Below are 70,765 nucleotides of genomic sequence, written 5' to 3' on the forward strand. Positions count from 1 at the left end.
AGTTGCGGTTCTACTAGTAGGCTATTGGTTCTTATTTAAAAATACAATATTTTAGGTAATAATATATAATTTGGATATTTGACTAAATTATGATACTTTATAAGAAGAGAAGAAACATATATAGCCTAATGAAGCATTGTGCCAGAATTTGTTTATAAAAATTTGATACCAAAAAACTTGCAAAGGGAGCCCACATTTGTCATTTGGTATTATTTTAATAAAAGTTGTTTCAATTGCGAGATGAATGGGGTTGTTGATCATATAATATAAACATCATCTATATAAAAGATGATTATTGCAAGTGTAAAAGCATGGCATAGATAGTAAACATTAGAATCAACTATGGTTTTTATTAAATTCTAGTTCTATAAATCAATATCAATTCTATTGTACCAAGTTTATGGACTTTGAGGCAATTCATAAAGAGATTGCTCAAGTTTATAGATGTGATATTTTTTCCTTAGGAGAACATAGCTTGGAGGTTGCAACATGTAAACATCTTCTAGCAAGTGACTATTCAAAAATATTGTGATGACATCTATGTAAAGGATAGTCTAGTTCCAATAAACAACTAAAGGAGTTATTGTTTAAATTAACTCCTGGTAGTTTGTATGAACATATATTTTTTGAAAATTGATCTCGTGTATTTATCAAAAGCTATAAGCATTGAATTGGGCCTATTTATAAGGTGGTTTACTATAAATATTGGATTTGATTTTGAATACCTACTTGGTACTAATTGATTTATAATCTGGAGGTAGTAAAATAAGTGATAAAGTATTGTTGGCTAATATTGAAGAATATTTGGAGTCTATTGTATAAATCCAACAAATATTATTGGCAGATTTTTTTTAAAAATCAATTTGGTACCTTCTTCTATAGCACTTAAGAAAAATTTAATAAGATTGATATTGATGAAATTATTATTGTACTTCAAAAGATATCATAAGTAGGTTAATTAATGTGATGCAATAGCAGGAAGCAAACTAATTTGATCATTTGAAGAAATTGGTTGTTGTATTTGTAATCAAAGTGATGGTAATATAGTAGATAATTTTAGATTTTGAAAATAATTCAAAATTGTAGGCTCTAACAATGTAGCCGACAATGTAATTGGCAGTTTTAGTATAAGCATAGAAGGGACTAGATTAGAACTGTAAGAGACATCAAAAACATCAAAGAATGTGTTAAGTTCAATAGTTAGAGTAAGATTATGATGACTATTTTCAGATGAGTAAGAAACAAACATCTTTAGAGACAAATATACACTACTTTATAGATTATAACACCAAATTCTTTGAAATGAGAATCTAGACTAAGATAAATGCATTGCTTTGACCGCAAATCAATTTTCTATAAGCAAGAGATATATGAACAATAAAAACTAAGATGCCAAAAACACAAAGTTTAGAAAAGTTTAATTTGATCTTAGTTAACAATTTGAAAGGTATCTTATTGAAGTAATGTTTTGAAGATCAAAGGTTTATAAAGATATATATAGCTTGTATTACTTTAATCTATAAAAAAATCCAAAAGATTATAGTTGTATAGAAGATACTTCGTTACTGTTTTGAGGATTTAGTTTCTTTTTTCTGCCACAACATTTTGATATGGTGTAAATGGTTAGAAGAGCTTTCAATAGATTTTATGTATAGTGCAATATTTTTTAAATTTATCAAAGAAGAATTTTCTACCATTATTAGATCTGAATGTTCAAAGGTTTTTTTGGATTTAATTCTACATGGTTTGATAAAAGATTTGGAATTTTAAAAAATAATTATTTTTTTGAAAAAATAAATACAAATATATATTTAAAGAATTCATCTATAAATACAAGAAAGTAGCATATGATGCTTAATATTTTAACTTCAAAGGATCTTATAATATTGATATGAATCAATTCTAAGATATTGGATATCTATGAAATTTGTTGTTTAGTACCTAGGTTTAAGTTTGTTTTTTTTAAAGGAAAATTTTATACATATCATTATTAATAATTTTGTTTAAAAGGTTATTGATGGCTCTATGTTCCATTATTTTGCACATACTATGGTAGTAAATATAATCCAAAAGACAATGCTATAGTAAAAATAAATAATAATGAGTTGTAGAACAAGATAAAAATTTTGATTTTTGAACAATAGTAATGCCATATAATTTATAGAAGCCATTGTGATCTTGTTGCAATGCTTATGCAATAGTGTTTCTAATCAACCACAAATTACATATGTATGTTGCATGAATTCTAATATACATCCATTTTTTTTTTATCAAGAAGATAATAAAAAGTAGGTTTTTTTGAATGTCTAATAAATAAAGAATATGATATAATATTTATATATTTCTAAAAGGGAATTGAATGAATACTTACTCAATACCAATTACATCATAGCTATAACCTTTGATTGATGTAATTGTTGTGCCAAGTTGTAATGAAGAAAAAAACTAATTTTTGTCTAGTAATGTGGTATGAGGCTGCTCAATCAAGATATTGCAAATCTACAATGTAATCACTTTTGAAAAAATTAATTTTGGTAAAGCAAGCTTCCAATATGGAAAAAGTTGAGAGATCATGTTTAATAATATTATTTTTTTATTATCATAGAAGTTGATGGTTTGATTGTCATTGAAGAATTCTTTGATACTATTGACATGGTTCTTGAATGGTTGGAATTGACGTTCAGTCTAGAATTATAATTCTACAAGCTTTAGTTTTTTCATCAAGGATTTGATGTTGTCTTTAATTCTACTTACCTTAGGTTTGTCTAAAATGTGACTACAAAAATAGGTGACAAAGTTGTTTTGGTAGAGAGATGTATTTATGCCTTGGTATCCTCATGAATGAGATGTCACAAATATATATATGTTTATTCCAATAATTACTTATATGATTAGATAGAAGTAGGTAAAATTAGATTAATTTTATAATATTTTTTAGACAGACTTCTTAAAAGCTTTATAGATATAGTTTTGATTTTATATGTGTTTGTAAGTTAGAACTTGGTCAATAAGTTAGCCATGTATTATATATGTTGGTAGCTTGTAGAACAAGCTAATTATATGGCATACATATAAAAAACTTGCCTCGCAAGTTAAACATGTGTCTTGTAATTTGGACACCTATTGGAGGTCCTATAGAATATTGTCATGTAGTTCATAGTTAGATAGTATATATGGAGGCAAGAGTGAAGTCTTCTTCACTCTTATCAATGCCTTTCTTGTTTTTAGTATAATTTTAAGAGTCTATATTCTTCTTGTCTTTGACAATAGTCATTCTAGTCTTAATACTATACTACTTTTGAAGTGAATATTTATTCTTCTTGAGTTACACAATAGTATTTTAAGGTTCTTCTTGTTTTTATTCATGTCCTTCAGATGATGATGGATACCATTGTTGAAGTATCTTCATATAATAGACTCCAGCATCAATAGTACAATAGTTACTTCAACTTGATATTGGAGTCTAATGTACAATCTAAATTTGTAATGAGATGTTAATGGATTTTTACATAGGTTGAATCTCTTAGGGCCATTTCAAAATGCAAGGAATGTATTCATTTTCTTCTCTTTAGTTATTTGTATCTTCCAAGACATTTCTTTATTAAGTAGTTGCATTATTAATTCTACTTAGCATAGTAGTTTATTTCATAGTATCATTTGTTTTGTATCATATTTTTTTGACAAATTCTTCATTATATACCAATCTATAATAAGTTTTGGCAGAGGGACACTTACATCTTTAAGAAATCTATTGTTTTTTTTTTTTTTTTTTTTTTTTTTAATCAAATACTTATCTATAGTCATCATACTAATTTTATTGGTACTAAAAAAGTTATTGATTTGATGAATTCTACAAGGGTTATTGTTTGCTTTGTACCTAGATTTCAAGTGTGTCGAGCACTTGTAAGGATCATGGAATCTTTTCATGATGCATAGTATTGTGTACTTTGTATTGTTGTTGAAAGAACTTATGGCTTGCTTGTGGCCTTTTTCTTCAAAAATTAATATTGATCCTATTATAGTATAGAGTAGTTGTACTAGAGACTACAAATGGTGATTCTCACAGTCCAACTAAGCCGGAGCTTTGATACTATGAAAGAAGCCTATAGCTTCAAGGTCATTAAAACATATGTCAGCCAATTAGATGCAAAAGAATGAAGTGTGAAATAGTGATTCCGACGGCAATGGCAGGATGCGATGGAGCTTCAGACAAATCGATTTGAAAGCTGAAGGTGGCGCATATAAGCAAAAGGCAGTAGCCAGCTGCCTCCGCCACACCAGCACCAGCTTCAGCAGCGACCGCAACATGGGCACTGTTGCGCAACGATGTGGCATGCACGAGCATGCATGCGTCGTTCCTCTTGACACCACAGGATTTCTTCTCGGACGGAGCTCAATTTGGCTCTTGCTGATCAACTGTACCGACGGCCTGTGCTGAAACAACCAGCGCCACATGAGCTCCCAACACGACTGCCTTCCCCACTTGCTGATGCGCAAACAAGTCGATAATTCGTGTTTCAGCCCTTCTTGCCATTATAGGATCTGATCCTGGGCAATGATATGGAGCTCTTCTCGCAGATTCCGCCTCACCTTGAAACACCCCAACGCGAGTCTCTCCACCGACGCGTGCGTCCCCGTTCCAGCAACGGCGTCTGGTTTCAATTCCATTAAGCCTTCTTATTATTGTGAACACCTGCTCCTTTAGTCGCAGCACATTCTTTCTGGTAATCACCTCATCCAGCTGATATACAGCATGAGAGGATAGCACCGCACCCTGGACCGTTAGATCTAACCATTGTCAATATCCCTACGCCATGACCCTCAAAGCACCTCGTTAGAATTGAGAAACTGAGAAACCATGCAAGCCAAAAATAACTAAGAAAAGGGAGCTGCATTCAATAAAGCGTAGGACATATATAGGACGTCAAGCCAGATGAATACTGGGCCTGAAGTACAAGATTGCAGTCTTGAACTACTGCCACGCCGTTGATCGTCGAGGGGTTCGCTGAATCCTCAAACGTATCTATGTCTAGGATGCGCATTATTGCATAGATGTTTCACTACAATAATTGCACGATAAATGCATGTGGCAGTCACTTGTTCCAGTTAATTTACTAGGACGTACACCTGTGAAAGTATACTGCGTTGTGGCATCATATTGCACCTGCCACCACCTGGTGGTGGTTTCTAGCGACTGTACAATCTGAGCCTCAGAAAGGGAATCAAGATGCTCTCCACTGTTTCCGCTGTTTCACTCTTCAATCTATCAACTGGACGTGCTTCTTCGTTTGCTATTTTTAGAGGTATTTCTAATCAAATTTTGAACTAGCGGAAGAAGCAACTTGCTACTAGAACAACGAGAGCTGTCAGAGCAGGCAGCAGAAGGCTTACTTAACAATTACGTCCTGCCTCCTTATCTTCCCTTCGGAAAATTCCTTTTGTCGAGCAATTCTGCATGATTTCATCATATCTGTTTACTGACGCTTGAAGAGTCGGACAGGAAGTCCACCAATCCAGTCTCTACCATCTGTGAACCCTCATCTGGGTCATTTCTCCACTATCGTCTCGAAGCTCTCTGTCACTGTTGTGCGAAATTTCCGGTGATTAACTATTGTAAGTGCACGTTGAGATCCTGGCCAAGCCACGCCTTAGAAACCGCGGCTTCAAGCCTCCGTACCTAGCACTAATGATGGAGGCTGCGGCGCCACTCCATTCAGGGCACAATTGCGATCACGTTGTATTGTAAGTATTTGAATTTCTCTCATTTAAATATTGTGCTTGAAGTTCAGCATTTCTGACGCAACTCTCATAATACTCAAGGAAACACACACGAATGTAGTGTGGCCCAGGCTGTTGCACATTTAGCCTACAATCGGACACATTTAGTCACCGGACTGTGGTCGCATAAAATCGCAGTCAATTTTTCTTGCAAATATGGACAACGAAGCACCACAATTCCTTCACATCATTCGAAACTCTACTTTCCTCTGAAACTAGTACTAAGCGAGCCCAGCTTGGAGGGAGAAACTCAATATTTTTCAGTCTCTGTTTGTGCTTTTGTTGCATCGTTACATGAGAGAATTCGTAGCAATCTGGCCTTCAGGTACAGATTTTTATTTGACCGTCTTGACTTACAAGAGTGGGGGTTTGGACTTTCCAGTTGTTGGGTTTTTCATCTTGCCTGTTCCGCCTGCATTCCACAAACTTTGTCAGCCGAAATTTGATTACTGATGACCAGTATGAAGCAGCGGACGGATGTTTAGTAACGCTGTGCAGGCACTGCCCTGTGAAATCAGCTGGAATCTTGTCAGATCCTACAGCTCGCCGGTGTCCGCATACCCCAGAGTGTTAGTGTGTTTAATTTAAACTCGGATTCTGACAGCTGCAGTTGAACGTCTATACACATGCTTATAAAGTTTAGAAACCTTTGTGATCCTTGGTAACACATGCTTGCACACTTGAGAAAAGACTAAAGTTTTAAAGACACCCAGAAACAGAATGTAGTGCAATCCTTCTCTGGTGGTTCTGTGCACCTGGAATGAACATTATTTGTGCTTTTTCCAAACAAACACGAGGAAGACTCGTCACATGGGTTGAGTGACAGGAAAGAAAAAAAAGCGTCCTAACTTGCATGAGATTCGAATGGGTGTACTGGAAACGTCCATGCCTGTCTATCTTCGTTGAGTTGCATTTGCACGCCTGCAGAGGGAAATCTACTGTATTGATGTTGTCTCAAGTGGGTCATATATGTCAGTGACAGATTACATCTGTTGTCATAAGTTTGTGATTGATAACCTTTCTGCCATTGCAATTGAGTGCAAGCCAGGCTGTCAAACCTGTGCGAATTGTCTATGGGGAACAGACATTTTGAAATGTGGCATAAATTCATTTCTCCAGGCACTACTTGAAAGTTAATGCATTAAAAAACAAGTTGGTGCAAAAGTTTTACTGTATCTGCTTACAGGTGTTCGAGTTTCTGGCAACTAGAATCATTGTCACTGAGGCTGGATAAGATGTTGCTTCCACACACTGAGACTGCTGTCAGCTTTGGATTCGGAATAATGGCAAACACACAAAACAATTTGACGAAATGGCACTAAAAGCCCATCAGAATTCTGAAATATATTTGTTGTTTGCGGGCCTGGGTTATGTTGTTCATGTTATCCTTCAGAGCCTCGGCAACTCTTTCTCCTGGATAGGATGCGAATGGATGTTAGATACTCGTAAAAACAGATGAGCATCACATGCAGTCTCCATTGTATCTCTTCGTCACTGCTTTCAACATAAAATTCCTCATAAAGAAACTCCAAAAAAAATTCTGAAGAAAAAACACACACAACAAAAAAACCCCCCAAAAACCCAAAAACAAAACAAAATATTACAGCTGTTGCACGAACTGAATCTTTACTGCAACATAACAACAACCAAGGATTAAGATCGGATTTGAACTTTTTTTCGTTTTCTTGCAATTGTGTCGAGGCCAAATTAAAACTGATAATGTGGGCACATGCTGTTTAAGCCAAGTGACAAACAGAAAAATTAATTAAAAAAGTTATCTTAATAATCACAAATCACTCTTCTGCTCACTCATGAGAAGGAACGGCTGACACGGATCATGCCATCTTGGTTGGCACTGCGAGCAACCATTCAATCTTCGGGAGGGGGAAGAAAGAACACATAAAGCTAAGATTCTCATGCTGTCAACGTCGTTCTCCATCTTCACACATCTTTTGCAGAGTCCAGGTGCAACACGAATACTGTACTGCTAGGTCTGGTGAGGCTGCTCACCGGGGATGAGGTTGATAGATGCCGAAGGGAGTGTGTATTCTCTCTCGTTCGCTCTGTTTCATGTCCATTCGTTGCACACCAGCTTAGGGACAGAACATCTACACTAAAGCTTGGCTATGTCAACCAAGCTGAGCGACTGCAAGACTTTTGAAACCGTCAAGGCATGGCACGCTCCGGGCCCCAACTGCTCACAGCCATTTGTCAAGGAAGGGGAGGTGAGCTGCCCAGTCAAGCATGACTTGGTAATTGGAGAAAGGCTGTAAAAAGCATTGGAGCCAAGGTACAGATCATGGTGGCAGCCAAGGGTGTCACATGTTCCAAGCCACGGTTGAAAATTCCAGCTAACCCTTTGAGGGACAGTCACAGGTAGCCTCTGCTGCTTGTCCTGATCGAAAACAGGAGCAACTGCTGCGTAACTCTAACACTTTTGATGCTGCGGCTCTCTTCGCTGCTCCAGCAGCACATCCCCATACCCAAGCTCCCCCTCATCTTGCTTGCGCCAGCTCTGCTTCGCTGTGAGCACCGATGGAGTGGTGCATCGCTTACGCGGTGAATGCATTTCGGAAGCCGTGGCCACCTGATGAAGCTGGAGGGCTGTGCATCATGAGATAGCACAGAATTTCTGGAGAACTGTGCCTTAGCCTCCTCTGACAAGTCGCCGCTGATGGGTCCACAAATAAACCCACCCACGCTCACTCCTCCCTCTTTCATCGCATCCAACGAGGAGACTGCCTCAAAAGCATATGTGCTTGTGCTTGAGAAAAGTAAAACTGAATTATTATAACCAAGTGTTTAGTGTTCCTGCAGGCAACACTGTTGATGATCCTCTTCCCCACACAAGCTGGTGATCCAGAGCCCACCCTTTCTACAACTTTGTATGCCAATTGTTGTTGTTAGTTGCTTGTTAGTTTGTTTGTTTGTTTGGTCATGTGTGTTCATTTAAGTATAAATTCAATGGAGTTTTTTTTTTTTTTTTTTTTTTTTTTTTGAAGTGACAATATTCTGAACTTGTTTTTTGGTCTAGAAAAGCTAATCTAACAAGGAGCATCTTAGAAAATATGGTACAGAAAGCTCCACGGAGCCTATACAATGAATGGTAGTTGCTTTTTTTCATGTTTCAGCTTTGAAAATACATTTTCGAGAATTTTCCCAACAATTTCTCGGTAAAGGTGAGCCATGTTTGCAAAGAAAAAATATAAAAGAAATTGAACCAGGAGTCGTGTAGATGAAGCTACATATTAGGGACTCATCTGTGTAACAAAATAACACACCTTTGCTTGGTTTTTTGAAATGGATAATTATGTTTGTGCGTAAGTCCTCGGGCAGCTTAATAATGTTTTTACTGCACTACGACATTAGCAGCAGCTGCATCAAAGAGCCGCAAATCTCCGTGATTAGAGACCCAGGTGAAGCCAGGACAGTGAAGACGTTACCGTTAAGGTCGCGGATAGTAATGAAGCGGCAGTTTAGGCTCAGGACGAGGGTTAATCTCGTTGACAAGACATGAGGGCATCGCAAGCATAGTGCCAATTCTGGATACTTCAGCAGGTGGTGAGTTGGTCCACTCACACATCCGCTGTGTCCTGAACTCACATTACTGCGCATTCTGATTATTCTTCACCCCTCAAATCTGCACACATCGCTTATGGCACCCAATTTGGCATGCGCCCAACCACGTTCTCTGCCCGCAAGGCAACTCTGGGAAGGTACAAAATTGTTGGGAATCAGTGGTGGTAATCACTGAAGCAGGTAGGCAACCGAGGTGATTTGCGCTGCTAATCAAGCAAAATCGCGGCGGCATCTCGAGACCCAAGTCGGATTTGGCTTCGGGGGTCGTGGAGCTCCAAGCGTGCGTCAGCTTGTCGCCGCTGGTAAAATCCGACAAGGTTACGGTGCCCTGCATACCTGATTGGGTGGTGGAAGGAACGTGCAGGTTTCGTCTGAACAGACTTTCGCAATTGTAAGAAGTGTGTGGAAGTAAAGTATTCGCAGGGTGCAATTACAATTGCAAAAGCCCCGGATGTCGTATGTTGACTCACGGGATTGGTGTCTATCTGAGCAGTCGCTGGAGTTTGTGCCAGGCTTGAGGCTCCTCTTGGTCGGCTGCCCAACGGCAACTTATTTTGGCTCTTTCTCCCGCTTTGGAGGACGACCAGGTCATCGCCTCTTCACCAGTCATCATTCGCATTAATCAAGGCTGCCGGATTCCCACACTTTGGTCACCTATCTAGAACCATGTCCGATCTCTGAAGTTTAATCACGACGAAATGCGTCAAACTTGTGTTGCAAATTATATCTCCCCTGTTTAGTGGTTTTTTTCCCTGCGCTTGTGAGCCAGGCACATTTAATTTGTCAAAATTGCTATTGAAGACGAGGTTTGCTGCTGCGATGAATTTTACGGTAATGAGGTAGGTGCCGGCGCTTGATTCGCATTTTCACATTTTGCCGTCGTGTCGTCTTTTTACCGATCTTAGTCATTGGCGAGTTGTGTCTATACAAGATCCAATCCTTGCGAAATGAAGAATAGACTTTTGATGTCAATATTGTCTTGCCTCTTCACAGTCAAAGCTGCGCCGGGGTGCAGTGATTGGGCAGAACATAGAATGAGAGGTTGTGAAAGGGAGCTTGTTTTCAGAGTTTTCTGACTTAACTCCGAGCAATCTTTACAGGCTCAGCAGATTTTCCTGGGCATTGGTTGAGGTTAGCGAATAATCTAAAACGAGCCCGGTACATCCTTGAGTTTTTTGAGCAGTCGGAAGGGGTCATGGTGCTATCTACTGGAATACGCGAGTGCGCCGCTGCCATTTGAAATCTGTGCAAATTGACTGGAGTGGCGATTGCATGTAAGTTAGGAAGTTGAGAAATGTCCAGAAGCAGCAGTTCTCAGGTGCTGAATCGTGCATCGAGCAGGACTATGGTGTACCGTGGAGGTGCCTCCATATTGGATTCTGAAACAGAGGACATTTCTCTTAATTTTTGATCCAAGGTTGCGGATACTAGAGATTTAGAGCCAGGACGCGGCTATGGCGTATTACAACGAGCATGAGCGCTTGCGTCCCTACGCCCCTCGCGACGAATACGTAAGTAACTATTACTCTGGCTTTGTTGATGAATTTCCTTGAAATTTAGATACTTCGGGTAACGAGGGTAGGTCTAACTTGAAGCTACATTCGGGAACACAGCCAGACTTTTGCAAACATTGCCACATGATTTTTAAGACTAGCAGGACTCTGTGCTTGATCAATCCGATCCAACATGTCACACTCCTGAAGCCCAATTTCTTAGCTATTTTCTTCTTCGCTGAGTCCTGTTTATGAGCTGGAGTTTGCGCCGCAATCTTGGTTGTGTGATTCGATTTACGTGAGTGGCATTTCTTAGTTTCTTAAACCCAAGTCAGCAAGGACATCGGACTAGAAGTGACAAGGGTATTAGATGAGAGTGCGAGCGTGAGCTGAGATCATGGGTGTGCTCAATTTACGAGAACACCGCTCAATTTCACAGATGCTTGCATTGTCTGTACATTTCTTAAAGAGACAGAAAGTTGGAATGAATTTGGAGACTCTGTACGTTTGATACGTGCTCCAGAATCGAGAAAGTTTGCCTTGAGCATTTACACAAGTTGGTCAAGAATAGTGATGATTTGTTCCTTACATGTTGCTGTGATAATCTTACATGGCGCATTGGTGTTTGTGTCCATCCTCAACGCTCATTGAGAGTCTCTGTTTCAAAACCTGTAGGTTTCGCAAGGCCATGATGGCCCAGAGTTCACATTGGGACGAGCACCGCCGTCAAACGACCCATATTGGCAACCTCCCTCGTTCAGAACAGCCCCAGATTATCAACCCTTCCCCGTTCGTGAAGAATACCCCCGCGGTGTACCACATGAAGTGTACCCAAGGACTCTGACTTCTACAACCTTCACTCCTGATGACATTCTGGGAGGACCTCTATTCGACTTTGGACCATCTCAAGATCCTGATTATGGAAGAGTACCATCACACAGGAGTTTCGATTCGGGCCACGACTCTGAATATGATCTGAGACGACCACTACATGACTTCCCTCAATCGGACTACGACCGAAGGCCATCTCATGACTTCGATCATGAGCGCAGACCTCAATCTCAATACGCCCCCCGACCTCCAGAATTTGACAGCAGGTCTCGACCTTACTATGACCAAGGATCTCCTCCAAAATTCGATCGAGGACCTCCCTCAGAATTTGATCTGGGCCATCAACCTCAGCATGAGCGTAGTAGACCTGTAGACTTTGACAGAAGGCCTCCTCCTCCAGACTTTGATAGGAGACATCCTTCAGCAGACTTTGATAGAAGGTATCCTCCTTCAGAATTTGATAGAAGGCCTCCTCCTCCGGACTTTGATAGGAGACATCCTCCTGCAGACTTTGATAGCAGATATCCTCCTTCAGAATATGATAGAAGACCTTTCCCTCCGGAATTTGATAGAAGACCTCCCCCTCCAGAATTTGATAGAAGACCTCCTCCCGAGTTTGATAGAAGACCTCCCCCTCCAGAATTTGATAGAAGACCTCCTCCCGAGTTTGATAGAAGATCTCCCCCTCCAGAATTTGATAGAAGGCCTCCTCCAGAATTTGATAGAAGATATCCTCCTTCAGATTTTGACAATAGATCTCTTCATGGACATGACCATAGACCTCATGATATTGATAGAAGGCCTGAGCCTCACTACGGTCAAAGACCTCCTGAAGTTGAGCACAGACCTCCTCCTCCTCCTGAAGTTGAGCACAGGCCTCCTCCTGAAGTTGAGCATAGACCTCTTCCTGAGGTTGTCCTTACACCCCCTCCTGAAGTCGAGCAAAGGCATGTATCTGCCGAGGTTCCCAGTGATGCAGGATTCCAACCTCCTCTCCCTTACGAACCTGAGCAACATTTAAACCTGCCAGAGTCACCGAAACGACCTGCGTCACCACCACCACCAGTAGTTATCTATCCCCCGGCACCAGTGGTTGCATGCCCTCCACAGGAATTCGCGACGGAAAGGGCGATTTCACCACCCCATCCTCCCGCTGATGATGTCGGTCCCCAATTTCCTCCGATGCCGTATGAACCTGACGCTGCTCCTCAGCCTCAGGTAGAAACCTCTCGTGACATCCCCCATGAGCATCGGCCTCCTGACGTAGTGCCTCAGTTTGTGCCTCCCATGCCTTACGAGCCTGAGGGGCGTTCGCCCATGCATCATCACCACGATGAATATCCTGATGGGTATCCTCCACATATGGATCTCGAAAGCCGGGGAGTAGAAGGCGCTGTTCCTTACCCAATGGAAGGTGGACCTCCTCCGTTGCATCAAGACGCTTACTACGGTCAAGTCACGGTCAGTTCTCTGTACTAAGGTTATTGTAGATACGTCATGTATTCAATTAATTACCTGAACGGTTGCAGCTTGCTTTGTCGCTTTTGAAACCAACACACGAGGAAACGTGTTTGCAGGATCATGGACATGTGAAGAAGAGGCACTTCCAAGCTTGCAAAGACTACTGGGCAGCGTTCCTCTTCTTCTTGCATTTCTGGGCTGTGGTTGGTGTGTGCATATACCTCGGAGTGAGAGGACTGATAAAATCGAACCAAAATGAAGAACTGCTCCGTGCATATGCTCTAGCTCCTTCACCTACGCCCCTAAACTCAGAGAGTCTTTACAATATCAAACATTGGGCGCCACAGCTTGCCGCTGCAACAGGCGCAGGATGGTGGTTTGCATTTATCTGGCAATCGCTCATCCGTGCGCATCCGCTGCCCATGATCAAGATCTGCCTGTGTTTAGGTGCTGTGTCCACTGGTATGAATCGATTAACAAGCTCTGTGTTTCTGCTGTCCTGTTAGTTTTTTCCTGGAATATGAACTTGAAAGCGTTTTGCTGTTCATCAATCGTAGTTTCGTGAGTCTAGACCGCTGGTAGCTGGAAATATACGTAACGAGCAACCTTGTTACATGTGAGAATTCTGATGTGCAAACTTTAGTGAAGTATTCTGCTGCTTGTATTAAGTCTCGCAGAATTTTGCTAACTCGGTGAATGCTACAGGACTGTTGGGAATCATACTACTTTCCACAGGAACCGCCAAAGGCCTTATTGGTCTCCTTTTCGTGGCATTTGCACTTTTCCAGGGACTTTATGTGCACCTCGTCAGGCACCGGTAATCCTCGCAAACATCAACTTATGCCGTTGTGTTGTTTTTGGTCACAAGTCGTAGAGGAATGTATTCAGGATAGAAGAATTGACTTGACAGCTAAACTTGGCGTTTGATTTGGATGCTCTGTGCAGAAATAAATTAGGACTTTAGAATTGAATGATTTCTCAGCTAATATTTGTTCGAATTGTGGCCCCAACAGGATGGAGTTTGCAGGAATCATGCTCAGAAGAGCACTCTTGACCGTGCACGAATACAAAAGTCTTTACGTAATCTCAATGTGGACAGTGTTCTTGGCAATGTTTTGGCTTGCCATATGGATATTCGGGGTATCCGGAGCGTTGAGCTTCCAACATGGCGGATACTATGTTGCTTTGCTGGTTATTAGTCTAGCATGGTCCATGGAGGTTCTTCGCAACACCGTCAACGTCACTGTTGCAAGTGTTATAGGCACTTACTACTACGAGGTGAATAGCTGATCACTTACTCATGGTCAAAATAATGTGCTCGAAGTCGACATATTAAGTGCTTGGTTGTGTCGTATCTTCGAGAATTAATTATTGAGAGCCACTCCTTTTATTTGCAGATGGGCAACATGCCACATCTCCCAGTGTTGAGATCATACCAACGGGCATGGACTCTTTCTTTCGGAAGCGTCTGCCTCGGATCAATATTTGTGACTCCAGTGACCACTCTTCATGCCATTGTAAGTAATTTCCTGCCTGCACACTCTCAACGTTTGATGCAGCAAGTAGCAAACGAAATTCCTCTCATTCCGTACAGGATTTTGAAAGTCATGGTGTCTCTTTGCAGGCGAAGCGCTTGGCTAATGAGCAAGGCGCAAACGAGTTCTTGTTCTCATGCGTGAATTGTTTCCTTGGAGTACTGGAGTTTTTCATCAAACATTTCAACAAATGGGCTTTCGTGGGGGTATGCGGCATATTAGTCTCCAACTTCATGTCACCCTTGCAGACATGCTGACGTTGATTGGATATTCTTCTAGTGTCGTGCCATGTACCAATCAAACGATGTTTACTTTGGATGTACATGGTTTTCAGGTGGGTTTGCATGGGAAGAGTTTTGTGAGGTCGGCAAAGGAGACGTGGATCCTGTTCAAGGAACAAGAAACCATGTTGCTAGTCAATGACGATTTAAGCGGCGCAGTGCTCTTGACTGGTTGCATAATTGGAGGAGTTGTGACAGCTCTAGTTGGTGGCTGTTGGACTTTTGCAACACACCGTAATCTCACTGTTGGTGTCTCTATTGTCTCGTTTCTCCTCGGTTTCTTTGTGGTGAGTCCCTTCAGTACCGACTGACGTAATATTGAAAATTTAGTATTTACTGGAGTGAGTTTCATGTTCTTGGTGCACAAAAAAGTGATAATTACCTAAGACTTAGCTTTTGTTTAGCAGTAGGAGAACTTTTTTTCTTTTCTTTTCCTGATCATGGTTTTCCAAGAAGCATCTGCTGTAACGGTGTCATTTGTTCTTGCTTTCGCAGACATACTTGACAATGGTTGTCTCAGAGAGTGCGGTGGCTGCATATTTTGTATGTTTTTCTGAGGACCCTCGTGTACTTGCAAAGCACGATCCAGCCCTGGCCCAATACATGACTCGCCGCAATGATCAACTCAAACAGGAATTAGAAGATTAATAAAAATGAAAACCGTAACAATGTCAAAGATATCCACTTCCTTGTCTCCCAAGGCTTGTATCATGGAGGCAATATTTTGGGTTTGTTTCGTCTTATTTATAGAAACTCCCAGCAGATTTCTTCTCTCAGTGATTTCTCGAAATCCACAGCTAAAAGTAGTAATGTCGCAGGCATGGTGTTTGTATCTGAATGGAGGATGGCCCTGATTGGGAGGGTGACTATCCTTCATTCTCCATTCTACTAGAGATTAGTTCCTGTTTTTTTCTCTGTTTTCTTTTTTCTTTTTCTCCTTCTCTTCTTTGCGCAGAGATACCGTTTACGCCCCGTCTGTAAATTACGTGAGTGTGAATACGGCAGAGAGATTGGGGCTGATATGTAGTGCGAGACTAGAGATTCTTGATAAAAATTTGGCGGGGAACCTGGAGCAGAGTTGTAGCCATTGGCCACAATAAATTTTATTTCTGGTATTAATAAAAACTACGATGTTCATTGCTAGAAAGTGCATTCTGTCACGTTAAAATGCGGATGTTCATGATTCCAATTCAATCTTCCGGGCACGTCTCCAGTCAGCATTGCCTCCTGTACTTGCTCTTCAACTTATGTTTTTGTTACAACTCGATCTGGTGAATGAGGATATGTGATCTTCAGGTGGAAGCTTCAGACAGCTAACATCTTGTGCACATCTGACTGCCCTGCGGTTTCCTTCGCAAGTGCTGCTGTTCGGAAAGTTGGGATTGATTGGATTCACCGTCGATGCATACCCATCTTCAATTGATAATCTTGAAATGAGCGTCAGCCTCGGTATGCTGAGGATCTACTGTTTCGAACAGTAATGAAATCAAACACTGCACACCGTATCTGCAAATGTCGTAAACCCAAATCCTCCAACGTTACCTTAAATCCAGGTCGGCTGGCAACTTAAATACAGAAATTTGTCACATCAGTACTAAATATCCATTCATTAAGAGCTGGACATTAACCGTCTCTTGGTGAAGCTGTGCAATCCACCGGAACTGCGGCAGGAAATGATGCAGTGGCCCCTTTCAGAAGCCCACACTCCTGGCCAGCAATCTTCCAATGGTCTCACCCGAACTATCGATCCTCACAACCTCGAAGGACACGAAGTGCTCTCTATCTTTGCGAGACCCATTTTTTTTCGCGTAGTCCAGATACTACGGCAAGATTACGGAGCTACCAGGATTGTGTCAAGGATTTCTCAGTGTGCACCTCTCCTAGCATGGCACACCATTGCGCCACCCAACCCCACATTGTCGGCCACGTTCACAGTGCCATCATCGACAACAGGATGGATTTGCACCCGATTCAAGTGACAATTTGACAGGGTGACAATGGGGGGGAAGCTGGATCCTCGAGAGGATACAAAAATCCCTTGAGTCGAGGAAACACCATAGTTCACTGTAACAAGGATTTTCATTTGTTTATTCTGTCTTTCTTCTTCGATCACCCTCGCACAGATTGCCCGTTCAGCAACTGCTTCGACCCTGAATACGGGGACCTCCCCGCGCCCTACCCCGGGTTAACACCCTGGCTCCATTTGTTCGAACCACAGCGGCATACACAATTTCATGGTATGTTCGAGGAAAATCTTGTGGGCTGCAGCTGGAGGGAGGGAGGGGTGCCTTAGGCAAGGGGATTACATTCCTGCAAATCGTGGGTGTGTGCGGCTTGTCAAAGCCGTGTCGTATAGATTCCTCTGCAGAATCCATACAGTGAGGCATATTGTGTTCGCCATACTTAGAGCTGACTTTATGTGGGGAAGGCACGGATGGAGAGTCAACCGAATATAACTATTTTTGCCCGAGGAAGGCCTTGAAAAGGCCAAGGCATGTGAAATATCCAACGTAAAGGTAAAACTTAGCAAGGAGGCATTGACTCTCTGACGTTCCAAAATAAATAAACAACTAAGTAATAATCCAAGGAATACTGCGTTTTACCCATATGGGTAGGTAGTTCCACAAGACTAGGATGGGTGACTTTTCTCATATCCGTCTGTAATTTAGGATAGTAGAGATTATGTTTGTTGGTTTGTTTGTTCGTGTGATTATTTGTTTTTTCTTAGCACTAAGCAGGCTGTTGCTGCCATTCACGGGGTCCAACTCTCTCCATTGCTGTCATTCCATCCCCTGAAGCAACACCAGGAGGAACACACTCACACACACTCTGTTGTTGGTTCGGGAATGATTCTGTTATTAAGTTTCCCACATGAGTTCTACCAATGAAATTATGACAACTGTTACCCATCAATTTTTGAAACTTTGATGTATTGTTTATTTAGGTTGAACCCACCTGGAAATATTAGATGCAAATGCTCAAGGAACTCGAAACCCACTTCCAAGCAAAGAACCCCACAATTTTATTTTATTTTTATGGAACTTGTGTTTTTTTTTTATTGTAATTTGTCTCAACAATACATTGAGTGTGTTTCTAAAGATACTCATGTGGGTGTTTCTTGTAAGCAAAATTGTCCAGCTTGTTGAAGAACCCCTCAATTTATGTATTTATTTTCAACTTGGATCAATTGTTGTTAATTGGTATTTTATATTCACATCATGGAGAGAAAAAGAATCAAAGACTTACACAGTTACAATATTCTGGGAGACAGTACATGTATGACTTCCATGAAGAAGATAAAAGTAATATTTAAACTATATTCTGGTCCTTAATAATTTTGAACAACTTCTTATAGCAGGTTCTTATAATCTCAACTTTTTCCAGTGAAAGGATGGATATTCACAATTGCAAACCATGGGTTTTTCTAATATTAGATTTTAACAAGTAAACAATACTACATAGATAAATGTATGATTAACTTTCCATCTTAAATAATGTCTTACTTGGGGAATGTTCTTGACCAAGTGTATAGTAATTCTATACAAAAATGTAATTCTCATACATGTGTGTATGCCATTATTTTCATGATCAAAAGAAAATAGAATATTTTTACTTACAACAGCATTGAAGAAAAACTTCTAAATGAGAATCGGATGGAATCTGCTCTGTGTATTTCTAAAAATATAAACTATGGTACTGTTACAGTAACATGAGATGACAAACATCTACCATTCAAATTCATTTACCAATAACATAAACAACTTCCACTGACCATGAGGTTGTATTAAAGTCATCTAGAGTTGAGCTAGAGGTGTTTCTTTTGCAAAAGCAGAGTTCCTCATGCAAAGCAAAGCGAAAATAGGATCCTACTTGAAAAGCAAAAATGGAAGTGAAGTACTGCATGCAAAGGCTTCCAAAATAAGATTGAATTAAAAGTTGTTCAAATATTGAACTTGTTTGCCCAACTTGGCAATTTCCATTAAAGTGCTAAAGCTTCTGTAACTGTGATCTCAAGGCTCATATCCTTTCTCCATGCATTGAAACCACATAATTATCTCTAATCACTGAGGTAAGTATCATGCTTAAATTCATTATACATACTTATATTTGCACAGCTGAAAGTGAAGATATATACATACTTATATTTGCACAGCTGAAAGTGAAGAAATATAGGTACATAGTGAAGTATGAAATCTTATATCAAATATAAGTATGTATATATATATATATATATATACATTTGGAGTGTCAGGAAACATTAAAAGAAGAGGGCTCATGGACTTTATCCCAACATCTAAACATGCTATTCTCCTTTTGTTTTTTTTTTTTATTGAAATGGTTCCAGTAAATACATGTATATCTATAGAGAATAAATTATGCTCAACAGCTTGGCTTCTACTCGTGTCAATAAGTGTGTATGTATCTGTATATAAACACACATGGTCACATTGACAGTTTCTTTGATGACTCAATTGGCATTTCAATTCAAGAGTAAGCAACCATCATCCTATTGAAGGCATTTTTCCACATTGTATCCAAAGTCTACAAAGGAATCATGTTGGTTTCTATTTTATGCCATCCAGATGTTGCATCCAGGTTTTGGAACTCCACTGTATCTGAACCCCAAGTTATGAAAGCAACTGCAGCAACAGATGAAAAACTAAACATGCACAGTTTGCCACTAAGTGCATGAGAACATTGCATATTATTAGACAGCATGAATGTAAAGTACCAAAGGCAGGGGTTAAGCCTGAGAGAGGAGGTGGTGAGACCCATGGTTGCCTATTTCATGCATGCACCATAGTTGGATTAATTCAGGGGATGATGCAGCAAAGTTGTGAAGAAAAAGAAGAAGAAAAAGAAGATGGCTGTGTTGGGCTAGTGCTACTTGTGGCACTTGTAGCACTTGTAGCAACTGTGATTTAGGGCTTTAGGGTTCTCAATCTGCCCATATCCCAGACCCAACCACTAGCCAGAATCTCTTCACACACAAACTCGGTGGCTCACCGGCTGGGGTTCCCGCGCGACCGAATAGTCCACAGCCACGCATCGGTGGAGCCTCGGTCATAGGACTAAAGTGGACACGTACATGTCGAACGTGTCTGCGACGTGGCACTCGAGAGCCACCTGTCGGTCTCTGATTGCGTGGGACCCCCGGGCGGTCCTGAATGATTCGAACTCCCGCGCAAATGTTTCTTTTTTCCCCACCGAGCACCACCACCTCGATGCCGACACTGCCGTCGGAATCGGGCCCGCGAGAGGAGTGCCTACTGTCTGTTCCGGTGTCGTTTCCGTTGTCAGAGCCTGATGGAAGCTGTAGCTGAGCAAAGATGGGAACTGGAAGTCAGCGGAAGGGTCGGCGTACGCGGTGCGAGGGTGGTTGGTCCATTGGGTTATCTTGCTGCAATGCGATGCATGTGATTGCTTGTAAGCCATGGAAGCAGCAGACTGCAGTGAGGTCTGCGCCTCTTCTCCATGGGGAAACCACTGCAGTCACGAGGGCATTGAATATCAATATACTGTCTAATGTTGGCATGGCAGCCTTCGTAAAGCATTGCTACAGCAGAATCTTCTATGAGCTTCTAGAGCAAAGGAAGCTTTTTTGCGACACCAAACGAACATGTGAGGGGGACCAGTTTTCCAACCCCAACAGCACAATCCACTTGTGAATCAGTCATCTACAACAAATTTGAAATGAGTTAGAACGCTGCAAGAATCACAGAAAATTGAATCATATAACTGCCGAAGCTTGCATCCTCTGTGACCCCTCTCACCCATTCAATTTGGACCTCTGGCCTTTGCATTGATTCGTCTCTCAACTCACCAAATGCTCATCAATAAGCATCACTAAATGGTTAAGAAGATGGAATCTTCCATGTGCAAGTACTGAGCACAGGGACCACAAAATTTAATGACCCACCTCTACAATGATTTGCCGGGTACCCATCACTAATGCTCCGTGCTTATCTGAAGGGATAAACCACCAACCATCTTATCCCCCGTATTATTGTCTCGGATGCTTTCATATCAATGAACAATTAATCATAACCCCTCAATGAATGTACACCTACAAATTGTTAAGCAATCATACGCCTCTCAAAATTTGCCGTGAACATCGAGAATAAACATTTATGAAGAAAAAAAAAATCATAATAGCAGTCTGATTTCAGAAGGGGGCAACGCTTCCACCCTTTTCACCCTCGCGACGATGAGTTGCAGCTTGTCAAATACAAATTTGAGAATCCACGAGGATAGCACGAAGCTAAGACTTGGAAACTCTCCAATTTACACACATCGATGTTTACCGTGCTCAAAAAATTTCAGTCAAGCGAACAACTTGTTAAAGCAGCAATTGGACAAATATAAGACGACAAAGCGCATCTTCCGAGATTTCTCCAGGGTTTCAGTCGCGGTTGACGCAACGGTCCAGATCGCAGGGTGACTCCGGAAGCGGAACTAGAACAGTCACTCTTGTTATGAGATCAATTGCAGGAGGGGGAGATCAAATACAAGAGAAGAAGGGTAAGTAAAAGTGTGTGGGGGGGGGGGGGGGTAAATAAAAGGGGATGCTAAACTGGAACTCCCATTCCCAACATTGCATAGCTCCGTCACTTCCCTCGTTGCCGCTGCCCACTTCTGAAGCTTTTGGGGAACAAGCACATCCTATTCCTGACCTTGCATGGGAACGTGGGAACATGCTGGTCCCATCCCTTGAGAGATCATCGGTCATGGGTAGCGCACGCGGCATTGGGGTGGGCAGTTGTAACGCCCCTCTGAAAAGCCAGACTTCTTTGATGCCTTAGGTTGGTTCTGGCCTCGTGGCCGTTCCACGTCATCATCGTTTTACACAGTCATTGCTCTTTCCCTGTCATCACCGCCACGTCACCTTACTCGACATTTTAACCAGCTTTTATTTTAATACTGTTTATTAATATTACCAGGATTTTTTCCACATGGCTTTGAATGATTTTTAATTATTTTAGTATGCATGTGTGTTATTTATTCATTTTTTCTACAAATTAATGTATGCAGTTTAAATAAAACAAGAAAACTGTAGTAATGAATTGAATTAAATTTTATTTGAATTAATTCACCAAAAGCAATTATTATAGACAAGGTTGAGTTTATCATTATTATTATCATTGCAATTGTTTTCTAATGAACAATCAAGTTAATACAGAATGCTGTTGTAGTTTTTTGATGAGGATTGCACACAATCGATGCATATGTTATATAGCAAACAATGTAACATGCTCAAATGCAGATGTATTTAGCTCTAATAACACACAAATAATGGAATCTTTGGAACTATGAAATTTGAGTTCGAGTGGACCTATAAAGACTAGATTACATGGAAATACACAAAATATTCTACCACATCAATGTAAAGTTTAAAAGAACTGATTGTTGTATGTTAGTTATATCCAGTATTGTGTCAATTAATTATTCACCCCGGATAATGCCTTGGAATCAAAACCCATCTAAGAAAAAACTCAACTTATCAAGGCTTGGAAGTAAACTACCATATTTGCAATTCATTGATTTGCACATTTATACTGGTTTAGTCATACATGCACAGACTTTAAGTCTTCTTTTGATATCCTTTTTTTTACATGTTTATTTTTACAAGTATCTTAGAAAATGCCAGATGCTTTATGCAACAGGTTTAAATGAGATTTTTGTGTGTGTGTGTGTGTGTGTTGATATCTATCTACAGGTAACATATACATAGTGATTGGTGATAGAAGTTGCCATCCATCCATCCACCAACCCACAGCGTCCATCCACACATCATTTCATCCATTTCACAATACGTCAGCCGTAAACAAATTCGTTCATTCAACACGAATCCTATCCATCTATCCATCCATCCATCTGAGGTATACGTTCATTAACTTATCCATCCATGGGGTGTCTTTCCTTCCACTTCCGTTGAAAAGTGCGAAGCAATCTGTTGTCGTGCTCGCAAGTACACAGTGCTCGCACTTCCGCATGGGTCGAGTTTCAGGATTAGTGACGCCGCTCTTGGACTGCCCAATGGCATGGGGCCCTCCCTTGCTTCTCCACTTCCTCAGTGTATGGCAAAAAAATAGAGGAAGAAGACGACGAAGGCGACGAAGCCGCAGCATTAGCAGCAGCAGAAGAAGAAGCACAAACCCAAAATGGACAATGAAGGGCAAAAGCCTGCTCGCCCTTGTTTCTCTCTCTCTCTCTGCCCATGGCTGCCTTTTTCCTACTCTGCGAAGCGGACTAAAGTGTGGCAATTGGGTAGCCGCCTCTGGAATTGATCATGGCTCACCCACCACAGGTGACCCTTCCAAATCCCCACTTTACTAGCTCTTCAATTTGGACCTCCTTGTCACCTCAAAAACTGCCGATATTAACTAAAAAAGAAATACCTTCTTGTGTTGCAGGTCCAACACCCCACGTTTCATAACAGTGTCTCTCATGTTCGGGATCATGAATGCTGCACATTGCAGACTAGTTCGGAATGATCCATACCAACAGATCTGTTGACACTGCATTGATGCTGGTGCGCAAAATTTGGACGCTGTCGAAGGGTTTAACCTACCAGGTTTGCGATTGGCAACTGGCCAGGCATTCGATATCGAATAGTGGGAAGGGGTGAGAAAACTGCATGTAGTGGATAAAAAACCATTCCAACGCACAGTTTGGCTGGAAATCTCTTCCAGCTCGCGAAAAAAGTTGTGCCTCAGTGCATTCCTGGACCGTGTGATGTGAGAATGATCCAACCTCTCAACGCAGTGGCCGATCTTTGTGTACTGACCTCGGGTTCTTCAATGGCCCGTTTAGGATTTCATGAATGCTACCCATGTGAACACCAACGATTGGAGCCGGTATGGACAAAGCAATGGATTAATATTGCCACTGTGTTGATCAGACATGCCATGATCAACTCTGCAGAGATATGAGGGAGGAAGGCCCCAGGTCACCCAAGCACAGGGATGCAAGGTTACGCAAGCGTTCTAAATTGGGATTCCGACGTAATCAGCAGGTTGCAACTCTTCCGCCTCGAAGCCTCTACTTAGAAATTGTGCTCTTGCTTAATTCAGCATCCTAGGATGTTAAGCGATCCCAGCACCCCAGCATGATTTTTTGTCGACAGTAAATAGACCTTACCATCAAATTTAGACGGGTCTTTTATTGGAATAGAAGCATGTGGAAGAAAACAGTGCTGCGCTTATTTAGAAAAGAAGAGCGGGTTGTTCTTTGATTCCCTCCACATTTTTTAGCACCACTCCTTCCTGAGGAGCTCGGAGGAGAACTTTCATTCCACACGGTTCTTTCTGCAGTTCCCTCCATCTGACATCCTTTTTACTGTGCTTGCCCCTTATCCGTACGATCGGTCACAGTGTGCTCCAACGCTCGAAACCGAACTGCTCCGAAAGGGGGTTTGCATGCAAGGTTGCTAATGAATGATAAGCATTATGCCCAACTTTTCATATGTGATTGTTACTTGTTTTTGCAGGCTCTAGTTACCCAACAGAAAAATATGTGAAAAAAATATAACTTGTGACGAGAGATTTTTTTCTCACCAGAGGATTCAAATCAAAAGACAGCGCTTGATACCGTCCCACAAGTTACACGGGAATCGAACTCTTCGGAGAACACTGTAGTGTGTGCTGCAAATCCGGCTCCCTGCATGTTTGTAACTACAAGGTTGTTGACATGGTTCCCTACATTTCAGCGGAAGTCCAAGGTAACTTAATTGTTGTGGTTAGTTAAAAGTATACCAGAAACATATTGTCCGTGAATTGTACTATCCCCATGCTGCGAGGCAAATGGAGACAGGGAACATCGCAAGTTTCTACGTATATATATGCATGATATGTTCCTTGGCATTGCACATGATCAAAAATAATTTCTGCCTCTTCAGTGCAGAGTGCAGATGAAATCAACTAACTTGAAAGGCTGACATCATCGAAATAAGTCCTTCGGTCGATGATAATGTGCGCTAATGTTAGTTCCTGCGCAGGCCATCCAAACCCACATGGGAGGCATTGATCGGCAACCCGTCTCAATTAATAGAATATTTCGGTATGGGGAATTGATTAAAGAACGTACGCACACGAAAATTATGATGATTTGTTTTCGAGTTCGAGGCAAAAAGTAGTTTCTACGTATAATGGAAACGCGACCGAAAAGATCCGAAAATAGAACTGAGCTTTCACGGAACACGTCGCTCGTCGATCAAACTTAACGTTCAGACAACGTTCTTCCGTTTCGTCCGTTGCCTCCTACGTCATGCTCGCAGTTCGTGGGAGATGAGGAAATTGCACAATTCCCTTGAATCGCGATAACGAAAGATTCACAGTCCTGAATGACGCACATAAAAAGATGTATGCATCTGATGGGTGTTTATTCAGCGTGCATTGTTTCTACGCATGCAGGACTGTGAATTCGACTGAGAGAAGAGAGAGAGATATGTTGTCGTAGAGTTGAAATCCACGAGCTCGAGAGAGCTTGTATCGGCATTGATCTCAGACCTGTCTCATAGTAAAAGTCTGGTGCATTGTTACTGGAGATCGCAAAGCCTTGACATGTTTTGAAAGGAATATCATTGCATTCGATGCTTTGGAGATCGGAACTAAAGTCAGTTTCTGGGCTTTGGTTCGTTAGTGAAGCTTGAGGTGTCTGGGTTCAGAAGTTGGAAATCGTCTTAGATCTGATCCACCTTGCTCATTGTGACATCCTGCAAGAAGCAAGGTAGAGTTCCGGCTTCCGTGATTCGAGGATTGCAGGTGGTCTCACAGTGTTTGAAGCAAGGTGAGCGGCCTGTGGTCGTTGCCAACGCACACAATTCTCCAGTTTGTAACACTCAGGACAATGCACTGCATCAACGAACAGTGTCCAAGCCAAGAAGTTGATAGGTCTCGTTGTTCTCGGGTCGTTTGTTGTCTGGAACGGCGTTTTCAAGGGTCATTTGAGCGAATCTGACGGTAACCGACAAGATACCCCGACTACATTCTCCTCACGGCATCCCAGAATTCTGTACACACATCGCGAGAATCCCAAGGTTCGGATGCCGAGGCGCAGTTAGCGTGTGAGGGAATCGAATTCGGTGGTCAACTTCTTCCTCCTGCCTGAGTATGTTCTAGGAGTTCATGAACATCAATTATCAAAGACCGAGTGATTTTTTGTCTTACAATTGCAATCTGCTTGCAGCTACCAATCCTGCTATAGTTAGCACCCGTGAAAGGAATCCTCAACATTTGGGTTCCCTTTAAAGAGGTGTTCAGTACGAGTTGTTTGAATGTGATTCTTATTACATTTCCGTACTTCATTTACCACTAAGATCCAATACTAGCATTTGAGGGTAGCAGTACATGTAAGGTATATTTTTTCCGAGTGGTATGTAGTTAGCTTCTCTCTGCATGGACGTAGTTCACATGGCCTTGTGCCGCTCTCCGTGATTGCAAGGCTCTCAGATATAGTGTCGCTTCCTTCTATTCTATCATACTTCGACCTCTAATGGCCCAGAAAGAAAGGTGGTAACAACTATTATAGCCGCCTTTGCCAGACAAGCAGCCACGCAAGGCATTGTTGATTACACTGCTTCTTTTGCAGACTAGCTTTTCTTACTTCGCACATTCTTTTGTAGATCCCCCGGGCGTGGAGGAAGCAAGCTTCCATGCCTGTGTGAAGGTCTCTCTTTAATTAGCATATCATTTAATCTCAGGTTTGTTGAAAAGGATTCGTCAAGATGGCAGTCACAGCTACTCCAGCTCTTTCAACATTCTACGGCACCGAGGCTGCCAACATTCTTCAACCGCTAACTTTCTCCGGAAACCACGGTCTGATGGCAAACGATGTCGTACCGTTGTCTCTTGGATCTATGTTGACAATGGGTGGGACGTCACTGTACAATTACGGTGACAATGCAGCATTCGCCTCACCTTGGGACTCATATTTCACAAGGGATTCTAGTATCTTCAACCTACCGAATACTTTGTCTCCATCACTCTCCTTCAGTGACTCATCTGTGTACTCGACGGAGGAGTCGGATCTGCTTCTGCTGAACAGCGATTCCGACGATTTCTTCCAGCAGATCCATGGATGCAGTCCCATCAGCGCAACCAGTTCTATCAGTGCATCAAGCTCTATCAGCACAATGCATCCTAATTTGGTGAACACTCTGAAGAATATGGTGGCGCCAGGATCGGCGGGGTCCTCAGTAGCTCAAGGTGTTTCGATTTTTGGCGATGCCCAGGCACCTCTGCTTGATCGTCAACTATTGCCTCAGGTGCAAGTTGAGAACCATCTGCAGGATCGATCGCAACTAGATAGTATTTACGGCTTTCGCAATGCGCTACCGAGGCAAAGTCAGCAATCGGTTGTCGTTCCCAAAGTGGAGCTTCAGGATTTGCCATCGTCTGTCGGGGTCGTGGTTTCTACCCCTGCGGACTCTAACCTCGACTCTGTCAAGGTATTGGAACCTTTCCTTTCCATTGCTTTCTGGTAGTTTCAACGATTTCTTGGTTCATCAAATTCGTTGAAGGTGGGATTCCATCCTTACAACTTTGATTCGTTTACTGTACAGGCAGTGGAGAAGTCAGAGTCCGAGGACATCGAAGCAGCGGTGGTCTCCGTGGACTTGATTCAGAACAGGCGCCCTTTCAAATGCCAGCACGAAGGGTGCAACAAAACCTTCAAGAACCCGCAGACCATGAAGATGCACCACAAGACCCATTACAGTGATGGAAGCGCCGCAAGCAAGACTTGCACGTTGCCGACGCTGACTAGCTCTTTGAAAGCTGGCCATAACAAGAAAATCCCCTCCAGGTGCCCCAAATGCAAGAAGACATTCGTGGGACTCTATGAACTCCGGCGCCACTTTGGCCGAAAGCACTCTGAAGGGGAGAAGCCCTTCGGATGTCGCAAGTGCGGGAAGAAGTTCTACATTGAGGTGTGGAACTTTCACTGCTTTAACTTTCTTCGAAGTGTCTTTCCCGAGTCATCTTGTAATTCATGCTCTGATCAGATAATCACTTTCAGATCACAGTACTAACAATGGAGGTGTTATGCAGGTTGACGTGCGAGACCACGAGAAGCTGTGTGGTGAGCCGATCGAGTGCAAATGTGGCCTGAAGTTCGCCTTCAAGTGCAACTTGGTGGCTCACAAGAAGGCACATCCTGCCTGCCAAGATCAGCAACCAAATTGCTCTAGTTCAACAACGTCCAACAACCAGTCTTCTTCCGACGATTCAGATCATAGTCCTGGCATTTCGCGATACTCTCAAACATCTGGAATCAAGAGGGCAAGAGAGGAGTCTACGAGTCCTATTCAATCAAGTCTGCATGTTCCAGTGCCGGATTTCACCGGAATTCCAGATGCACCTCTTTTCAAGACGGCACGCCATGCCTTCCCAGGATCCTCTTTCCACTCGGAAACGAGCCCTTTATGGACGTCCAACATGCTATACCCACCAATTTCTTTCTCGAATTTGCCACTGCCGAGTGCGTATACCAATCTCGACTGCTTACAAGACCGTCTCCGATTTAATCCGCAACATTTCTCCACGAAGTCGCTCCCGATTCCGTCGACGTATGCGGAAGCTGTGAACTGTGAGATGGGGATTGCTCATAATCAGCTCCCCTTCAAGGCATGGTCCGGCTGAGTTAAGATTGTTGCCATCGGCAACAGAATTCAACACAGTATATGATTTTTCTACAATTTTCCCACGGACCATTCTCCGTCGAGGAGTCTTCATAGTCTTTGACCATTCCACCCATCATGTGTGGTCAAGTCCTATGAGGACAATTATTTCGCCGTTAGCAACAGCAAGTTGAAGCTGGTTAACAACCCTTCCGCCGCGAGCACCATTCTGTTTTTTTTTTTTTTTTTTTTTTTTTTTGTTTCACTCAGACTTGGGGCATATCATTACTATACGATACTTAGTTTCTTTAGTAGTTCCAGAAGAGTCTCCCGGGTCGAATATGATGGATGATTCCCCACCTTCAGCTGCAACCAACTATAGGTAGAGTAGGTATTTTTTTTGCGTGGAATAACCTTTATCGTTCTGCCCACTACACTTTTTGCTACAAATCCCGTATGATTTTTTTGATGGGCTTCAACTTCCAATAAAGCAGTGGAGACAAATGTGTTTATGCTTCAATGTTGTTCCTACAAGCTTGTTCTTCGTAATCATCCTGCATACTTCAGATTTGATTCTGTGAGTGTTTTGCCATGCGGCGTAATTAGTTGCGTGTTTACAAGTTCATGTCAACGATTGTGATTCTATTCTCCTTGGTTATGTATGATTCTTGGTGCATGTTTTGAAAGAATCTTCTGAAGTATCACCATCGATTTGTCTAGTTGCTCTCACTGACGATTGAACCATTTGTTGCTGTAACCGAGCCTAAAACTTTTACAAATCTGGAAGCAGCCTGTGAATGTTATCAAGAGCCGATGGATGGTTGCTTTGATAAACAGTAGAATGTTAACTTACCGTACCAAGATATGGTTACCACAAGCTCTTGAAATTGCATGCAAATGTGCAACTTTTGGCGAGGTTCATGACTGGGGCTGTTACAGCGACACTAAATTGTTATGGATTTGGAAACTTGTGCATAGTGAGAAGAGATATTGAGCAATCAAGTTTATAGTTCATGTAATAGTTTGAGGAGAAAACCATGATTGAGCATGCAGACAAAAATTGAGAACCGTGTGCTCTTGTAGTGGTTTGTAATCTTTATTCAGTAGAGGTGCAATTTGAAGTATTGACTAGAATCGGTGTGTAGCATCAGGTCACCTTTTGGTGAAATATTTGAGGGGATACTTGTGATTTAGTTCAGGCTTGCACTATCCTTGTACATCTTGTGATATAGCCAAGCCTGCTTGTTTTGTTAAGAATCAACAAGGATTTAACTTAAACTGGGTTTTGAAAGAGAGAAGGAAGGAGGATGCAAGAAATTAAGTGATATAGAGGCAAGAAGTTATTTGTTTGATATGACATGTAAAATGTTTATACCAACATCATGTTATGTCTAGAAAAGATTATTCTAAGAATCATTATAATCAACAATATATGTATAACTAGCTTTGTTTAAATTTATACTTTAAAGTCTTTGTGGTTGTATGATATGGATAATATGACTTTCTTAACATCCATGTTTAAAAGTTATGTATATATTTATATTTATATCAATTTTTAAGTTTTTAAAGATAAAAATAATACTATAATTTTTAATATCATGTTGTAGCTATTTTGAGGTCCTAACTATTGTATGCTAATACAAGTATTTTTTGTTTTTAAAAATTTTAATTGATTTCAATGAAAATATATTGTTATAATATATTATTTTTAAAACAAAGAGTTTTTTATGAATCTTTTGAGCATACAACTATAAACTAATTTACAAGATTTTTTGATAAATAAAATAAAAAAGATATTTTAAATTTTATTTATTAATAGATTTAATAAATAATATGGAGCACATTTAGAACAAGATGTTAAAATTTACAGATCTTAAAAGTATAGATAATAAATTTATATCTTATAGAAAAATTATTTATTGAATTCTTTAAAAAAAATAGTTAAAAAATTAATTATAACATTATAATATTTAAAAATATTAAAATTTTATATAATTTTGTTAATTTTGGCTTATTATGGTTTAAAAGGCATAATTTTTAAACAATTTAGAAGTCTTGTAGTCTTGATGTTTTTAGGTATCTAAAATAAAATCATATATATATATATATATATATATATATATGTTATATCTAAAAAAATAAAATATATTTACTAAAACATGTATATTTAAGTAAGTTGCAAAATAAAAAAATATCAATTTATGACACACATAAAATCTAAAACTAATTCAACTAAAGCTTCTAATAAAATTCTAATGCAATTTAATAGTTTTAAACATATGCTTTAATATAAAGAATTTGATTAATTTATTTAATTATTGTTAATCTTTTTATGTATGTATGTATGTATATATATATATATATATATATGGAGTTGATAAAGCCATATTCGATTGTTCTTAAAGCCATAATTTATTATTATTAAAGCCACACTCCATTATTATTAAAGTCATATCCTTCTTTGCCATCTCATGATTACTTATGTTTAATCCTTATTTCCATCCCTTGCTTTCAACCTTATTCCTTGTCCCTAGCATTCTTATCCTTCCCTCCTATCCCTTGTTTTGTAATTGTATGTTTTGAAAAGCATATTTGAGACAATGTATTTATCGATGCACCAATCAATTTTGAAGATTCTTGCTATAATGAATTAGGCAAAGGATTGATGACTTAACTACTTAGTTTTAGTAAAATTGTGACTATTAGTTATTAATTTCCAAAAAAATTATTCAAGATACTCAACAAATATGAAACTTTGGAGGATCTTCTTTGAAAGATTGAAGAGATTTTCTATGGTGAGGCATGTGAACTTTTGAGGTCCAATACTAAAAAGATACTAATGGAGCAAGTAAAATGTGTAAGAAATTTTTTTAATGATTTCAAAAGTTGAATTCAACAAGATGGTGCAAGAATCCCTATGTCTAGAAGTAGTATTTTTCCATTTATTTAATATATTATAAATTATATTATTTTTATGTATAATTATTTTGATATTTTAATGCTAATTTTTTTAAAAAAAGAAATGTGATTTTAGAAGATGAGGAAGGATCAAATAGAAATAAATCATATAAAAAATTGAAACATCAATAGGAATATTGCATACAAAATGGTGTTAGATAGGATAAATATTCTTTTATAAAATTAAAAACAAAATTAAAAACAAAATTAAAAAATAATTTTTAATTTTTTTACTTTTTAAAAATAATTTTTAATACATAATTTGAAATATTCAAATAAAAAAAAGATGATCCATTAAATTCAAAAAACACACAATAATAACATATATAATTTTGAAATGAGATACAAAGAAGGGAGATGTGGAGCTAAGAACAAGGGACAAAGAATTAGAGACAAGGAATGGTAATAGAAATGGGAAACATGGCATTTGAAACAGAGAATAGATATTAAGGATAGATGAAAGTAATTAGAAGATGACAAATAAGGAGTGTAGCTTTAACAACATTGAGGTGTAACTTTATCAACTTTATATATATATATATATATATATATATGTATATATATATATATAAGCAAGTATTTTAAATCCATATTTATTTCTTATGAGTGCTTTTAATTTTTTTTATTTGGTATATAAATCTAGACATAATTATTAAACAAAATATATTTATATTAAATTAAAAATAATATATATATATATATATATATATATATATATATATATATATATATATATTTTATGCTCCAATAAGAGTCTCACTATCTTTCTTTTTTATTCCTATGTAGATTTTGGTTCTCTCTTCTTTTTCTTTTTTATCAAAGAGAGAGACCAAGATTCTTGTAAAAAAAGAAAAAATAGCTTGATCTTCACATTATATGCCAATTGCTTTGCTTGCAAAGTCTTCTTACTCTAGAATTGAATTAATCTTCTTAAAAATAAAGATTCACCTTGTTGATAAACTTGTATCAAAGACATATATATTTATTCTAATATTTATCTATATGATTAAATAGAATTATGTAAAATTAGATTTCTTTCATAATATTTTCTAAAAATTCTTTTTAAAAGCTTCATAGATATTATTTTGGCTTTATATATGTTTGTAATTGATTGGTAGGTTAGAAACTTAATCAATAAGTTAACCACATGTTAGTAGCTTGTGAAAAAAACTAACTATGTGATACACATATAGAAAACTAGTCTTAAAAGTTAAAATATGTATCTTACAAAGTCAACACGTTTTGGAGGTCTTATAGGATACCACCATGTAGGTCATAATTGAGAGTATATATAGAGGCAAGAATAAAGCCTATTTTACTCTTGTCAATGCCTTTCTAGTTCTTAGTCTTATTTCAAGACTTTCTAATCTTCTTGTCTTTGGTAATATCTATTCTAGTTTAATATTATATCATCTTTGAGTGAATTTCTCATTCTTTTGAGTGATACAATAGTGTGTTGAAGATTTCTTTCTTTGAGCTTCATGTCCTTGATAGTTTGACAAGAGTACTAACTTATTGTTCTTGTCTTCTTTTGGAAGTGAATAGATTGCTCCACTTCTATCATTATGATTTGAAAGTTAAAAATTATCAATCTTTAAACAAATTGTTTAATTTTCTAACACTAATATCTTCCTTAAAGAGAGTAGATTATCATTTTTTTTAGAAATTTTTATTTAATATTAAAAGTTGAAATTATCCTCTTCTAATTTAACTTGTGGATTTTTTAAGTTATTTAAAAGAGAAGAAAATATCATAGATGCTATACTTGGTGGAAGTGAAAAAAGATTTGCAACTCTTGCTAATCTTCAAGAACTTGTCAATACTCATAAGGTAGAAATTTCATGTATTTAGAGCTCCAACTAAGGAAATATTAATCCTATTCCTATGGAAGAAGTCCAAAGTCTACGTGAAGAAGTTGTACAATTGAAGGAAGAAAATAAATCAACATCACAACTAAATCAAGGAAGTTTTGCTTCTACAAGTACAATAAGGACAAGAATTAATATGCCCAAGAAGTTTGATGGAACAAGATCAAAATTTTGAAGATTTTTGCAACAAATCAAGCTTTATTTAAGATTTCATTCCTTCCAATACTTTGATGGATTTACTGAAGTTGGGTTCATAGGAGTACTTCTATGTAGAAGTGTTTTTTTTTAATTTGTACCATTCATTGAAAAAGATTCATAATTCTTTTATGATTTGAATTCATTCATAGAATTATTTATGACTATATTTAGAGAGAGTGATTGAGAAAGAGTAGTAGAGACCAAACTCTTATCTTTACAACAAAGATCATGATCAGTTGCTATATATGTTACTAAATTCCAAAACCTTGCTTATAACATAGACTAGAATGACAAAGCCCTTATCAATCAATTTTGATATGGGTTGAAAGTTAATGTCAAAGATTTATTATTGATAATGCCAAAAGTAAAATCATTAAAATAATTTATTGCTTCAACCATTACATGCGACAATTGATTATTTGAAAGGCATCAAGAACAAAGACTTGATTAGAAAAGAATAAATCAAGTAATGACAACATCTTCTAAGTTTTCAAAAAATTATTTATCAAGGTTGGAACTAATACAAATTGATATGGTACGTTTTAAATCTCTCATTGAGCAAGAAAAGATTCAATGTCATTCAGAGGATTTATACTTATATTGTGGAGAAGCTAAGCATATTGCTCAATGTTATTCAAAGAAGCAACAGAATCACAAAATGAAGAGCATTATTGCTAAAGAAGACAATGTATTGGAAAATAAGTTTCTCAAACTACAATAAAGACCGTGCAGCTATAATTATATACAATATCCAATAAAGGTCCTATTCTTCCTTCAAATCCCTCACCTTATTTTACAATAGATATATAATTAGGACCTAAAAATTGCAAAGTCTTTGCATTAATAGATTCAAGAGCCTTAGCCTATTTTATAGACAAAGACTTTGTCAAAAAATAAGAAATATGCTTAATCAAGAAAACTAAACCTATATATGTAGATGTCATAGATGATTATTTGTTGTCTTTTGAAGATGTTACTCATAAGATTTTTCTTCTAGATATAGAAATGAAAGATCATAATAGTGTGATAATATTTAATATAATAAGATTTCCAACCAATCTAATTATTTTAGAATTATCATGGTTAGAAAAATATAACTCTTAAATAGATTGGATTTCTTGTAATCTTATCTTTTGTTTGTAGTTTAATCCAAAATTTTGATAGTAAAGTAGAAATAGATAAGCATAATATATCCAAATCCTTATTGGTAGGTGTAAAAACTTTCATGAATATGGCAAAAGAAGGGTCATCTTTTGCTATATATGCCACATCTATTTTTGATGGTGAAAAGTTGTCAAGTAGTATTTCTAGCTAGTATCAAGATTTCTAAGACATTTTTGAAAAAAAAAATATAGATACTGTTTTAGAGCACCTATCCTATAATAGTACAATTGATCTACAAGAAAGAGCTTGACTACCATTTGGACTAATTTATAACTTATTGCAAAATGAGTTGGCTGTATTAAAAGAATATATTGACGAGAAATTGGCTAAGAACTTCATATGTCACTTAAAATCTCAAACAAATGCTCATATCTTATTTGTGAAGAAAATAGATTGGTTTTTACAGATGTACATAAACTATCAATGATTTAATAAGATCACCATCAAGAATAAGTATCTCTTACTTTTGATTTTAGAACTTCTTGACTATTTCAATTAAACAAAGATCTATACAAAAATAGATTTATAAGAAGTATATAATCTGATCCGCATTAAAAAAAGATATCAATAAAAGTCTACTTTTTGAATTAAATATGGATATTTTAAATATAATGTTATGCCTTTAAGACTCACAAATGTACCAACTACTTTTTAATATCTCATAAATGATACTTTTTATGAATTTCTTGATGATTTTGTTGTTTATTCTTTAAATGACTTTTTAATCTACTTTAAGAACATAAAAGAGCATGAAGTTCATGGTCATCATGTATTACAAAAACTTAGAGATACAAGATTATATGTCAAGTTAAAAAAGTATGTATTCTATACTTCTCAAGTTGACTTCCTAAAATACATCATTTCTAATGGAGAGCTAATGATGGATTTGAAGAAGGTCTAGACTATCATACATTGAAAGATTCCAAAAATAACAAGAAATGTGTAATATTTTTTGGACTTTACAAATTACTATTAGATTTTTATCAAATTTTTTTCTTAAATTATAGCTCTACTTATACATTTAACTTATAAAAACAAATTTGAGCAGAATAAAGAAGCAAAAATATTATTTGATGCTTTAAAAAAAGAGTTTATTTGTACACCAATTTTATATTATGTTGTCTTTTTTAAGATATTTTTTATGGAAATAGATGCATCAAATTTTGCCTTAAGTATAATATTATTACAAATAGAGCAGATGATAAATTCCATCTAATAGCTTTCTATTCCAAAAAATTATCAACAACCAAGATTAATTATGAGATCTACAACAAAGAGCTCTTTACAATTGTGTATTCATTTTTAAAATAGCGTCATTATTTAAAAGGCATGTTGAGTCCAATTACTATGTATATAGATCACAAGAACCTCGAGTATTTCATGTTGACATATATTTTGAATTATTGTCAAGCTTGCTAGAATATGTCTTTTTCAAGATTTGATTTCAAGACTATTTATTGATCCAAAAAACAATAAGGTTTGTCTAATACTTTTTTTAGACATTTTTATCTTATACCGAAAGAAAAAAATATATCTTTTGATTAAAAAAGAATGATTTTTTTGAAACCAAAGTATTTTTATCCTTCAGTAATAAAATCAATATTAACTATTGATTTAACTTTTATTAAGAAAATCTAATCAAATATGTCCTCTAATCTTCTTGTTCATAATAACAAGAATAATTCTTTTAAGACTTATAACACTTCCAAGTTCAAGCTTAAGAACAATCTTCTCTATTTTAAGGAATAATTATATATTTTAGAAGATGAGGCACAATGACAAGCTTGAAGAATACATAATTGTGCCTTAAATATCCAACTGCTAGAAAGTCATAATAGAAGATAAGCAATTGGATATTTTGGATACAACAAGATTTTAGAGCTAATATGAAGGGATTTTTGGTGGCTTCAAATAAAGAAGGTAGTCAAAGACTTTGTACAATCATATAATATTTGTTCAAGTTTCAAAACTCCTTGTCATTGGCTTTATGGACTTCTTGAATTATTATATATTTTGAAACAATCATGGTTTTTTGTTTCTGTGGATTTTATTATGGATATTCTAATCTCAAGTTTGTATGATTTTGTATACATGATAGTGGATTGTTTTACCAAAATGGTACATTTTGTACCATATACAAAATCTATCACAAGTAATGAAATGACTAAATTTTTTCTTGATAACATCTATCTCTATCATGGATTATCCAAAGATAATATATATTATGGGAGGACTCAATTTATATCAAGATTTTAGAAAATCCTTTCAAGATATTAAAGGTAGATATAAAGCTCTCTTTGGCTTTTCATCCTTAAATTCATGGGCAAATAAAACAGATGAATCAAGTTCTAGAGTAGTATTTGAGATGTACCATCAATTATCATCAAAATGATTGGAAAAATCTTTTGTCACTAACAGAGTTTGCATATAATAATTCAATAAATTCTTCTATTCAATAAATACCTTTCTTTGGCAATTATGATTATCATCAATAACTTGATATTTTTGACTTTTTAAAAGTTAATAATCTTGCAACAAAAGATTTGATAAATTATTTGTCAGAACTATATGTAACAATGAAGGCGCAGTTAAAAGAAATTCAAAAACAAAAAAAGATTAATGCAGATGCTTATCGTAAGAAACAACCAAAATTCAACGTGAGTGATAAGGTATGGCTACTTTTTTGCTATATCAAGACAACTAGTACTTGTGACAAGTTGGACTATTATAGGCTTGGACCTTTTTTCAATTAGTGAACAAGTCAATCTTGTTGCTTATTGATTAAATCTATTAGAATCTATGAAGATTTATTTCATATTTTATGTATTTTTTTTAAAGATGTATAAGATAATAAATATCTTGGAGAAAAGAAAAATGCCACCTCCTTCTATAGAAGTGAATAATAATCAAGAATTCAAGGTAGAAGAAGTTTTAGATTGAAGGCGGCACTAAAATATGTTATTATATCTTATTCATTGGCACAAATATGCTATTAGTGAATGTACATAGAAGCCAATAAAGAATCTTGCAAATGCAAAAAAGAAAGTTGAGGTTTTTTATTAACAACATGCATTAAAATTAATATAAAGAATAATAAATCTTTGCTATTAAAGAAACAAGAATTAGAGAAGATAGCATTCTATCTTCTATTCTTATTTGATATTTTTATGCATTTGTAACATTAAGGAGATGGAGAAGCAACAACCAACAGATTCAACTCAAGAGTTATCACTTACTAACTCATTAAATAGAACATTACAATTGTGACAACCTTCAAGATGATATAATCAAGATGAAAATCTTTAAGAACAATATGTCCTTCTTCAAATACATAGTGAGATATAATGCATTTAATATCACAACTTATGAAGAAACTTCCAATATTTGGTGATTTTATTAGAGATTGAAATAATTTGTGACGGTATTTCAAAAAAATTATTTGAAGGAAGTTATAGGACTTCAAGAATGATTAAATAACAACATGGTCTTTTTGCCCTAGTATGGTGTACTATCAATGTGTCACGGCCATAATCATGTAAGCTAATAATTACATATAGAAATAGGTAGAAGTAAGTAAAAGTAGATAAAAGTAAGTTAATTCTATAATATTTAATATAGAAGCTTCCTAGAAACTTCCTAGATGTTGCTTTGACTTCATAGATGTCTTTAATTGACTTTTTGGATTAGAAACGTGGTCAACAAGTTGGCCATGTGCCACACATGTTGTTAGCTTGAAGATCAAGCTAACTATGTGGCCCACACGTAGAAAAACTTGCCTTGTAAGTCAAGGCATGTGTCTTACAAAGTCAACACATATTGGAGGTCCTATAGAACGTTGCCACGTAGCCCCTAGTTAGATAGTATATATAGAGACAAGAGTGAAGGCTTCTTCACTCTTGTCAACTCCTTTCTTGCTTCTAGTCCAGGTTCAAGAGTCTTTGGTTTCTTGTCTTGTGGCAATAGCCATTCCAGTTTCCTTTTTTAATATACATACTTGTTTATATTTTGACTTATTATATCGAGATAGCCTTTTTGTGTATATTTTCCCTCATCGAGTCTTTGTCCTTGACAGATTGACAAGAGTACACTTACAATATCAGAGCTTTGTTTTTCTTGAGTAAGAGTGGATTACCCCTTTCTCTTGACAAGACATATGCGTATTAGAAGTTTGCGGATTACCCACTTCTAAACTGATATTGTTCTTAATATCTTCTTTATTATCAAGTCTTTCTTTTCTTTTGCCTTGAGCAGTATCAAACAAATTTTTCTTCTTAGTGTCATTATGGCAGAGCTTGTTGAAATGAAGAGTACAATGGCACAAATGCAAGAACAAATCAGGGAGTTAATGCTTGCGATGCATCAACTCAATTCACCAACACAGGAAAGAACAAGAATAGCAGAAAGTGGAGATATAGAGATGATCGGAGCTGCTTCAACATCTACAACAAATCACGTTCCTTCTCCAATTGTACAACACCCTGTAAGTACTAGAGAACCAAGAATTGCCTTACCCGAGAAATTTGATGGTACGAGATCAAAGTTTCGAGGGTTCATCAATCAAGTACAATTGGCAATTGAACTTCAACCGCAAAGCTATCCAACTCCCGGATCACAAGTCAGGTTTATTGGCACTCTACTTTCTGGTTCTGCATTATCGTGGTTTTCGTCTTTTCTTGAACAACGAAATCCAATATTGGATAATTTGGAAGCTTTTTTGGCGGAGTTTCGATCTATGTATGGTGAACACGATACAACTCGTGTTGCAACAAATAAGATCCAAATTCTGCGACGAGGAAATCGCTCAGTAACAGTGTATGCTTCACAATTTCGACAACTTACAATTGACATCAAGTGGGATGATGCTGCACTCATCAGTCAATTTCTTTATAGATTGCAATATGAAGTAAAGAAATTGATGCTCAACTTACCTGATCCTCAAACTTTGAGTCAAGCAATCGATTTTGCGGTAAAATGTGATAATCGATTTTTCGAATTTCGATCCGAAAATCATTCACGGGAACCTCAACGTTATTACTCAATGGCAACATCAACATCTGTGCCAAACGTACATTCGGAAGTACAAGACATTCAAATTGACGCGGTACGTTTTAAACCCCTAACTAAGCAAGAAAAGATTCGTCGTCGTCAAGAAGGATTATGTTTATATTGCGGAGAACCTAAGCACACTGCTCAACATTGTCCAAAGAAACGACGTAATTATAAAATGAGGGGTACGGCGGTCAAAGAAGACAACATGTCGGAAAACGGATTCGTCCAGCTACAATAGGGACCGTGCAGCTGGAACCTTGTACAATTCCTAATGAAGGTCCTATCCTCTCCTCAGAACCCTCTTCTTGTTTTATAATAGACTTATATTTAGGACCTAAGAATTACAAAGCCTCTGCTTTATTAGATTCGGGAGCCTCAGCATGTTTTTTAGATGAACAATTTGTTAAAAGTCGTAAAATACCTTTTGTACAGAAACCTAAACCAGTACATGTAGAAGTCATAGATGGTCGTCCCTTGTCTTCTGGAGATGTCACTCATGAAACTCAGCCTATAAAAGTAACAATAGATGGTCATGATAGCTACATAGCTTTTAAGATAATTAAATCTCCGTCCAATCCAGTTATTTTAGGTTTATCCTGGCTAGAAAAATATAATCCTCGAATAGATTGGAATTCGCGTAAACTTGACTTTTCCCAGAGCGTTATTAATAGTTCTACCAACTAAGTAAAAAATTATAACTCTAGTATAGTAAAACTTGTACTGATAGGTGCAAAAGCATTTATACACGCAGCAAAAGAAGGATCAACTTTTGCTATTTATGCTGCACCTATTTCTGAAAACGTAAAGACTTCAAGTGGCATTCCAAGTCAATATCAGGAGTATCAAGACGTTTTTGAGAAAAAGAATGCAGATATTCTTCCTGAGCATCGTCCATATGATTGTTCAATCGACCTCAAGGAAGGAACTCAGCCACCATTTGGACCAATTTACAGTTTATCGCAAGATGAGATGGCTGAACTCAAGACATATATTGACGAGAATTTAGCGAAGAATTTCATATGCCATTCAAAATCTCCAGCAGGAGCTCCAATTCTATTCGTAAAGAAAAAAGATGGATCTTTACGAATGTGTGTTGATTATCGAGGACTCAACAAGATCACAATCAAGAATAGGTATCCATTACCTTTGATATCAAGACTCCTTGACCAGTTGAATCAAGCTAAGATCTATACAAAAATAGATCTAAGAGGAGCATATAATCTAGTACGGATCAAAGAAGGAGATGAATGGAAGACTGCGTTTCGAACCAGGTATGGACATTTCGAATATAATGTCATGCCCTTTGGACTCACGAATGCACCAGCTGCTTTTCAACATCTCATGAATGATGTATTTCGTGAATTCTTAGACAATTTTGTCGTCTGCTATCTAGACGATATCCTGATCTATTCTAAGAACGTCGAAGAACATGAAATACATGTTCGTCAAGTATTACAAAAACTTAGAGATGCAGGATTGTATGCCAAGATGGAAAAGTGTGTATTTCACACTACTCAAGTTGACTTTTTAGGATACATCATTTCAAATGATGGTCTCATAATGGATTCTAAGAAAGTCCAAACAATCATGGATTGGAAGATTCCAAGGACAGTAAGAGATGTCCAATGTTTCTTGGGATTTGCCAATTACTATCGGATCTTCATCAAAGATTTCTCACGAGTTGTAGCTCCACTTACGTGCTTGACTAGTAAAGATAAATTCCAATGGAATCAAGAAGCGGAAGCAGCATTTGAAGCCTTGAAGACATCGTTTGTCTCTGCACCAGTCTTATATCGTGTTGACTTTTCCAAGGCATTTTTTATGGAAACAGATGCATCAGATTTTGCCTTGGGTGCAGTTTTATCACAAATGGGAACAGATGACAAACTTCATCTGATAGCTTTTCATTCAAGAAAAATCTCAGCAGCCGAGATCAATTATGAGATCCACGATAAAGAACTTCTTGCGATCGTGGATTCCTTTCAAGAATGGCGTCATTATCTAGAAGGCGCTTCTAGTCCAGTCACTGTGTATACAGATCACAAGAACCTCGAGTATTTCATGTCAGCACGCGTGTTGAATCGTCGTCAAGCTCGTTGGAGTATGTCTTTGTCAAGATTCGAGTTCATTATCACTTATTGGCCAGGAAAACAACAAGGTTTGTCTGATGCCCTATCTAGACGTTCTTATTTTGCACCAAAAGAAGGAGATGCAGCTTTTGAGCAACAAAAAACGGTCCTCTTGAAACCGGAGCAATTTCATCTCCGAGCAATAAAATCAACATTGACTGTTGATTCAACTTTTCTCAAGCAAATCCAGTCCAGTATGTCCTCAGACCCTCTTGTTTATGATATCGAGAATAATTCTTCTAAGTCTCATGATCCTTCTAAGTTCGAGTTCAAGAATAATCTATTATATTTTGAAGGACGTCTATATGTTCCAAAAGGAGAAGCATGTTTACGTGTTCTTCAAGCACGTCATGACTTTCCAGCAGCAGGGCACTTTGGATATAATAAGACTTTGGAACTCATATCAAGAGATTTTTGGTGGCCACAAATGTGGAAGTCAGTCAAAGACTTTGTACAATCATGTGATATTTGTTCAAGATCAAAAATTCCTCGTCATCGACCTTACGGACTTCTTCAGCCATTACCTATACCAGAACAACCATGGTCTTCTGTTTCTATGGATTTCATCACAGATCTTCCAAGCTCAAGATCTTATGATTCTATATTTGTGATAGTAGATCGTTTCACCAAGATGGCACATTTTGTGTCATGTACAAAATCTATCACAGGTGAAGAAACAACTAAGCTTTTCATTGATAATATCTATCGCTATCATGGATTACCTAAAGATATCATATCGGATAGGGGAACTCAATTTGTGTCAAGATTTTGGAGGACCCTTTTCAAGATTTTAAAAGTGGACATAAAGCTATCTTCGGCTTTCCATCCTCAAACTGATGGACAAACAGAGCGCGTAAACCAAGTCTTGGAGCAATATTTAAGGTGTACTATCAACTACCAACAAGATGATTGGACAACCCTTCTGCCATTGACAGAGTTTGCTTATAATAATACGGTACATTCTTCCACGCAACAAACACCTTTCTTTGTCAATTATGGCTATCATCCACGACTTGATACTTTTGATTTTTCAAAAGTTGATAATCATGTAGCAGAAGATATGGCAAATCGGTTGTCAGAGTTACATGCAATAATGAAGACGCAATTGAAAGAAGCTCAAGAACGACAAAAGATAAACGCAGATCTATATCGTAAGGAGCAACCACAACTCAATGTGGGTGATAAGGTATGGCTACTTCGTTGCAATATCAAGACTACTCGACCTTGTGACAAGTTGGACTATCGTAGGCTTGGCCTCTTTTCTGTTTCTGAACAGATCAACCCAGTTGCATATCGGTTACATCTACCGGAGTCAATGAAGATCCATCCTGTATTCCACGTGTCTCTTCTTGAACCATATAAGATAGTGGATATACAAGGAAGAAGACAAATGCCACCGCCTCCTATAGAAGTAGATAATAATGAAGAATTTGAAGTGGAAGAGATATTAGACTCAAGGCGGCGCTGAAATAAGCTGGAATATCTTGTTCATTGGCACGGATATGATATTAGTGAACGCACATGGGAGCCATCTAGGAATCTAGCAAATGCATTAGCTAAAGTCAAAGTTTTTCATCAACGACATCCATCAAAACCAAGATGAAAATCTCTCTTATAAAAGAGACAAGATTGAGGCAAGATAACATTCAATTTCCTATCCTTGTTTGTAACTTCTTTGCATTTGTGACACTAATTAGATGGAGAGCCAACAACCAGTGGATTCAACTCAAGAACCTTCGTTTGCTGACTTACCGGACGAGACATTACGATTGTCACAACCTTCAAGACGACGCAATCGAGATGAAGATCTTCAAGAACGACATGTTCTTTCTCGAATAGATGGTGAGATACAACTCGTTTGGTATCACGATTTGGGAAGGGACTCTCGATGTTTGGTGATTTTGCTAGAGGTAGGAACAACTCCTGATGGTGTTCCAAATATTCTATTCGAAGGAAGTTACGAAGGCCTCAACAATGATCAAATAACTGGGTGGTCTTCCCACCCTGGTATGGGACACTACCAATGGTTGAGAAGCCCTATCAATCATCTTCGAAGAGAACAGAGATCAGAGTATGTGGCGAATACAATTCGTCGCATCATAGATTTCCTCAACATATGATGACCGCTCCTCGTAGAACTCGTCTCTAGAAGGGGGGGTAATATCACGGCCATAATCATGTAAGCTAATAATTACATATAGAAATAGGTAGAAGTAAGTAAAAGTAGATAAAAATAAGTTAATTCTATAATATTTAATATAGAAGCTTCCTAGAAACTTCTTAGATGCTGCTTTGACTTCATAGATGTCTTTAATTGACTTTTTGGATTAGAAACGTGGTCAACAAGTTGGCCATGTGCCACACATGTTGTTAGCTTGAAGATCAAGCTAACTATGTGGCCCACACGTAGAAAAACTTGCCTTGTAAGTCAAGGCATGTGTCCTACAAAGTCAACACATATTGGAGGTCCTATAGAACGTTGCCACGTAGCCCCTAGTTAGATAGTATATATAGAGACAAGAGTGAAGGCTTCTTCACTCTTGTCAACTCCTTTCTTGCTTCTAGTCCAGGTTCAAGAGTCTTTGGTTTCTTGTCTTGTGGCAATAGCCATTCCAGTTTCCTTTTTTAATATACCTACTTGTTTATATTTTGACTTATTATATCGAGATAGCCTTTTTGTGTATATTTTCCCTCATCGAGTCTTTGTCCTTGATACAATGGCTGAAAGGATCTATCAATTATTTTCAAAGAAAACAAAGATTAGAATATGAACAAACATAATTTATTGCATCTTGGATTTTTTCAACATATAATGACAGCTCTTTTTAGAACTTGTTCCTTAAAGAGGGTGTAACATCATGGATATACATATTTATTGTAATATTTATCTATATGATTAAATAGAAGTAAGTAAAATTAGATTTTTTTCATAATATTTTCTAAAAATGCTTCCTAAAAACTTCATAGATATTGCTTTGACTTTACATATGTTTGTAATTGATTAATAGGTTAAAAAATTAATTAATAAGTTAATCATATATTGATATCTTGCAAAATAAGGTAACTATGTGGCGTACATATAAAAACTTGCCTTACAAGTAAACATACGTGTCTTGCAAAGTCAACATGTTTTGAAAATCCTATAGGACATTGCCACATAGTTCCTAATTAAGAATATATATGGAGGTAAGAATGAGGCCTTCTTCACTCTTGTCAATGCCTTTTTGGTCTTTAGTCTTATTTCAAGTCTTTCTAGTCTTCTTGTCTTAGACAATAGCTATTATAATTTAATATTATATCATCTTTAAGTAATTTTCTAATTCTTTTGATTGACACAAGTTTGTATTGAGGATTTCTTTCTTTGAACTTCATGTCCTTGATAGCTTCATGTACAAATGGTTTTTATTAATAAAGATATGATTTTGTAACATGCTTCTTATGGTAAATACCTCCTTTAATTTTTTTAACAATTATTACTTAAAATCACTTGGATAAACTAACTTAGAGCTTAAGAATATTGCTTCTTTTTATACACAATTTAGATTAAAAAAATTTAAAAATGACTTTAAATAATTTTTTTATGTAAAATTAAAATAAAAAATAAAAAATAGTATACCATGTCCACACATATAAATAGAAGGAAAATAAATCATATTTTTTTGTAAGCAATCACTTTATATAACACATGATAAATTATGTTCTAATATGAACAAAAAGCAATACAATGAGATTTTTTACATGGAATATTTATAAGAATTTATTTAGAAGATAACATGAATATTTGATCATATGAAGCTTCTGTTTAATATGCTCTTAGTTCTTTGCTAATATAAGGCACTTAATTGAACATTCATCTTATTAAATTTAAAACTAGTGATGTCTTGATAAGTATTATTTTGCTAAAGACTTAACTTTGATGAGTTTGCTTAGCTTTGGTTAATTCAAGCAAAGAAAAAAAAGAGAAGTCTGGAATCTATATTGATAAAAAGAAGAGATGGGACAAAATCCACATCAAGACATAGAAGAGGGAGAAGCGAGCAGAGACAAAGAAGAAAAGGAGAGGAACTATCTATGCCAAGATGAGGAAAAATGAATTTGGATGAGTCAATCACGAGTCTTACGTGTTATTATAGACATAAAGGTGTGCATATAACAACTTAAGGTGTGTTTATAGCATGAGAGTTTAAAAAAATTCTATAATTTTTAGAATAGAATTTACATTTTTTTTATAATTAATACTAATATTAAATATTTTATTTGATGTTTTAAAAAATATAATTTTAGTAGAATTTTTTTGTATTATATATATATATATATTTTTAAGAACAATTAACTAATAATTTAATATCATAGATAAAATAAATAATTTTTATATGCTAAATCAAAATTATACTAAAAATATATATAATTTAATTATTATTTATTTTTATTATTTTAGAAAAAAATAATATATATTTTTAAAAATAATATAATTTATATTATTTTTTAAGGATAGAAAAATTATAACTAATACTAACATTAATTTTAAATTTTAATTGTATATTTATTGATAAATATACATTTAATTTAAAATTTGTAAAGTATTTGAGTGTCTTTATATGAAAGATAGTATTAATCTTGTTACATTGCAATGAACATGACTACAAATAAGCTTCTCAAAGAATTAGTATCTTTAGCTAATTAATAATAGAGAAATAAGACTCTTATATATATATATATATATATATATATATATATTCTAGTAACTATCATCAAGTAAAAAAGATTAAAGACTTATAAAATATTTTTAAAAATACAAATAAGGCATTGATAAGAATTGAAGATATCTTTAATCTTGCCTCTCTTTACATACTAGAGAACAAGAATATTATGTAGAAGCTTTATGAGGATTCAAGGCTTATGGAGCAAATCATTAAGTTGCATGATGATTTTACAATATCTTCTTAAAATTAAGAAACTTTATTTTAAAAGTTTTTGTAGTCAAAAGATTTACAATTTGTTTGGCAGTTTTACAATATTCTTCTAATAAATAACTTAATGTAATTTAAACAAGGATTTTAATTAATTATATTTTATTTGATTTTAAACAAAGACTTAAAATAGAAAATTTGTCGAATTGAGCTATTAAATATTAAAAAGTGAATTTTTTAAATTTATATAAAACAATATATATATATTTAAAATAAAAATGATTATAATTATTATTTTAGAATTTTTTTAATGTGTTCTTAATTGCACACATTATTTTTTCATATATTTGCAGAACGCTACATTTTCTTATGTTATAAGCAAATAATATAATCAAATAATCAAATTGTCTTAGAAGAAACCTACACCCTACAAACTATGCAAATAATGATATACTCACTAAATATTCTATTCTAACATTGATGACTTTCTTGCTTATAAATAGTTTTGATAAATACATTTGAATTAACAATATGATCCAACTCAAATCATATCTTAATGATATCCTTTTACCAAAAAGTATCTTTATTAGATGCCTTCAATTTGCTTTCTATTAGATGTAAACAGACTATTGAAATTGCTTTAATACAACAATCTCTTGCAACCTCCATGAAAGAATTTATTTACATTGTTGTGACCAATATTATATTCATAATTTGTCTATTTATAAACTCCTTCAAACTATACACAAAATGAGTCTATCTCTCTACCCTAACCCTAATCATAGCCCTAATTCTATTATTTCTATTATCACCATATGTTTAATTTGCCCTTTCTTGTCTATCATTGTAATCTAAGTATCCTTCATACTCATGTGGTATTGATACTTATCCACCTTGTGTTTTTGTATTTGAACTTCATAAAACCCCACTTCCCAATGTCTCTGTTTTTCAAGCACACTAAAATGCTAGAAACAACCCCATCTTCTCACTGTCAAGTGAAACCCTAGCTTAAAACCATGATCAGGATATGGAAAAATTAGGGTTTGAGCAGGCAGGGTACAATAGCAGAGGGCTACTCAACTGAGGCATGGAGATGAATCAATACAAAAAACAGGGTATTTAATAATCATGAAAGTTTAAAATTTGAAGCAAGTTAAATCAATTTGGAATCCTTGTTTGTAAAATATCCCTGTTGGAGAAAAAATAACAATTAAATTAGTCGAGTTGTAGAAATTCTTCCTGTGAACAAAAGTATCATGTACATTGACTGCTGTTATGTATAATACAACGAAAAAAAAAAAAACAAAAAAAAAAAAATTGAAGCAAAAGTGGTGGTTGAATTCAAAACAAGTGGTTGTCCCAGAATGTCATAATATACTCAAACATTATTTTTGCAAAACTTTGCAACTTTACAGAAGAGATTTTATCTTTTAAGACAAGATTAGGATAAGGAAGCCAAATAAAAAATAACAGAAAGAAAGAAAGAAAGAAAGAAAGAAAGAAAGAAAGAAAGAAAACCCACCGAAACAGAAAGAGCTGTTTGCGATGCAATATCTGCCCGCCCCCCCTGGTTCCCCTAAGTTCCCATCCTCCGTTCCCAGACATTGGATTAGCGGCTACGATTGTATCCGATCAACCTTGCAATCCGACGGCCCGAGATGGCGGAGCCAGTCGATTGAATAGGGAGGTTTCTGCGACACAATTCTACGAGTAGCAGTCTTCTCACTGCTTTCCTTTGTTTGGTGGGCTAGTTATGGGTTCGTTCTCCACAGCCATCGCAAACACTCTTGTTCCATGTTTGCGTCGTTAGCGAAAGAGACGGAGTGTTCTTCTCAACAGACAAAGCCTCATTATCTAGCAACTGGAACTGCGCAATGGGGTTGTATAGGAATAGAAGGGGCTGAGTGCCATGTGCCCAAGATAATGCCAGATCCTCTCACACCCAGTGGGAGGATTGCAGCTTTTCGGTGTGGGCTCTGGCTGCACGCTCCCTACCCTCGTCGTCGACTATCACGGGCCCTCCAACCAAATCTCAACTCCTAGCGCCGGGAATCATTCTTCGAGGGAGAAGGACACGCTCATCACTCGCAACTACTACTGGGGGATGTATGAAAAAGCGTCACTCGCCGCTGGGATCCACCCAATGTGGGCAGCCTATCGCAGCTGCCTCAGTCTCATCATGCCATGGCCACCCTCACCCAGATGCAGTAGAAAGTAAAACAAAAAATAAAAAATCTGAAGAATTGGAGTATTGCCTTCGTGCTGCCTAACTTCTGGGTTTTGCGGTTTCCTCGAGTGTGGTTTGGGGCTTGACAAGATCGAGAGATCAGCAGTCGTTTGATTGCTTCACATGCATTGTCTGATCCAAGGAGGAATGGAGGTGGTTTTGATGTGAGCGGAAGGGAGGCTTTGGGTGTGTGGGATCAGCGCGGGAGGGAAAAGGATTTGGGAGAACCCGGAGCGTTATGCGTAATAGTCTATGTTTGTAGATTGGTTGTGATGTGTAGGATGTAGGATTTGTTGTCGAGTTTGGTGCAAGCATCCATCGAGATGCTGGCGTTGGATTGCGTGGGAGTATTGGCCCTCCGCCATGGCCAGGGTGGGGCAGGCTTACTGCAGCGTCTCGGGGTTGAGAGACCCGGCGTGTTTGCACAGCTGGGGAGGGTGTGGATGGGAGCTGTGGTGGGGGCAAGGGTGGGACTTGGGAAAGGGTGGCGTGGAAGGTCGACGAGCACCGGGGTAGAGACTCTTGTGAGAGGAACAAACAGGGTTAGCGGAAGGGGAAGAGGGAGGAATAGCAGGGTAGAGAAGGTTCGTGTGCAAGCTGTGGCGTCCGCTTATCCGCCCATTGCGCAGACTGAGAAGACTTTCCGCTTGCCCATCGATTATTACCAGGTGAAGTTTTGTAAGTTATGTTTTTGTTTTTGTTTTTGTTTTTTTTGATGCACGGTGTTGCATCTCAGTGAACGTGGACGAGGTTAATGGTTAGGGTGGTCGAATTATCTTTAACAAGGGTCCTCCTTTACAATAGTCGGGTGAGAGTGGGGTTTTCAAGGACGGAACCTTTCTCTGTTACGTATAATTTAGTGGAAGAATGAAATGTTGTTGTAACCCTACCGCTGCTGCAAGCTTGGATATCCAAATCTCGTAATTCTTTGCAGAATGAACACAAATCACATTCAGTGTACTGATAATTGGTGTCATGAGTTGTAAGTGAGCTTGCAATTCAATCAGCTGCATTATCTTCCTTAGGTTTGAACTTCGTCCTTCGTGTTCAGTCATCATTTAGGATGATGTTCATGCCTACTTTGAATCAATCCGGACCCGCGTTACAGTACTTGTGAGTCTTTGGGACTGAAATGAGACTGCAAGACGATTAATCCCAAACCTCTACCCTGATGTGCTTCTCAATTGCTCAAATAGCTAGCTCTGGCATTGGGTGTTTTGCCACGGTTGTGGGAAGGAATTGTTCGAGCGTCGAATTTCAAGTCGGGGGGCTAACAATGGTATGACGGCAGATTTTGGGAGCTGAACCACAGTACCTGGCAGATGCTATAGTGCGTGCATTTGATTCGCGCATTGATAACTCCCCACGGCTCGGATTTAGTCAACAGGCACTACTCGCACGGCTCGAGATTTTGCGAGGAGCACGTGATTCACTTGTGGATCCCGAGATCCGGGCAGAGTATAACCAGGGCCTGGCCGAAGATGAAGCGGACACTCTTATTCTTGACGTTCCATTGACAAAGGTGAGAAGTTAGTACTTTGCCGCTGCTCCGATACAGTCTACAGGTTTCTGTAAACTTGTGTTTCTTCCAAATCCTGAAAGAAAGAAATACTTTATCCTGCTACAAATTTTGTGCTTGGGGTATCAATCCCACGAAGCTTAACGGGATTTGGTGAAGCAGGTTGGGGGGGCGCTATGTCTGCTCCACGAGGTTGGCGAAGTAGAGGTTGTACTGCAGGCAGGTCAAGCCCTCTTAGCACAACAAGAGGACCTTCCTAAAACATTGAACCGTGACGTGGTGCTCGCCATGGCACTTTCTTATGTGGAGCTGTCTCGGGAGGCAATGGCCGAATCGCCCCCAGCTGTAGTGAAGAGTTGCTCGTTGCTAGAGTCTGCTTTGAAACTGCTGAGGGTTCGTGCCCAAATTCCCCTTCCCGGCTATTTGAAAACGAAACTTAATGTGCTTGAAAAATATCTCGCTCATTGTATCGTCCTAAAAATTGGCTGTGCAATTGCAACGTGAGTCAACATTATTTCCCTCTCCTGCATTTGGACCCTGTACCATGGCAATGTTGAACATATGAGACACTCTCGAGTGTGCTTGTGCAGGAGGAAGGTGGTAGAAATTTGGCTACAGACTTGCAAGAGCAGATCGAAGGAACGCTGGATGAGTTGTCTGCCCGCTGCATTTTGGAATTGCTCTCCCTCTCCCTCGACAAGGAATACGAGCCTCAGCGTCAGCAGGGGCTCGAGGGATTACGATCACTATTGTGGTCCGTAGATGAAGATGGCAATAGCCCTCCCTTGGGTGGGTTAACTCGTGAGCAGTTGATGAAGGAAGCATTTTCGCTTATGACTGCTGCAGAGCAGGTATCTTATCTTGACGAAGATCCCTTTATTTCATTCAAGTGCACGAAGTTGGCTACAAGGAGAAATTACCAGCTCTGCAATTTCAAGAGCATTAAACCCCCCCCCCCCCCCCCCCCCAAAGGCCAAGGCGAAGGCTAGGGAGGCTTTATCCTGTGGGTTGCTTCAACAAGGCACTAATTGTGGAATGTGCGGCATTGCAGGTTGCCCTTTTTACAGACACGCCTAGCAATATCCCTGCTGACAGCTCTGAAGTGTACTCAGCAGCACTGGCATATGTGGCTGAAGGGTTCGTCTCGAAGTCGCCGCGCTTGATTCAAGAAGCTGACGCGTTATTTCTCCAGCTCCAGCAGGCCGATCCATCCCTGGCCGACGGTGAAACTTCGAACTCTCCCGAATTCTCCTTCGAGAGAGGAATTTGTGCTTTACTGTTGGGAGAGGTTGCCGATTGTCGAGCATGGCTGGGTCTAGAAGACGAAAAATCGCCCCTACGCGATCCCTCGGTCGTGAATTTTGTATACTCGTACTCAGAAGAAGGTGAGGAGAATGACTCACTACCTGGTCTATGTAAATTACTTGAAGGATGGTTGACAGAGATGGTGTTCCCTAGGTGCAGAGACACTGAATCCCTTCGTTTCAAACTCACCGACTACTTCGACGATCCAAGTGTACTCAGCTACCTGGAAGGGCTTGAGAAGGGCAATGGGTCGCACATGGCTGCTGCTGCTGCTATAGTGCGCATTGGAGCAGGAGCGGGTGCTGCTTTGAATAATGTGAAGGCCACTCTCAAGAGAGTATTTCCTATGGGCAGAAGTAGTGAGAGCACTACAACAAGCGATGTACTAGATAATCCGGATGAGCTTCCTAGACGGGAGTACCATAAAGGCGCTGATGGCGATGCTCGATCTCCAAGTTTGAATAGTATTGCAACAGGTTTCGAGGATGAGAACTGGGAGGGCAGCGAGGTAGTGCAAGACGAAGGCAATTCAGTGAAGGATACGAAATCACCTCATAATGTCCCTGTTCGAGGAAGCTTAGGATTTTTTCAGATTGCCTGCGGTGGTCTCGTTCTTGGAGCTTTGATGATTGCAGGATTACGCTACCTTCCTCTAAAAACCCGACCAGCTCACGCTCTTAAACCAAGCACTCCTACCGTTTCCAGTACAGGTATTACGTCTCATGTGCTATCATCACTAGCTATGACTATTTGGTATAAACTAGACTGTGTGGATTGTTCAGTAAATTCTTATCTCGCGTTCATCTGGCGTGCGTGTCCCTATTGGTACTGCTTTTATCATTCAAGTGTGAAAAAGGATCAGTTGTTAGTGTAGAGAACATTTTAAAACATTTTAAAACCAGTCGAATCACAAAAGCGTGGGATGAGATGATTGTTGAAGTATGTTAAACAGTGTGATGGGGTGCACGTCGTGAAGGGGTTAGGAGAACGGAAGCTTTAGAAGTGGAGGTTGTCCCCAAAATGGATGCTAGGTTGGCGGAAATTATGGTTCGAAGATGGCAAGCAGCTAAAGCTCGAGCACTTGGTTCTGCTCATGATATGGCGGCTCTTCCTGAGGTATACCCTTACTCTTGCAGTAGATCTAATAATGAATCTCACAAGAATGTGTCAAGTTGTAGCTTATTCAATTGAAATGACATGACCTGTTGTGGTCGAGCAGGTGCTGGAGGGCGAGATGCTGAAGAGCTGGACAGACCGTGTTAGTGACGTCAAGAGAAATGGTTGGTTTTGGGAATACACTCTCCTTGGTCTTCACATTGATAGTGTAACAGTAAGTGACGATGGGAGGCGAGCAACTGCGGAAGCCACTTTGCAAGAGGCAGCCCGCTTGGTGGACCGCAACAACCCTGACCACAATGATTCTTATAGAAGCACTTACACTACGCGATATGACCTCCGGCATGGCATAGATGGTTGGCGAATCAATGGAGGAGCTGTGCTGCGTACTTGATTCTGAGATTTTCATCTCCGGATCATGTTGACTTGTAGGCAGATCGACTAGTTGCAACCCTTGCATGCTACGAATGAGTAGTCTTTTTGGATATTTTGATCCATCATGCAGCTTTGATGTGAGGGAATACTGTGCTGTAATGGATTGGTTGAAATGCTACAGGGAGTTAAAAGAATGCTAATTGTACTTAATACTAATCTTTCCATCGCATGGATATTACTTCACTAAGTGAATTGGGTCGCTTGTTGGCAATAGGTCAAAGTAATGTACACAGGTGGACAAGTTTATATGTAAATTTTTTAAGTACTCTATATTGTATGTGGAGTCTAGCACTGTAGTATGTGCTTGTGTACATTCTTCTTCTTGAAATGCTCTTTTGGAATTGTGTCGAAATCTTGAGCTAAGAGCTGTAGCGGTGCTAAGTTGCTCGAGTTTATAGATCTCTGCAACTTGGGTTGGCCGATGTGATAGGAATTAACGATGTCAAGCTGGACAAAGGCGGTTATTTTAACAATTCGGTATTAGTTTTGGGGATTTTTTCTCCTAACCACAGGCCTCCTGGCAGCTCTGGAGATCGTACGAGAAAACTGGCCAGATCCCCTTCAGTCTGGATATGGTGTAACTACCCTGAAACATTTGAGATACACCTATTCTAATTGTAACTAAGATGGGATTTTTGACCTCAGAACACATTTGAGTTCCACATTAGATGTACACGCAGTGCATGTAAGATGCTGGTCATCGTAGATTCGATGCAGAAGGATCAATACTGACGTCAGTAATACCGTTAAGATTCCGTGCCTTGCTTTTGCGAGATTTGTGAGGATGATTCTGGGCACCGTTGCTGGTAGCAGCTCATTTCTCTTCTTTTTCACTGATGCGACTCAGAGTGTCCACTTAAGCCGGCATTGGTTCCTCATTTCTGGGGTTAAGTTAGATTTGATTTCACTATTAATTTATGCTGTGATTTTGGACAACCACCTTTCGCTCTTTATAGCTGCTTGCTTTGTTCAGTTGATCAAAGCTGAAATCGCCTTCTGTGTCTAACTGCTTAATATTGTGTCATTTCCCTTCGTAGGCTGTGACAACAATTTGATCGCAATACATTCATGTACTGCTTGCCTGTGCAGCGCAATCTCACCAGGGATTTCAAGGTCTGCAGGATCTATTGCACCACTTTGAGCATTCAACCCAGCAACCTCTTTTACTCCTTCAACTTCTAAGGACTCACCAAATGCACTTGGAAAGGAAAACTGAAATCACATACACACACAACAGACGGTGCACGGAGACTCCGATTTGTAAGCACAGTATGGTAACACTGATAAATACTTTCTACAACTTTGAAGTGACTCACAAGAATATAGACCCTTGAAGACTACAAGATGGGCCTTGCAATAGTCGGCATTAGAGCAAAAGGATTTCTTTCAATAAAATGGGAGTTGAAAATTGACTTGGATTATTTAAAATTTAGTTTTTGAATACACAAGTGATGTTTTTAATGAAGAAAGAACTATTATCACCAAAATATATTGGAAGAAAAAAAATTTGTTCTATTATTTATTTTATAATTAATATTTTAGTACTAAATATTAATAATAATGCTACTAGGCTTGATGAACTATATATGAACTATATTACATTTTTTCTAAAGTTATATCTTCTTGGTTAGATTATAGATTTGAAGTGTTATTTTATTTGAAATAAAAATGTTTTTTTTTTTTTTTTTTTTTTTTCTAACATAGAACTTCTGTTAGGATTTATAAGATAATTATAGACCTTCTATTAGATTACAACCATTACCACTCTGTTATTTTGCACATGCAAATAAAGGTAAGAAGTTTTTACTTAACAATAATTAAACACTTGATCAACTATTCTGTTTTGTTTTTGTTTTTGTTTTGTTTTGTTTTTATACGTGATTTGACTATCTTTGTTCTAATTTCTTATTGAATTTTTTTTTGGCATCGTATGTTTTAATTGTCCAAATTTCACATTGACTTTTAATGCTTCATGAGGGGTCACAAAAAAAAAAAACCCAATATATTATCATGTTCTGCATAATATCTTTTTACTAAATATTAATAATGAAAATTTAAGAACGTATATCAACCATGGAAAATAATTTTGCATCTTTAAAATAAAATAAAATAAACACACACACACACACATTAAAATCATGTTATCAACCAAGTAGCAATAGAATTCTTAGTACCCAAGAAGTTTGAAAAGGTAACACGAGTGTCATAATATGAAAAAAAAAAAATCATTTCTAAATGAGATTAATCCCCAAGACCCACCTGGATCGATTAATTGCATGAAGCCCAGGCCCTTTAAGAACTCTGGCATCGGAACACCCTCCGATCCGTAGTATTCGACTATCGAGATGGATCCTCCACACTGAGCATCACTACAGAAGTAACGGCAATTGGGATCCTTTCTTCCCAGCTCGAATTGGACGCTTACGATTGACCCACGCAGAACCAAATCTACGGCCCACATGGCTCCGAAGTTCTAAAGAGGGTCATTCTTGGTGGGGTCGCGCAGTTGCCTTCGTTGTCGAGGTTTAAGAATCTGATCGCGCAATTTTTCTGGTTCGCGATCGTTGCAGCGTTCGATTCGTGTTGTCCCTGACAGAGCTGCTTGAAAAGTAGCTTCTGATTACACGGGAGCGACGCTGTGGTTGAGCTAAGAAGGTGGGTCGAGTTTGATCAGTGTCGTGTTGGTGGAATTCGTATGATTCATTTGATGAGTTTCCTTGCAGAATAGGCGATTCTACGCAGTGAGTTGCTTCAGTGTGGAGCGAACCGAGAGTTTTTGAGCTCTGGTCAAGGTTCAGTGGGTGATTGCAGATTGAGCCACGTTAAATTTTACGCTGTATGTGATGCAGGGACAAGTGTCGTTGAGAGCTTCAGTGCAGGAGAAGTGAGCTTAGTTGTTTTGCATTGGAGCGATTGCTGGAGTATCGAATTTTTTCCGTTGGGGTTTGAGAATGGGGTGCAGTAATGTCGTAACTGGGGTGGTGAATTTCCTCATGTTGATGCTGTTGTTGCCGATAATCGGGTTCGGGGTTTGGTTGGCGAAGAAGCATGATTCTGAGTGCGTGCGGTTCCTGCAATGGCCGGTCATTGTTCTGGGAATGTTTGTTCTGGTGGTTTCAATGGCGGGACTCTTTGGGTCCTGGTGCGGGAACAGGCCTCTCATGTGGACTTACCTGTTCGTCATGTTTGTCCTTATTTTCCTGCTCTTCGTCTTGACACTTCTTGCATTCGTCGTCACCAATTCTGGAGCAGGACGAGTTGTGTCAGGGAAAGGATTCAAAGAGTATAAGCTTGGAGATTACTCCAACTGGTTGCAGAAGCGGGTGGATAACCCTTTATATTGGTCCAAGATTAAGAGCTGCTTAGCTGATGGTCAGGTGTGCAGCGATCTATCTCAGTATGCCACAGCAGATGTCTTCAATAACGCATCTCTTACCCCTGTTGAGGTAATTTGTTCCCCAGCATTGCAGCATTTCCTTTCTCAGCTTTTGCTTCCAATTGATTGACCCCGAAGTACTTTGGTCCGAAGTTTTAAGATAAATTGTTTTCGGACCATCTGTGTCGTGGTAGAATGTGTCGGAATGTATCAATGCAACACGTATCGTAGGTTCTTCATCTACCATCACACCCACTAGTGTGCTGATGTAGTCTCTTAGCATGTGATTCAAGTTTTCCACGAAAAGTTGATGGTGCTCACGTAGACCAACACGACTAACAAACAACTACGGATGCTTGTCCATGTGTTTGCAAAGTCTGGATGCTGCAAGCCAAAATCAGACTGCGGGTACACCTTTCAGAATGCCACAACCTGGCTCGGAAACTCATCAGGGAGTGCAAACGCTGACTGCCGAGCTTGGAGCAACACCCAAACCCAGCTGTGTTTTGATTGCAATTCATGCCGAGCTGGTGTGCTGCAGAATGTGAAGTCCAACTGGCGCAGAGTCGCAGTCGTCAACATAATTGTGCTTGTGTTCATAATATTCGTCTATTCCTGTGGATGCTGCGCTTTAAAAAGCTCTAAGCGAGAGCAAGATAATTTCAAGTACAGGTATGGATATGCTTAGTCCCAACTAACAACCAAAACATATACATATATATATATGTGTGTGTGTGTGTGTGTATAAATGGCTACCAGTAGCATCAAACGCCTGCAGGGTTTTAAGCCATACTTACACATGAGGCAACACGCTTCTGCTAAAGATTGGGCCAATCGTCCTCAACTTATCTCGGTACCTTTAAGAAGGACGCCAAACGAGTCCCGCATCGAGTTCACTCCGGATCCGCAATTCACAATTCTGCTTCTGTTGGAGATGTGGTGCGATCCTCCATGAATTTGTTTAGGTCATGTCTAGTGCTATGACTATTTTATAGAAATATCTGGGTGCACATGCTTCACAGGGAATGATGCTACGGCACATCTAATCAATGACAGTGCTGATGATCACAATAGAGACTACACAAGGTGATAAATCGATCCAAAGCTGGGATATCTGAGAGCTTATCAGACCCTTAGTATGCAATTCCGAAATCTTAACTGAATGCTCAAGACTCATCCGTTCTTTCATTTTGTTCAAAGTCAATAGAATAGCTTCAACAAATGTAAATACCTTGGTTTTATGGTTTATCTCAAAAATGTCGAGTGGGTTCCACTGAATTGAGTACAAAGTGATGGGCTGATGTGAGAGTTAAACTTCAGTGGTGCTGCTTTACTTATGTTAACTCTATACTGAAATGAGTGTTTAGATTGGTGTAAGAATAATGTATTTATCACATATGTGAAAGGTGTAAAGTTTCAACTTGTATTGCCAAAAACGGCAGCTCATTAACATTGTTGTGTTCGTTTAAGATAGACAGATGACCATTCATTCCCAACTAAGTCATGTAATGAAGCTAATTAAGAGGATTTTGTAACGTCATTTGTAGCATTTATTCTAATTCCGTAAACCAATTTGATTTTAAGTTGTATAATGTATACATGATATGTTTGAACATCATATCATTCAGCAAGCTTTCTTAAGTTATTTAGAGAAATTCGTTTTAGAATTGTATAACACATGCTTAAATTGATTTAAAAAATATAATACTTCAATTTAATGAACAATATTTTCACATACGTACATGTTTCAAAATTCAACATTACTTATAGCATTTATTTGTCACTTGCAAACAAGACAAATAGTTAAATCATAGCTTTGCCTTTGAGATCAAAATCAACTTTCTATTCTTATTTTTGATGTATTTATACTATATTTTATTGTACAATATTCTATACATATACATTAAATATCAAAACAAAATTTGACAAAACATTCTTATAAAGACTTGTAATAAAAAAAAGTAAAAAAAAAATCTTCATCAGGATTTTTAAGTATAGTAAAAATGTAAAGAAATAAAAATATGTAAAACATTCTTAAAGCATGAAGAAGGAACAAAACATGTTCACTACAAAGAAAGAAAATATTTATAGCTATTTTAAAATTTGGTATATATAAATATATATAGAGAATTATTTGCAAGCCATTTGAAAGTAGAAAGATGTTATTAAAAATAAATTTACAACATTTTCAATACTTAATTAGAGCACAATAGCTTTATCTACATCTAACATTATAAAACTTTATAAGTTACTTGGTTAAGTTTATTCTTAATATTATAAAAAAGTTTAATTATTTTAGTTTTAATTGAGATATTTAGTTGAGAAAGAAACATAGTCTTATATTTTGTCAAAGTAGAAGAAATATCTTGGTGAAGGTGATGGCTCTTTGCTTGATTGTAGTTGACCAACACCATTAATTATAATGATGTCATCTTTGTAATAACTATGCTCTAATAAGAGTTTTTTCACATTTCAATAATATTTTTATTTTTTGTAGAATTTAACTTTTGTAATAATCAAGTTGATTAGGTGTGATTCTTCTTTTAATTTTATGCCTACCTTTCAAAAAAAAAATTGGTAATATATTTGAAGTAGTTCTTTATTTGCTTTATATAGAATTTATTTTTGATATTAATTAATATATCAATTATTATTTTTAAAATTAGATTTTTTTAAAGTCAATTTATTATTTATGTCTATTATATAATGTGCAACATTTTATCTTATAAATTTGTTGTCTATGTTCATTATATAATGTGCAACATTTTGTCTTATAAATTTATTGTTATGAATTTTTTAAATGTATAAATTTATATATAAATGAGTTTAGTCTTTGATGGACCTTAGATAAATAACCTTGTTGACTGAGATATCTTCTACTTTATGATATATCAAAGTATAAATAAATTTTGATCGCTTGAGCAAAAGAATTTAGAAAAGGCTCATTAAAGTGATTAAATGAAAAAGATTTAGATGAAAATATATTTAATTTCATCTAAATTTATTTTCATCTAAATCTTTAGGAGTAATTTTTATATAAATATTTTCATATAAATTTATATATAAAAAAATATTTTTCACATCAAGTAGATAAAGTTATATTGTTTAAGTAATCTTAGCAAAAACATTTTGAAATTAAATTTAACAATAATAAATAAAGTTTGTATATAGTCTATGTCTTCTACTTGTATAAAAGTCTTGGTTATTAGTTGGGGCTTATATTTATCTATGGTTCTATTAGCATAGATTTTGATTAAATAAAACTATTTATAATTAATTGATTTTTTGTTTGGAGGTAATAGAATTAATTTTATTTGTAAGTAAAGATTTAAACTTTTAATTTATGGTAGGTTTTCATTTATATTCATAAATTCTTTCTAAAGTAATTTATAAGATAGTAGGAGCTTATAATAATACATATACTAAATTAATTTGAGATATTTTTTTATGTTACCAACAAAATGTTTATGGTAATGGTTTACTCAAGATTGTTTCAATAAATCTTTTGAATTTTTGAATCTTTTGTTGAAGATTAGACAATATTGGTGGTAGATTGCTATTTTTTTAAGTAGAATTAATTTAGTTTTTTCTTGAGATAATTCTTATTGATTATTTTTTAAAGAAAATTATAAAAAAGACTCTAATAGATTAGTATGGGAGAAATATTGGTAATTTCCTAAAGTTTTTAAATTATCTTGTAATAGATATATTTTCATGGATTTAGCCTATTAATTAATTCCAATAGATTGTCATAGAGATTAATTAGATAGAATTAAAGGTATTTTTGGATTTTTAAAAATGATTAATAGATTGAGATCTATTAATTCTTCTTTATTTTTATATATGCCAACATCCTATTTAATATAAATAGTTTTATAGAAGATAACATCTTAGAATATAATAATATTTTTTTAAAAAAGAATTCATAAGAAAATATGATTTAAATTCATCACTATAGTCTAAAAACATAATTGCAATAGAGTTCAATTCTATTTTATTTCTTTTTTATTTCTTTTTGAACTAAAATATAGTTTTTACTTCTAAAAAAGTTAAAAGAGTACAAATTTGGTTTATTTGTAAACCATATTTCAAAAAATATTATTTTTAGTAGAATTACTTTTGTAGGACTCATATTCTAAAGATAACTTATAGTTAAGAGTGCTTCTTAACATTAAGTTTTTTAAAACTTAGCATGTGATAACATGCTAATGCCACTTCCTTTAAAGGTTACTTTTTGTGTTCAAAAACACTATTTTTTTGATGTGAGTCTCTAGTAATAAATTCTTTTTTAATTCCTTCTTTGATACAATAATTACAAAAATTTTCAAATATGTAATTACTTGTACAATTAATTATTTTAGTTTTTTTTATAAAAAAATTATAATGTATAAATTTATCAAATATTTTAAATTTATATTGTATTAGGTGTATTTAATAAATTTTCAATTCCTTTAGCTATTAATTGAAGTTATTCCAAATTTTGTCAATTCAAATGATGAAGTTTAAGATAATAAAATTTAGATTTATTAAATTTTTTAGTTGTAAGAATAAAAATCATATTTTTTTTAATAATATTACTAAATTATTTAATTTATATAAATTATTATTTAATTCCTATGTTGCAACGATTTTCCATGAATTATTTAATAAAATAGGAATTTTAAATTTTATACAATTTTTTTACTATCTTTATTATGTTATTTGGTATTTTTTTAATTTTTTAATTTTAAACCATGGGACACATGAAACTTTAGGTATGACTTTCTCTATACCATTGAATAGTCTTATTTTAACATGCCTATATCTTAGAATTTGATATGATGTCATGTTGTTCTTTAAATACACAAATTATTTATTGTCATATTTTGTATTATAAATAAATTCATCTAATTGATAATACATGTATTATGTTGTTTTAGAATCTACATACCATAAATAAATAAAGTCTTGTTATGTGATAATTATAACCATATATACTTTGTGAGATTATATAACTATTTTTTATTTTTTATTTATTTTTATTCCTCTTGCAATAGAAATATTTTTTAATATTAATATATATATAGATCAAAAGATACTTTTATCATTTGAATTTAAAGTTGAATTTAAAAACCTTTTAAAGTTCTTATCAAAATAGGATTTTTTTTGCCATTTTTAGTATATTTGTTTTCTACATTAAAGGCTAATTTAATTTCTAATGTAAGATTCATGTCTTTCATCAACATCTCTTCTTGTATCAAATATGTTATCAAAAATTATAAAGTTATACATTGTTGTCTTTTGTAGGATTGAATACAAGTACTATAATTGAGATGTAGCCTTTATCATATCGAACCTCTAATCTTATTGCCAATATTTGTTGGATTCTAGATCTAAAATTATAAATATATTTAAGAATTTTTTTATTTTCTCTTGTCTTAAGAATGTGTAGCATTTCTTTAAGATGCATGTCTTGTGATTCAATTGCATCTAATAATTTCTTCAATGCTGTATGTGAAATTTGGCATAATTGAACATGTGGAATAATATGATTTTTAAAACAATTGTTAGTAGTGGTTAAAGAAATGGCATTTCTATATTTTCAATTGCTTATACTCTTTGCTCCTTTGGCAAATGAAGTTGGAGTTTCATTTGCCATCACCTTTATTATATAAGAATATATATTAATCAAGTTGGAGTTTCATTTGATTTTTAATCCATGCCACTGGTATGGATTCTTCACTACTTTTTAGAGACCATAATTTTTTGTTTTGAAAATTAATGTTATTTTCTGTTTTCACATGTTAAAATATGAACCATTAAACTTAGAAATTTGATAATTATCTAAATATAGATAATTTTTAGTTTTCTAGTTTTACAATAGAATAAAATTTAAAATATTTTATAAATTTTGAAGATATTATTTTAAGTAGTATATATATATATATATATATATATATATATTTCTTAGTTGTTTGTCAATTTTTTTTCAATATCATAGATGTTTTATAAAATTAAGGATTTTACTTTAAATCTAACAGTTTCATATGTATTAATAATTCCAAGTATTTCAAAGTGAAAACTTTCTTTTCAATATTTTTTTAATTTTTAAGAAAGAATCGCATTGAAGCTTCATTAAAGACTATTTTTTCTATGGTGATATTCAATGAAAAACCTGTAATGTTATTAGAACTTCATAGAAGATCACAAGTTTTCTTTGATACCTTGAAAAATTATAGAAACTGTAGAAATTATAGAAATTACAAATTTATTAATATTATAATTATATAAATGATTAACATATATTCTTATATAATGAAGGTGATGCTCTTTTAGAAGAGTCACAACTCTAGAATATAAAACTATATAATTTTATCAAATTACACAATAAGTATAATATTAATACTTATAAATGTATCCAATAAATACCAGATAGTTTAATAAGGCTGGTCATTAGCAAGTAAGTCTAATGTGACATTTTATACACCAAACGATTTTTGGGCATGTCTATAAACTATGTTAATTATGTTCTTTACAACTTTAAAATTTAGAATTTTTTGATTATGGAATTGCATTAAAAAGATAAATTTTTCAATTTTTCTTAACATTTTTTTGTGGCTTCTATTAAAATAAGTGAAATTTTCATGATTTAACTTCTATAAAAAAAGAGTGTTCTCAATAAGTAGATGAGGTGCTTTATGAAATCTCTATGATAATTGTGATTGCAATAATTGTTATAAATAGCATAAGAATTATTTCTTGCATAATACTGCCATCCATCTAATCTACTTAGTGTGTCCAAGAAATTAAACTAAGTTATGTTTTATACTTCTTTTAAATAATAATATTTGATTCTTTATCAAATATTATTTGAATTTCATATATAAATTTGAATAGATTGTTTTAAAAAGAAATCAACTTTATAGATTCTATCAAGTTTTATTTATAAGATTTTATTTTTTTCATAATTCTTACTTTATTACTTATTGGTAGTAGCTTGAATTGTTTTGATAAAGCTTAAGAAATCCAAGCGATGTAATTATAAATTCTATTTTTTTATAGTTACTATATCAATTTTAAAAGAATATTTTTATTATCTAAATTAAATTCTAGATTATTTTTTTATTATCTATTAAATCTTAAATATCATAATACTTAAAAATCATAACAACATAATTTATTCATAATTTTAATTTTTTAATTTAATTCATACTTTGAATTTTTCAAATTTTTTATTATAGGTGTTTAAAAAAAGACTTATACAACTCTTTTGGCAAATTTATAAGAGCTCTAAAATTATAAATTTTATCTTTTGCTATCATATTATAAATTTTCAATATAAAATAAAGTTTATATAATATTAAAATATTATTTATAAAGAATAGACTTTATTATATAGTATTGTATAAAGTTATATAAGGACTTGTAATTTTTAATAGATAAGCTTTAGATCTAAGAGAAATAACAATTATGACTTGTATTATTTATTTATTCATTTATTATAAGTAGAAAGAGACTAAATAAAAGAACAACTTTAAGTCAAGCTCAAGCTCTTAAATCCACCTTTCAAGCCTTAAATAATTATTCTCTTAAAGTCATAGAACATCTTTTTATATTCTATTAGAAAATTACGTACTTTGGTGATTTTTTTGTTGGCTCTTTTGTATTGGCTTTTTATAACCTAATAAAAAAATAGCTTTTTAATGCATCTTTCTACTCTAGTATCTTTTATGTAAAGACATATCAAATTATTTGTAATAAAAATAGTATTTAAATATAATAAAAGAATAAGCTATATTATGATTTGAAATAATAAAAAAAAAATTGTTTCAATGAACATTTAAAATTTGTAGATGCTTATTACATTTAAGCAAGTTGTCACGGATATATGCATATAAGCCAATAATTACATGTATAAATAGGTAGAAATAAGTAAAAGTAGGTAAAAGTAAGTTAATTCTATAATATCTTCTATAGAAGCTTTCTAGAAGCTTTATAGACGCTGCTTTGACTTTATAGGTGTCTTTAATTGACTTTTTTGATTAAAAACGTGGTCAACAAGTTGGCCATGTGCCACACATGTTGTTAGCTTGAAGACCAAGCTAACTATGTGGCCACACATAGAAAAACTTACCTTGTAAGTCAAGGCATGTGTCCTACAAAGTCAATACATATTGGAGGTCTTATAAAACATCGCCATGTAGCCCCAGTTAGATAGTATATATAGAGACAAGAGTGAAGCCCTCTTCACTCTTGTCAACTCCTTTCTTGCTTCTAATCTAGTTTCAAGGGTCTCTAATTTACTTGTCTTTTGACAATAGCCATTCCAATTCCTTTCTTAATATATATATTTAGTTATTTCTATTCTGTCATCTTTCTTTGAAAAAAGTCTCACTTGTTTATTTTTTTTTATCAAGTTCTTGTCCTTGACACAAGCTCAAGCTTTTAAATCCATTAGTATCTTGTCAACTTTCAGCTTAAGCTCTTAAATATTAATAATTAAAATTTTAAAATAGATTTAGATATATATTTTTTTATGATATTAAAAGTTTATAAATGAAGTATTTAAATTTTATGTGAAACATAAAATATTATATATATACTTATTTCTTATTTTATTTTAATATAAATGGAATTAATTAGATTTAACAATTTTTATCTAAGTTTGGAAGAATATAAATATTAAATAAGAATTTTATTTATAAAAAAATTATAATTATCAATTCTTTAATTTTTAATTGAGTTAAATGCAATGGTAATTAAAAATGCCATGTATTGTTTAGTTATGGATTATGGTGTTGGTTTGTTATGATTCTTAAGTATTCTTATTAACAAAATAGTGGCATTACTTATTCAACTTTCACAAATAAAATTAGTTGGTTAAACAAAAAGATATTAATAGCAATTGCACTTTGAGTCTTATCTTCTATGAGATTTCTTAAATACATAGTCATGTTGATTGCATTAAAAGCATCATAATTATAAATTTAATTTCTTTGTTATGCATTTGGTAGATGTTGATTATTTTCTTAGAAAAGAAGAATTATAAGTTTTTAATTTTATTTTTTACAACAGATTTTTTTGTAGCATTCTTAGAAAATCTTTAAATTTCGATTTTTTAAAAAATAAGATGCTATTGACAAGACACTAGTGGTTTGGACCAAAGATTTCTACCCTTACAAATCTTTTGTTTCTTTTATTACATATAAACCTCTAGTACCTTGACAAATTCATTTGCTTATCATGCCATACTCTACTACAGTTATTTTTGATATTACACCTTATTCTTTTTTTTCATAATATTATTTATTTATAATTGAAATGTCAAAGCATGTGTTCTTAATATCAATTTAAATTATACCTTAAGTTATAAAATAATAACAGTTATTTTTATTAAGAAACAAGCAGATTAAAATCACAATCTCTTTAACTTACACATACGAACTCACATCCAATGCATAAGTTCTACAAAGAAAAAATGAAAAGTTTGTCAAATATGATGAGAGAAACACAGAAACTGATCCTCTAAGTTGAGATATACCAAGTTGTGAAAGAATTTAGAGGTCAATATTTAAAGCCCCATGTAATAAAGCAGAAATCAAAGAATTTGGATACAACACCTCAACCCACCACCAGTGTTAACTTTTTGAGATTTCTAAAATTTTGTGTCCACTAGCTGATGGGCAAAGGTGTTGGCAAAGTGAACATATCGAAGGGATTACCTTTATTATTCAGCTCTTATACAAAACTTGTTACATGCATTGTTGAAAACATTAGAAAACAATGCTGACCACGATATTTTAAGATTACAAATAGAAACTTAACTGTACAATGTTGATCTTGTATCTGTGAACTAATTGGCTTGTGAGAAGCCTGATAATTCCTAGTACCAATACCTTAACCAAAGTTGTTCAACACTTTATTGATAACGTGATCGCCGTAGACGACTGGTGTATACCTCTTGCTCTCAGCAGCTGTCGAATCCTGCAAAAAGCTAAAAGGCTCCACTCGAGCATCGAAATTTGGCTGCACAAAAAAGAATCATGACAATCGACACAAACCTCATTGGAATTAATACAAGGCAGAGAAAACATGCACCCCATAAAAGCGCTCACTCTTAGAGGTATTTTAAGTGAAAAGAGACCGCATTGAATACTAAAGCAGAAGGTTACAAGGGTACATTACCTCATAGAAGAAAGGAACAGACACCCGATACTTGCTGTCGTTATTCATTACCCGATGCAGTGTTGACTGGTACAAGCCATTCGTCCAGATCTGGGCAGTATTAACCAACCACAAATTCCTAGCCTTATGCATCACAATTACAATTTGTCTCTGTTTTCAAGATGCCAACCGGCGAAAAGAGGTTTACTATATCAATTACGTGTGTACTGATTGGTCCATAGATGTGCAGATTCCTGAGAGTAGCCTGTGGATACTGGTGTCTGTGCAGCTCGAAAGCCTTCATTATGATGCAAAGAACAGTAACAAAAACAGTTGGTTGAAGACGAAGTTGTCCATTCCAATTAGAACACAAGCATATCTCACATGCTGGACAAAGAATACATTAACTGTACCGTGAGCATGTCGCCAATGTTCACCACAAAAGTCCCTGGTATTGGATCCACCCAAATATATTTTCCGTCCTGGGTCTTCACCTGCAATCCGCTCAAGATCAAGTCAAGAAATTTCAAATAATGATGCCTTCAAAAAAAAAATTAAAATTAAAAGTAAACATTATTCATCCAAGTTGAGCCTGCACCAAAAAAGGTTAACTGAATTCTCCAGCTACTTGAGAATTTGACATTTAAAGACAGTTTACATCTATTGTTTATTTAAAATTCATTGGAAACTGTTTTCTTCTTATTTCTTTGTGGCAATTCAGGCTATGCTGGTAGATTATGATAAAGACATAATATGAAAATTAAAACAAGAATTTAAACGAAAATTGTTAATACTCATGTGAAGTGATATACGCTTGAAAGATTATGAGCAACAAAGTCAGAGGAAGAACTAACCTGAAGTGCAGTTATGTCTAGGTCTTGATTCACGAGAGTTAGCAGGCCTGCAGACCCTCAACATGATTTTCTCAGATTCTATTCAATAATATACCTCAGACGCAAATTTCAGTCAGGGAAATCTGGAACTAGAAATAAGAACTAATAAAAACTCGGTGATGTTTGTCCAGTGCACAAGCTGACAAATATACGAGGAAAGACAGGATCGCATGATTTCAGAATTCAAAGTGAACACATGCCATTTTCGATCATTGTAGCAGAACATTGAGAGAGTAACCTACCATAGTCAGTGTGATCGCCACTGTACGCAGTTATGTGCCACCCACCACCCCGGAACAACAACCCCGAGAAGAGTCACAGTTGAAATTCAGAGAGATAGGCTAAATAATTTGAGCAAATGACTTAGTTCACTGCCCTCAAGAGCAGCAGGCGAATAAATACTAGCAATAACTATAAAAGGGTGTATAATTAAAAGTGCATATAGGACAACTTTAACAGGCACCTTAAAACTGAAATTGCAAGAGTAGGTGGAGTACCATCCAACTTCCTCGCCATTTGGATTACTGAGACAGCTGAGGTTGCTTATTGGTGGATACCCAATCACTCTAAGTATCCAAAACGGGTCTCCTGCTCTTTCGCCTTCAAACAAATCTTTTGGTCCCCCAAGTGCTAAGGCTATACCTCGCATAATTGTCCTTGCCAGTTCTAGTGAATTTCCAATTAACAAAGTCATTACAAGTCCAAGTTTCTAGGAGAACAATGCACATATTGATTGCACAGGTCGTGTTATGACAATTTGCCACTTTGTTACATCAACATATAACTACATAAAGCATCATCTCTGGCAACCAAATACAGTGGACCGATCGCTGTGGATTTATAGATTCATTAACACCATCATCGAAAATAGGGTCCAAAATAACGAGCGTGAAAAAAGAAACAAGAATCTCAGATAGTGGAATTTAGTTGGAAGATTGAAAAGGAGTGCGCGGCACCTATCAGCATTTCTAAGTACTCTTGCACGAGCGGTCGAAACTTGCTCACAGAATCAGGCCTACATGAAATTAAAAAAATACCGAGGTTAAAACCACCCTCGTATCTTCTAAAAAAATCACTACAATAGTCTGGCAAACATAGACAGCCAGCTATTAACGTGTAAAGTAGTCCGACAAGAAAAAATTCCCTACAGAACTACAACAGCAATATATTATCATTTAACCTAATTAATACAAGGAGTTCATCACTCGTCACTAACTCCTAACTACAAAGAGAATATCCTTCATCACGACGAGTCTGAGAAATCTTCACTCCAGAAAAGATATGATAATGTTTAACAAAATACTTACCACTGATTCAGACCCACAAGAGGGTTCTCTGATCTCAATGCAACTTTTGTGGATTCAAACTCCTTGAAATACTGAAATAAGAAGCTCAAGCATTACTTTCTTTCAGATGGAAGAGAAGCTGCAAAATAAATAACGGCAGTGAAAGCGAGTCTAATTACGCTACTGTTGTTCATCAAGGTTGATTTTTAAAATAAAATAACACAGAATAAAATCTACTATTGCTAGAAAAGATTGAGCTACAAATTTACTGAGAACTGTAAACCAGTTTTTGCCCAAAAATGCGTCTGGTAGCCGTGTCATACATCAATAGCTTCATGCTGATCTGGAAGACCCTTTGTGACGTTCTCTCCCAGCTTCTGGTATCCTCTACATGCACACAAACCACACCAGTACACGTCTGTTTCGTAACATACATAAACAACCTAATGTACCGACGATAGAATTGTTTTCGCAAAAGTTTCAAACGTCCTTACGAAGCCTGCCAAAGGCTTGACATGAGGGATGCAGTCAGGTAAACAACCTGAAACCTGTGCTGCTGGACATGGCGATGCGCAGCTTCTGGGACTCCGGTTGAGAAAAAAACTCATGGCCCACGTCAAGTACAGCTTGACACAACTCCAGAGGAATTCCATGCCCGCTCTGTATCCAAATTTAAGAAGGTGAAGTAACCATTGCGAAAGACACATTTAAAGTTCATCACTTTTCTCTACATTTCACCACTTCAAGAATGATCAATTGCTGCAACTCCACAAAGTTTAGAGTTGCTCAAGTTCCGTTTTCATGGAAGTATAAAAGTTAGGACGATGCATACGAATTTTGAAATATTCCGGTACACAATTTACCATAACCAAGATATTGATGAGATTCCATACCACGTAGAAAAACCCAACGTTGCGGCAGGCAAGATCAAGCTGGTGCACTACATTCCTCACCTCTGGATCCTCTCTAAAGTCCTCATCACCCTTCTTCCGAACTAGCGGTCCAACATCTACATCCACGCAACTTTCATCAAATCTTACAGCCAACATTAAGCCGAGAGAAGATACTCCTATTCAATCCAATGTCACGATGCCTGCCTGTATATTGATTTTACTAACCGGCACTGAATGAATGGATAATTCAGAACCCTTCGGCCATGGACGTGATGAGGGAGTGAGAGCAAGTGCACACCTATAATAGGAATTGAATCAAACATGGCGATAAGTCAAAGGATGATAACCTGCGAGCTCCACTACCCTGCTAAAACAACAAAAGCACACGAGATTCTGAACGCAGAAGAAATCAATTCCAGCAGGAAATAATCAATTGAACGATGCACACAGACGCTTCATCTGACAAGTAAACTCTTAATTGCGTAGCCCACAAAGAACCCATCTGATGCCATCAATTCTTTTGTTCGAAAACAAGGTGCCAGTCCCGGACCTGGCTCCTGTCCCTGGATCAATCTCGCCGGCAGAGACACCAATTGTGAGAAATGAACAAGGGAGAGAGAGGTTTCCGTTTGTGGGTACCCTAACCTGATGAGAATCCCACAACTTGACATACGTAGAAGGGCCAATCCTTGGGGGCTATGAAATTGAGAGGCACAGATA

General features: G+C 36.4%; 6 protein-coding genes across 17 annotated transcripts in view; 4 read left to right on the forward strand and 2 right to left on the reverse strand.

The window, feature by feature from the left end:
* Positions 1 to 7,466: 7,466 nt before the first annotated feature.
* LOC112274435 (uncharacterized) lies at positions 7,467 to 16,105 on the forward strand. 3 transcript variants are annotated; one of them, XM_090245643.1, is made up of 10 exons: positions 7,467 to 10,196; positions 10,351 to 10,868; positions 11,526 to 13,142; positions 13,259 to 13,604; positions 13,848 to 13,959; positions 14,156 to 14,420; positions 14,540 to 14,659; positions 14,767 to 14,883; positions 15,012 to 15,245; positions 15,454 to 16,105. In XM_090245643.1, the coding sequence occupies exons 2-10, from the start codon at positions 10,812 to 10,814 to the stop codon at positions 15,604 to 15,606; spliced, it is 3,021 nt and encodes a 1,006-aa protein (XP_090101769.1). In that variant the 5' UTR covers positions 7,467 to 10,196; positions 10,351 to 10,811; the 3' UTR covers positions 15,607 to 16,105. The 3 variants fall into 3 exon arrangements, with proteins under 3 accessions (XP_090101769.1, XP_024359710.1, XP_090101770.1); XM_024503942.3 differs by having other exon boundaries at positions 10,458 to 10,868; XM_090245644.1 differs by having other exon boundaries at positions 10,699 to 10,868.
* A 3,165-nt stretch (positions 16,106 to 19,270) lies between these two features.
* Positions 19,271 to 21,491, reverse strand: LOC112274078 (uncharacterized). Of its 2 annotated transcripts, XM_073529757.2 has the most exons (4): positions 21,264 to 21,491; positions 20,879 to 20,925; positions 20,604 to 20,636; positions 19,271 to 20,445 (listed from the first exon to the last, which is right to left on the reverse strand). In XM_073529757.2, the coding sequence occupies exons 2-4, from the start codon at positions 20,903 to 20,905 to the stop codon at positions 20,023 to 20,025; spliced, it is 483 nt and encodes a 160-aa protein (XP_073385858.1). In that variant the 5' UTR covers positions 20,906 to 20,925; positions 21,264 to 21,491; the 3' UTR covers positions 19,271 to 20,022. The 2 variants fall into 2 exon arrangements, with proteins under 2 accessions (XP_073385858.1, XP_024359004.1); XM_024503236.3 differs by lacking the exon at positions 20,604 to 20,636.
* A 3,771-nt stretch (positions 21,492 to 25,262) lies between these two features.
* Positions 25,263 to 29,096, forward strand: LOC112273890 (uncharacterized). Its single transcript, XM_024502918.3, has 3 exons — positions 25,263 to 27,406; positions 27,521 to 27,886; positions 28,008 to 29,096. The coding sequence occupies exons 1-3, from the start codon at positions 26,684 to 26,686 to the stop codon at positions 28,596 to 28,598; spliced, it is 1,680 nt and encodes a 559-aa protein (XP_024358686.1). The 5' UTR covers positions 25,263 to 26,683; the 3' UTR covers positions 28,599 to 29,096.
* Positions 29,097 to 48,574: 19,478 nt separating this feature from the next.
* On the forward strand, positions 48,575 to 53,724 carry LOC112274290 (protein ACCUMULATION AND REPLICATION OF CHLOROPLASTS 6, chloroplastic). Its single transcript, XM_024503637.3, has 7 exons — positions 48,575 to 49,747; positions 50,371 to 50,601; positions 50,761 to 50,991; positions 51,189 to 51,449; positions 51,650 to 52,613; positions 52,880 to 53,019; positions 53,123 to 53,724. The coding sequence occupies exons 1-7, from the start codon at positions 49,403 to 49,405 to the stop codon at positions 53,411 to 53,413; spliced, it is 2,463 nt and encodes an 820-aa protein (XP_024359405.1). The 5' UTR covers positions 48,575 to 49,402; the 3' UTR covers positions 53,414 to 53,724.
* A 2,221-nt stretch (positions 53,725 to 55,945) lies between these two features.
* LOC112274071 (tetraspanin-8) lies at positions 55,946 to 58,108 on the forward strand. Of its 2 annotated transcripts, XM_073529750.2 has the most exons (4): positions 55,946 to 56,109; positions 56,304 to 56,900; positions 57,207 to 57,502; positions 57,853 to 58,108. In XM_073529750.2, the coding sequence occupies exons 2-4, from the start codon at positions 56,406 to 56,408 to the stop codon at positions 57,857 to 57,859; spliced, it is 798 nt and encodes a 265-aa protein (XP_073385851.1). In that variant the 5' UTR covers positions 55,946 to 56,109; positions 56,304 to 56,405; the 3' UTR covers positions 57,860 to 58,108. The 2 variants fall into 2 exon arrangements, with proteins under 2 accessions (XP_073385851.1, XP_024359002.1); XM_024503234.3 differs by having other exon boundaries at positions 55,948 to 56,109; positions 57,207 to 58,108.
* Positions 58,109 to 66,516: 8,408 nt separating this feature from the next.
* The window catches only part of LOC112273905 (homoarginine-6-hydroxylase 2-ODD-233), a 4,372-nt gene continuing 123 nt past the window's right edge, over positions 66,517 to 70,765 (reverse strand). The window contains exons 1-13 of one of the 8 annotated variants that reach the window (XM_024502951.3): positions 70,691 to 70,765; positions 70,344 to 70,412; positions 70,046 to 70,161; positions 69,694 to 69,812; positions 69,476 to 69,539; positions 69,174 to 69,244; positions 68,823 to 68,881; positions 68,364 to 68,532; positions 68,109 to 68,128; positions 67,828 to 67,874; positions 67,387 to 67,467; positions 66,995 to 67,084; positions 66,517 to 66,835 (exon numbers count right to left, since the gene is read on the reverse strand). The exon at positions 70,691 to 70,765 is cut by the window's right edge and continues 123 nt beyond it. In XM_024502951.3, coding sequence (XP_024358719.1) covers positions 66,707 to 66,835; positions 66,995 to 67,084; positions 67,387 to 67,467; positions 67,828 to 67,874; positions 68,109 to 68,128; positions 68,364 to 68,532; positions 68,823 to 68,881; positions 69,174 to 69,244; positions 69,476 to 69,539; positions 69,694 to 69,812; positions 70,046 to 70,161; positions 70,344 to 70,368 — 990 coding nt within the window. In that variant the 5' untranslated portion in view covers positions 70,369 to 70,412; positions 70,691 to 70,765 and the 3' untranslated portion in view covers positions 66,517 to 66,706. Of the gene's footprint in view, positions 66,836 to 66,994; positions 67,085 to 67,386; positions 67,468 to 67,827; positions 67,875 to 68,108; positions 68,129 to 68,363; positions 68,533 to 68,822; positions 68,882 to 69,173; positions 69,245 to 69,475; positions 69,540 to 69,693; positions 69,813 to 70,045; positions 70,162 to 70,343; positions 70,439 to 70,595 lie in introns of all 8 variants that reach the window. The other 7 variants (XM_024502948.3, XM_024502956.2, XM_024502952.3 and 4 more) reach the window with 7 other exon arrangements.

Source organism: Physcomitrium patens, chromosome 21 (genome assembly GCF_059467195.1).
Source record: "Physcomitrium patens ecotype Gransden chromosome 21, ASM5946719v1, whole genome shotgun sequence".
Taxonomy (NCBI): domain Eukaryota; kingdom Viridiplantae; phylum Streptophyta; class Bryopsida; order Funariales; family Funariaceae; genus Physcomitrium; species Physcomitrium patens.

Bases quoted from the DNA above. Each gene is read 5' to 3' on its own strand.
- LOC112274290 (XM_024503637.3), top strand. From the start codon at position 49,403: ATGCTGGCGTTGGATTGCGTGGGAGTATTGGCCCTCCGCCATGGCCAG. The intron at 50,992-51,188 runs GTTCGTGCCCAA...GTGCTTGTGCAG, and splicing joins CTGCTTTGAAACTGCTGAGG to GAGGAAGGTGGTAGAAATTT. The intron at 52,614-52,879 runs GTATTACGTCTC...CACGTCGTGAAG, and splicing joins TCCTACCGTTTCCAGTACAG to GGGTTAGGAGAACGGAAGCT.
- LOC112274078 (XM_073529757.2), bottom strand. From the start codon at position 20,905: ATGGGTACCCGGCAAATCATTGTAGAG. The intron at 20,637-20,878 runs GTGGGTCATTAA...AATTTGTTGTAG, and splicing joins CCCGGCAAATCATTGTAGAG to ATGACTGATTCACAAGTGGA. The intron at 20,446-20,603 runs GTTGGAAAACTG...TCGTGACTGCAG, and splicing joins AAGTGGATTGTGCTGTTGGG to TGGTTTCCCCATGGAGAAGA.
- LOC112274071 (XM_024503234.3), top strand. From the start codon at position 56,406: ATGGGGTGCAGTAATGTCGTAACTGGGGTGGTGAATTTCCTCATGTTG. The intron at 56,901-57,206 runs GTAATTTGTTCC...GTGTTTGCAAAG, and splicing joins CATCTCTTACCCCTGTTGAG to TCTGGATGCTGCAAGCCAAA.
- LOC112274435 (XM_090245643.1), top strand. From the start codon at position 10,812: ATGGCGTATTACAACGAGCATGAGCGCTTGCGTCCCTACGCCCCTCGC. The intron at 14,884-15,011 runs GTATGCGGCATA...CATGGTTTTCAG, and splicing joins ACAAATGGGCTTTCGTGGGG to GTGGGTTTGCATGGGAAGAG. The intron at 15,246-15,453 runs GTGAGTCCCTTC...TTGCTTTCGCAG, and splicing joins TTCTCCTCGGTTTCTTTGTG to ACATACTTGACAATGGTTGT.
- LOC112273890 (XM_024502918.3), top strand. From the start codon at position 26,684: ATGGCAGTCACAGCTACTCCAGCTCTTTCAACATTCTACGGCACCGAG. The intron at 27,407-27,520 runs GTATTGGAACCT...TTTACTGTACAG, and splicing joins CTAACCTCGACTCTGTCAAG to GCAGTGGAGAAGTCAGAGTC. The intron at 27,887-28,007 runs GTGTGGAACTTT...GGTGTTATGCAG, and splicing joins GGAAGAAGTTCTACATTGAG to GTTGACGTGCGAGACCACGA.